Source organism: Euleptes europaea, chromosome 1 (assembly GCF_029931775.1).
Source record: "Euleptes europaea isolate rEulEur1 chromosome 1, rEulEur1.hap1, whole genome shotgun sequence".
NCBI classification, from domain to species: domain Eukaryota; kingdom Metazoa; phylum Chordata; class Lepidosauria; order Squamata; family Sphaerodactylidae; genus Euleptes; species Euleptes europaea.
In genome coordinates this window covers 69557810-69629898 of record NC_079312.1, presented here as the reverse complement: position 1 = coordinate 69629898, position 72089 = coordinate 69557810, and the positions used below count along the sequence as shown (strand labels likewise).

General features: G+C 41.0%; 1 protein-coding gene across 1 annotated transcript; it reads left to right on the top strand.

Annotated features, from left to right (window-relative positions):
• The first annotated feature begins 23749 nt into the window (after positions 1–23749).
• Positions 23750–64460, top strand: PRKCD (protein kinase C delta). The gene is made up of 17 exons (XM_056851773.1): positions 23750–23884; positions 26702–26901; positions 29759–29819; positions 41233–41389; positions 42780–42811; positions 43459–43544; positions 45149–45278; positions 45677–45777; positions 50616–50712; positions 51424–51545; positions 52777–52950; positions 54983–55074; positions 57320–57382; positions 60728–60866; positions 62685–62873; positions 63477–63605; positions 64233–64460. Exons 1-17 carry the CDS (start codon positions 23770–23772, stop codon positions 64389–64391), a joined length of 2046 nt encoding a protein of 681 aa, XP_056707751.1. The 5' UTR covers positions 23750–23769; the 3' UTR covers positions 64392–64460.
• The last annotated feature ends 7629 nt before the right edge of the window (positions 64461–72089 follow it).

Below are 72089 nucleotides of genomic sequence, written 5' to 3'. Positions count from 1 at the left end.
ATTTTTTTCCTAGTGATTGCTGGCAAATGGCACCATTCCATTCTCTTGTCAATTAGTGATTAGAACTGCCTTTGGGTCTGTTTTGAAAGAACAAGTGTAACTTTCACTGACAACTGTGAAAGGAACTCATAGATACTTTATTAACATCATCAGGTAACTGATGTGGCTTGCAGGATTAGTTTCTGAACCATTACTTGCTTGTTATGATATGGTAACAAAATTGTATATTGAAAGTTGGCAACTAACAGAAGGTGGACAAAATGTGACCCTTTGAAAGGTATTGTCTGGCCCTCAGCTACCAACTCCCTTTTCCTTCTTCTTCCCAGAAATGGTTAACTTAATCAGTTGGAGGAGGCTGAGTAGAGAGGTACTAGTGCACATGGTCAGGAGAGAAGCTTCCTAGTTTCCCCCCTCCTTTGTCACCCTTTACCTTTTCTTCATTGTGCTTGAAGAGGGAGTCTTGCGCATGAGTGAGTAAGAAAGGAACTTATGTATGTGTTAATATGGAAGGGTGTCATCTTTTCCCATCACTGCATCTCATTTATTACTTCCTGAAATAATTGTTTCTTGAAAGTGGAGGTAGATGACTGGGAGTTATAGGCGAACAGAGCTGCTGTTAAGCAATAGCTTCTTGCTGCTTCAAAACTTTCCATAAGCATTGGGAAAGTATGTGGCTGTTGATGATCTGTGGCGTCTGGTCTGTAGTTCTTTCCTCAGAAGCAGTGGGTCGGAAGAAATGTAAGAGCTTGTGAAATAGTGACAGAGAGCAACCATTGTGATGATGGAGGCAGCCAGAGCAGCTTGCCAGCGGGCCACTTTGCTGTGTGATTGATTCAACCCACACCTCCAACTGCTGTTCAAGTGGCCTGCTGAAAAACCATTTGTTGCCCTGTGCTGTCAAGTACATTTACTTGGACATGTTCAACTTTTTTACTGGATTATGTGGTAGCATATTTCGTAGAGGCAGTCCAATGAGGTCAGTTACTCTTTCTGAACGTGTATAAATCTGCCATCTTTGTGCTGCATGACCAAAACTTAAATCAGAGTTTACGTAGGCTGCATACGCATCCCCTTTGAAAAGGAGGAATTACTGAAACCCGTGTATGCTTTGCTTTTAAATACTAGGTTAATACTGAAGCTTCAAAGGAGACATGTGATCACCTTTACTGCTAAATCTTGATTCCACCAAATAATGTTTAGGATGGACTATGATGTATCCAGTACATAATGTGACTTTAAAAGAAAACAGAGTTATGCCTCTTTGATTCTTATAACAAATAATTAGAATAGATTAGTTGGTAAAATAAGCCATATTTTACCAATGGCAACCTTGTCATAAATATGTTATTTGGAAATAAAACCATTGTTTCCAGCAGCACTTGCCCCATGACCTCAGTGCAAATCACGTGAGCAGCAAATAACATATGTCATGGTGGAACACTTGTTATTAGAGTACTTTGCTATTCCTACTTGAACTTAGATTTGGTATTGAGCTTTTCCAGGGTATTAGACCTCTGCAACTTTTAACATTCTTTGGTGTGGCTTCCATGACAACCATGGTCCTGTCCCAGAACATCTCAGTTCTGAGTGACATTTGCTACTGCAACATGTGTGACTTCTTTGCTATCCCAGTTCAACATAGCTTGGAAATGGAGTGTATCTCAGTGATTCTTTTATCATGAAGTAACAGTTACCCAGACTCTTAGAGATTCAGAATTTCTGCAATAGAGGAGCACCGGTTAGCAACCAGATGGAATCAGATGGATTCCTAATAGCCAGGGAGCATCTGGATGGTGCTCTGTCCATGCTTTGGTCAGTTTACAGAATGGAGAAATGACCAGAGTAATTGACAGGATTGTTCCCAGATGCCTTCTCACTGAGCCATGCAGCCCTTTGGTATATGGATGAACTTCAAGTGATGGAAAAGGCTGGTAGATGTCTAGAATGCGAATGGAGAAAACCTTGTCTTGGATTTGATTAGCATGAGCTAGAGCATATTATTATATCTATTTTGTGGCAGTGATGGTGTGTGAAGTATTCATAGAATCATAGAGTTGGAAGGAGAGCTCGATTATAACAGTACTACTTTTCGTGCTCGTCGCGTCTGTTCATCCCAGTTCTTCGGAATACCCCCTCCACGTGGTCTGCCTGCCTATACATATTATCTGACAACTCCTCGTCTCTGTAGAGCTTTTTGCTTGGCTAGATTGAATGCTAATCCTTCTATGGTAATGCAGGGCAGAATTCTGAATATACCATACTCAGACAGGATCTGCCCTTGCTCTTCTGGCTCTATTGACACATTAGCCCATGCCCTTTTGGAATGCCGCTTTTACGAGGAACTTCGATCGCACTATATTTTCCCCCTTTTAATATACAAATCCAATGCCTCTGTGACTGACATAATGCCTTTTTTACTAAGCGACAGGGACCCCAAGGCTACATTGTCAGTGGCAAGATTTGTTTCAGTCCTTATTTCCCTCCAACACTAGATAGATGCTGCTCAAGATCAATTGATCAAGGAGCTTCTAAGGGATAAAAGGAAAGAGTTGGAAGGGGCCATACAGGCCATCTAGTCCAACCCCCTGCTCAATGTATGATCAGCCTAAAGCATCCCTGACAAGTGTTTGTCTAGCTGCTTCTTGAAGATTGCCAGAGAACAGAAGCTCACCACCTCCCTAAGTAGCCAATTCCAATGTTAAACAACTCTTACTGTAAAAAACACTTTCCTAATATCCAGGTGGAGCTTTCCACCTGTAATTTATACCCATTATTCTGAGTCCTATCCTCTGCTGCCAAAAGCTCCCTGCCTTCCTCTAAATGACAGCCCTTCAGATATTTAAAGAGAGCAATCATGTCCCCCCTCAACCTCCTCTTCTTCAGACTAAACATTCCCAAATCCCTCATCCTTTCCTCATAGGGCTTGGTCTCCAGGCCCCTCATCATCTTCATCGCTGTTCTCTGCACCTGCTCCATTCTGTCCACATCCTGTTTGAAGTGAGGCCTCCAGAACGACACACAATACTCAAGGTGCGACCTGACCAATATGGGACTATGACATCTTGCAATTTGGATGTTATGCCTCTCTTGATACAACCCAAGACTGTGTTAACCTTTTTTGTTGCTGCATCACAGTGGCTGCTCATATTTAACTTACAGTCCACCCATACCCCAAGATCTTGTTCATGCTCAGAAGTGTGTCCCCCTCAGAAGTGTGTCCCCCATCAATTGATTCATCCTCCACTACTATGAAGACCCCAGTTCCATACAATAGGTGGGATACTACCTTGACAGTTGAATAACTCAATAGCACATGGTATGTAATTGACACCTCAGGTGAAGAAGAATCAAGTAATTGCATTACTGGTTAATCTAGATTTTTCCATAGCACTAGTCAGATGGGCCTTCCAGCTCAAATTTGATTGAAAGATGACCCCCAGATACCTAAATTCTTTATTTGTTCAATTGGTTGCCCATTTATTTGTTCAATTTATTTGCCCATTTATTTGTTCAATTCCATTTATTTGTTCAATTGGTTGCACCATGATTTTTGCATATTTATGATTAGTCCTTCTTTTACACAGTATTCCACAAATGCTTTTAAGAGTTTACAAACCAAGCAGAGTGTGTGATAATAGATGTGTATCATCCATATACAGCAAAAGTGGCAATTTCTGTCCTGCCAGCCCTGGCACTTCTGTTATATAACTGGACAGATTAGGGGGCAGATCATTTAGACAGATATTATATAAGAGTGGAGCCAATAAACAACCCTATATCACCCCCTTATGCCAGAGGATTTCATCAGTTAATTGTCCCTCAATAACAGCATGTATCTGGGTAGAGGATTTTGAATACAGTTGCTTAATTAGCCACAACAAGCATTTATCAATTGAAGAGTTTTCCACAGTCTCTTCTTTGGAATGGAATCAAATTCCTGCTTGAGATCAATAATAGCTGAAAACTCCTCTGTTTACTGAGGCATATTTGTCAGCAAGAAAGTGAAGAGTTAAACAGTGATCAATGGCTGTTCCAGCATGTTCCAGTCCAACAAAATTCAGTTGTTCAGAGCCAAAAGACTAATTCTCATATACAAAGGAGGTGTACAATTTACCTACTATATACAACAGGGTGATTGGGTAGTAGTTTTGTGGGTCTAAACTGTTTCCTTTTTTATGGATTGGAACTATTACAGCCATTTCCCATATCTTAGGCATTATACCCGTATTATTTATTTGTGAGAAAACAGGTGCAAGAATTCTGGCCCACCAAGTAGGGATTACTTTAAGTAACTCCTCAGGACAAAGATCTGAACCTGGAGCCTTCCTCAACTTTAACCTTTTAATTAAATTGGCTGTTTCTCTAACAGTGGTCATTCTGGGACTAAGTCAATTTTTACAAATTTTCCTGAAACCTGTATGATGTCCAGATGTGGATTATTTTCCCACTTTTACATTTATTTCTGTCTAGCACACTCCCCTGGAAATCAGTCACTTTCCCATTGTGAATGTTGTACTTTTATCTGAAAAAAAATGTTTTAATGGAAATTGACTGTTTAAACATTGTTCAAAACAGTTTATCTAAAAAGAACTACATCCAGTTCATATTTCCATCTGGTGTTCTGGATGAGGTTGAGAAGCAGAATACAAATTAATGCCCAGAGGGCTTTTCTTTAACAAATGTAGACCATTGCTGCATTAGACTTCTGAACAGTTAATTTGTTCATTCAGTTAAGCTAGTCATTGAATTTGGTGTAGCAAAAGAAGGTTGGCACTCAGAAAGAAAGTGCTGAAAGACTTAAAATATTGTAATTGTGCATTGAGACGAGAGAGCCTGTCACAATTTGCTGTTTTGGATTGATACTGTGATTTTCAGGAGTGGTGACACCAAGCCAGAATTCTGAGGCACAATGAGAAAAACCTTCTGAAAAAATCAGTGTTGTTTTTTGTTTGTGTGTTTACCATCAGGCATCTTGTTTTCTTTTATTCTCCAAATTTTCCAGGCAGTGGCATTTTCCTTTTCTATTCAAATACTTGCATGAGATCAGGAAGTGATATCTCCCAGCTAAAACACCTTTGTACCCCGGCCTGAATGACCCAAGCTAGCCCAATCTCAGAAGCTAAGCATGGTCAGCGTTTGAATGGGAGACCACCAAGGTAGTCCACCTCTGAATGTCTCTTGCCTTGAAAACCCCATGAGGGGTTGTTATCAAGTCAGCTGCGACTTAATGGCACTTTCCACCACCAAATCATCTTTGGAGCTCCAAAGACCTGGAGCTGTGAGTGTGCAAACTACTCCATGTACTTCTCCAAAGTTTTGCAAATAACTTCCCACTGGGGGTTCATTAGCATCAGGAAAAAGGCTGGGTGGGGGAGAAAGGGCCATCCTTCCTCCACCTGTGCTGCTCCTCATCAGCTCCTTGACACCACCTCTTGCAGGAAACTCCTTAAATAATAATAGTACTAATTACAGTAACTCTGCAGTAGACGCACAGCATGAAGATGTGTCTCATAGCAATTGGATGAATGATTCATCACATGCTATCACACACACATACTCTTTTTTTAAAAAAATGTGGACTATTTTCAAAGACTGCAGGGTAGGGGGGAGGTTTTCTGCAAAGGAAGCCTTCTTTACTTTGTGAAAGGGGGAAAAAACCGGACCACAATGAGCAAGGATGGCAAATGCAGACTTTTCAATCACTCTAAAACTGCATAGGGAATTTTTTTCTTTTTTTAAAAAAATGCTGGTTGCCAGCACTATTTCTTCCCGTTAGGAATCAGTGGGGAGAAATGGATCTGCGCTGAAAAGCACGTGCTTCAGACGCTGTAAAATCAAACCCCTTTGTTCATTCTGCTTGAATTTTAGGGAATCTTTAGATTAAAGGGAAGACTACGTTCTGTGCAAGTTTGGCCCTGTTTTATTTAAAAACAGCTGCTCTACACCCTTGATTGGTTCCCCATAGAAAATAATGGTCCTGAAATTCGGAACCCTGCCAAATTATACTTGAAATCAGAACTGGTAATGACCTACATGCAAACCAGCAATCACATTAGAGCCCCCCCCCAATCCGAAATTAGAATTTGAATATATAAGTTTGTTTCCAAAATTTTGGAGTACATGAATGGAAGGAAAGAATCATTCAACCATGTATGAAGTACATTCTTTTAAAGTCCAGCTGTTTGAGCATCTGCTTGGCATGTAGAAGGTCCTGGGTGCAATCCCCGGCATCCCCAGTTAAAGGGACTAGGCAGGTAGGTGATGGGCAAGTCCCCTGCCTGAGACCCCGGAGAGCCATGGAGAGGGGCCGTGGTTCAGGGGTAGAACATCTGCGTGGCACACAGAAGGTCCCGGGTTCAATCCCCGGCATCTCCAGTTAAAGGGACTAGGCAGGTAGCTGATGCCAAAGACCTCTGCCTGAGACCCTGGAGAGCCACTGCCGGTCTGAGTAGACTGTGATGGACCGAGGATCAGTATAAGGCAGCTTCATGTGTATTATATTTAGGGGAGGGGACATGGCTCAGTGGTAGAGAAGGTCCCAGGCATGGCATGTAGAAGGTTCAACCCCCGGCATCTCCAGTTAAAGGGACTAGGCAGGTAGGTGATGGGAAAGACCCCTGCCTGAGACCCTGGAGAGCCGTGGAGAGGGGGCATGGCTCAGGGGTAGAGCATCTGCTTGGCACGCAGAGGGTCCCAGGTTCAATCCCCGGCATCTCCAGTTAATGGGACTAGGCAGGTACCGTTTTTTTCGCTCCATAAGACGCACTTTTTTCCTTCTCAAAAGTGAGGGGAAATGTGGGTGCGTCTTATAGAGCGAATGTGCGCACAGAGCCGGCTGGGCGCGCTGGGAGGCAGCCGGGGAAAGCTGCCTCGCGCCGTTCCAGCGCGCCCAGCCGGCTCTGTGCGCCCGCCCAGCCGGCTCTGTGCGCTTGCTTGCCTCCCAGCTGGGAAGCGGAGGGGGGGCGGCTTGGCGCGCCCGCCTGCCTCCTCCCCGCCCGCTCTGGGCGCTTGGCGCGCCTCTCCCACCCGGCTCCTCCCAGCTCGCTCTGAGCTCTTGGAGCGCCCACCCGCCTCCTCCCCGCCCGCTCTGAGCGCTTGGAGCGCCAGCGCGCCCGCTCCCTGCCCGCGTTTTTAGAGGAGGAAAACAAGATTTTTTCTTGTTTTCCTCCTCTAAAAACTAGGTGCGTCTTATGGAGCGGTGCGTCCTATGGAGCGAAAAATACGGTAGGTGATGTGAAAGACCTCGCCCTGAGATCCTGGAGAGCCGCTGCAGGTCTGAGTAGACAATACTGACTTTGATGGACCGAGGGTCTGATTCGGTAGAAGGCAGCTTCATGTTCACGTGAGAGAAATTGTGAATGAGACGACAAGAGTCACTGGAAAAGACAGTCATGCTAGGAAAAGTTGAGGGCAGCAGGAAAAGAGGAAGACCCAACAAGAGATGGATTGACTCAATAAAGGAAGCCACGGCCTTCAATTTGCAGGATCTGAGCAGGGCTGTCAAAGATAGAACATTTTGGAGGACTTTCATTCATAGGGTCGCCATGAGTCGGAAGCGACTTGACGGCACTTAACATACACAGTAGAATAAGTGTGCCCTTGTTACATTTTCTGCATTTGAAAGAATGTTCATTGTGCTGTGCAATCTTACACCCGTCCCCCCATTACAGGGATATAGTTTTCCTACATTAAACGGGGTATTTGCAAGATGAAGACCACAATCCTATGCAGAGTTAGATGTGGCTAAATCCTTAATTTTATTGGCTTTGGATCATTTAACTTCGTATGAGATAATTTTTTTAAAAGCATGATAGAAACCATTTATGAGTGAGAACAATGCTCGACTGGTGAAGAAAGGACATTATTCACTTGTTTTGGTTATTAAATTCAACCTTTTTAGAAAGCTTTATTTAAAACTATTTTACCCTGCTTTTCCAAGAGGCGCACTCAAAGTCGTTTACAACAATTACTTAAAAACAGCATTATATATAAAATAACATTAAAACTGAGAGCAGGCCAGTGAAATCAACAAATAATTTCCTCTAGCCGCTGGTGTGATGAAGTGGTTAGAGTATTGGGCAAGGATGTGGGAGACTCAGATTCCAATCCCAACTCTGCCAAGGAAGCTAAGAAGAACAGTTGGTTTTTATATGCCGACTTTTGCTACCACTTAAGGATCAAACCGGCTTACAATCACCTTCCCTTCCCCTCCCTACAACAGACACCCTGTGAGGTAGGTGGGGCTGAGACAGTGTGACTAGCCCTAGGTCACCCAGCTGGCTTCGTGTGTAGGAGTGGGTAAACCAATCCAGTTCACCAGATTAGCCTCCGCCGCTTATGTGGAGGCGTGGGGAATCAAACCCGATTCTCCAGATCAGAGTCCACCACTCCAAACCACCACCCTTAACCACTACACCATGCTGGCTCTCTAACTGGGTGACCTTGGGACAGTTGCACACTCTCCACTAGGGTTGTGCGTATCGATATCTTCCTGGCCTTCCAGGAAGAGAGACAATCTAGCATTTGACATCCCTGAGTCTCTGCCACCTCCTAGGTGTCACATTCCTGCCAGGGTGTGAGATGGCCCTCTGATTGTTCTTTGCTAGCTAGAAACATTTGCATAATCAAGCCTTAAGTACTCGTGAGAGCCATCAACATGATGAGTAATGTTTATCAAAACAGATAAAAAGAAGTATTTCTTCACACAACGCATAGTGAAATTGTGGAACTCCTTGCCCCAGGATGTGGTGATGGCTGCCAACTTGGAAGGCTTTAAGAGGGGGATGGACATGTTCATGGAGGAGAGGGCTGTTCATGGCTACCAGTAAAAATAGATACTAGTCATGATGCATACCTATTCTGTTCAGGATCAGAGGAGCATGCCGAATATATTAGATCCTTTGGAACACAGGCAGGATGGTGCTGCTGCAGTGGTCTTGTTTGTGGGCTTCCTAGAGGCACCTGGTTGGCCACTGTGTGAACAGACTGCTGGACTTGATGGGCCTTGGTCTGATCCAGCATGGCCTTTCTTATGTTCTTATCAATTAGCTTCTGTTCTGTTTCCTGTCCTTGTACCAAAAGAAAAACTTCTTGGAATAAATGTGGGAGTTTTGTAGCCCCAAAACTCTCAATAGTGTGATGTAGCCCAAATCGCAGGGCATTTTCCCACCAGGAGTGGTATGAATAAACCATCCAGGCCTCATTAATTATTGGGCTGCTGCATTTTGATCCAGTTGAAGTTTTTGAGTTGTATTCAAGGGCAGCCCCAATACAGTGTGTTTCAGTAGTTCAGGCTTGAGGTTATAGGAGCATATATCACCATGGCCCAAAAGAGAGATCGCTTTCTCCCTAAATGAAGTTGAACAATAAAGCCCTTTTACTACAGTACTGACTTGTTTTTCTAACAGGAGATCTGGGTCTGAGTTAATCTGAAACATACTCCACAAATGGTGAACAGTACAGTCCCTTTCATAATTTCTATTTTGCTGCAACCCCGTTTGTCCCATCTAGATTTGGCTTCAGCTTGATTTCCTTAGCCACTTGACCACCTCATGTAGGAACCAAGCCAAGACAGAAACATCCACTTGACCTAGGAGTTATCAGTTAGTCTAATTACCCTGAATGATTGAGCTGATGTGTGGTAGTAGAGATTCCCCACCCCCTTTCTAACTGCTGTCTCACAGGCGTTCAAATGAACTCTATAGCATCCTCTATCAGATATATTATCGGCTAACACTTCAGTTGTCCATTTCCATCTTCCCTTCCCACAGGATCACAAAAAACTGAGTGGCTGGGTTCCATTAGAAGGAAAAAGAGGGCACTGGGAAGCAATCTTGTCAGTATTCTTCTAGAGCCTTATGTTCCAGTATCCACTGAATTGCTGCTGAGAGCCAGCATGGTGTAGCGGTTAAAAGTGGTGGACTCTAATCTGGTGAACCGGGTTTGTTTTCCCTCTCTACGTGAAGCCTGCTGGATGACCTTGGGCCAGATACAGTTCTCTCAGAACTCTCTCAACTCCGCCTACCTCACAAAGTATCTGTTGTGGGAAGGGGAGGTGATTGTAAGTCGCTTTGAGGTAGAGAAAAGTGGGGTATAAAAACCAACTCTTCTTCAGCTTTCAATGCTTCCCCACCCCCACATTTTGGAATCCAGTCAGGTCTTTTTGTCTCCAGCGCAGATTGTCCATATTGATAAACTACCCTTGCAGAAGGAGACACATCACAATTACCTGCGCCTTCAGAAGATAGTAGTTTGACCAAAATGCTGTAGATAGAAGGACCATGACGCAGCTTAAATATGCCTCCTTATTAGACCTCAATTTCCTGCTAGGAGCAATTGAGATTGCAGAAGGATTTTTACAGCTTCGTACATAACATATAGATGTGTGGAGTGAGTCTTTCATGCATGCTGAATAATGCACTTTTGGTCCATGTTCAATGCACTTTAACAATTATTTGCAAGTGCATTTTGAGGTTTCACACAGTAAAATCCAGTTGTAAAAAATGCATTGAAAATGGATTGAAAGTGCATTATTCAGCAAATGTGTGAAAGCACCAATTAAAGAGAGGTATGTTTAGACCCAAATCATTACAAACACTATGAATTTGATATACATAGGTCAAAAGGGTATTCTAATACAGTACAAATTTCTCTACTAGATTCCCCGTTCCCCTAAAAAACCTTTGTTATACCATCAACAGAAGAATGCTGATATCCTGTCCCCTTTCATTGATATGTTTTGCTGTTAGCCATGTCACACTCTATCCTGGGGAAGTAGAGGCTCTTTCGTTATTTATTTAAAATATATGATTTCTCCTGAGCATCTATGTTTGCATGAGATTCCACTACTTGTCTCTCTCCCCCTTTGTCAGTGGAGAACCCTAAAAAGCATAAAGTTTGAATGAGAAAATAATTTAAAAGTTATACGAACCAGTCAGAGGAGAAGAGGTCGGAGGAGAAGGGGAGTCATTGTAAGGCAAACAAAGGCTTCAGTTCTTCATTTGTGCTTTCTGTTCCATTAGAAAATGGGTTGTGGGAGCTCCCCTTCTTTAGTAGTCATCACACAGGATGGGCCACAGAAGACTTCAAGAAAATTCCTGAACCTCTACCGCGCACTGCTTTTTGCCCTCTCTGAGTTAGTTCAAACATGAAAGTACTAGCTTATGCCATCACACATTCTGCAATGTGCCATTTTAAATCAAAGACCACTTGTCTGAATGCTGCCTATGAGAGCTTATATCTTCCACATGTAGTGTGAAATGTCAAAATTTAAAAACAGCCAACACGAAACCTTCAAAATGGACTAGAGAACTCAACTTTATAACGCATAAGAGGTTTTATCTTAAGAGGTCTGAGTTGAAAACAAATAGAACAAAACAGGTTTCTGTCATATTGTTTGTTATAATCCACTTTATTCAGCTTTAAACATGAGCACATCACGGGAAACTGGTTGAATTAATAATCAGAACTGCTACCGCAAATAATAAATTTGCAGTAGTTTCTGTACTGGATGTAGCTTGATTTTCTTATACTCTTCTTATACTCTTACTTGAATTTTTGCTTTTTAATAAATGTTTTCAGGTGTATTGTGTTCAGTTTTCCCACTGAGAAAACGAGATTTTTGCCTGATAATTTGGAAAAAGCTAAATAGTAGAGATGCACATATAATGCTGCTTGTATGTAAAACATAAATTCAGAAGTAGCAATTAAAGACCAATGGAAGGGGTTGTCCTTGACAAATATATCAGCCTTTTGAACACAATTTTGCTGTCACTACAGAACAAAATGTCATTGTTGTTGTCCTTATGGTAGAACGAACTGTGAGATTGTTGACATTCCATCTTAGTGTCCTAGTTGCAACACCTTTATTTCAGAATATGTATCTTGAAGAGTACAAAATAAATTTTCAAAAATTAATTAATTGCATGAGAAAACAAAGATTTTTTTTACTATAACATAATTATTTAATTAATGTGAGAGAAATGAGGCATTCTCTCGATCTCTTAAATATGGACAAGAGAGTTCTTTTGTCACCTTTCCAAAGAGTAATACTAATACTTCCCCAATTCTAAAGGCTGTGTATCAGGCATGTGTACATTTACAAAGGAAAACAGTAACTTAGTGCTGAAACCAAACAGTACATGTCTAGAGAGGTTTAAGGACTATAATATTTAACTCTTGTTAATCAAACTTTAATAACAATAGCACAAACAGTAATATTTCAAATTTACACAGAAGAAAAACTATAGCTGCTTATAGTGGCAGTAAATAAAAGGGGAAAACATGCAGTTATAATCAAGAGCTAAAAGTAACTAATGTGTTGCAATATGGGAGAGATATGAATAGATGGGTATTTTATGGAATCAGTGAATAATAGTGTGCATTGTGTAAAGCAAAACCTCTACCTCAGGGTTTTATTGGTGTCTTTGTCAATAATTATTTTTACTAAGTATCTAGATAAGGTAGCCAGATTAGTTTTCAAATCAGTTACTGCAGAAGTGAGATGAGGGATAGGAATGTCATATATGTCCCGTAATTCTGTCAAAATCTATATATACGAAAAGATAACTTTATAACATTGAATATGCTGTTTTGGATGGATGAATTTCAGTTCCACACTTCCTATAGCTTTTGACCTTCCTATGACTTTTGATTCTATGGAGGTTGGGGTATTTTACTTACATTGCCTTAACATTGCCTATCCTGTCATTTTATCAGGCCTGAAACTAATCTACATTTTAAAAAAAAAACCTGCAAGGGCCTAGAAAAACAAGAGTTGGAAGTTCTGATGTCCCTGTGGAACTTGTGCTGAATACTGTCCATAATGGTTACACTGAGACCTAAATTGTAATTGGTTGTCACATATTCTGCTTTCAAGTATATCATCTCCAGTATATTGAAATAAACCCATTCTCCACCAAATGTGCAAAAAGTCTCTCTTCTCTGTACACCTCCAACAGGTGCCTGAATATTGCTTATATGTTTTCTAAGTACAACTGATGAGATATATTTTCCATGACTCATTCATTACTCATTCCAGTAAACAATTCTGCTGATATCAGCTCTTAGATTCCTGGATTTTGAGAGCTATTATAGAGATTTGCACCCTGAAATATAGAGAAACAAGCAAAAAATTGCTGCCCTGTGATGGGAAAATTACAAATTTTTGCAGAGTTCAAAGGGGTCCAAATCACTACTAACAACTCAATTAGAAATTGATTGGTTAATCATGATCAAGGAAGTTATCTATTCCTAAGAAAGTTCAAGATGCTGACAACGTTACAGGCAAAAGCATAAGCATATATAGGCAAACTGACATTAGGATTTTGCAAAACTTTGACATCCAATTACACAATAACTTAATACTGCACCAAACTGTAACCAATAGAAAAGCAATGTATACTTCCTTCTTAACATACTTTTAAGAATACTACTACCTTATCTAGTTCTACTAGCATAAGAAGAATCACTGACTGCTATGTTTAAGAAAACAGGATATGTGTTAAAGGCTAGTTTGCCCTGCAAGGTGAGAAATGCAGTCATTTGGAGCCTTAAACTGAAAGCACAGATAACAGTGCTGAATCAGCACTAGGTCAAACATTCCTCATCAATTTTTTATTTGACCTTCACTTACATAGCTTTACTATGGCTCATTCACATTTCACCTTGTCCTTTCACTTGTGACCAATATGTATCTGCTTATTGATAGCGATCAGATGTTGGAATAACAAAGAAAATGCATACTTATAACACTGATGCATCAAATAGTAACTGGCAGTGCAGTCTTAAGAATGCTTTCCTGGGAGTAAACCCCATTTATTAAAATAGGATTTACTTCTGACTAAAATTGCTCAGGATTGCTTCCTGTCTGTTCTGCTGATTTCTGCCAACCTTAAAAAATACTTTGTATGGAGCTAGTACTGGATTTTTATATTATATGCTTTATTTGACACACAACTGGTCAAAGAGGCAGTCGCGGTAGATGCCACCTTGTCAGGCTGGATCACCCACATCAGGCAGGTGTTGATCAGTGATGTATGGTCTGCTCAAGATATCAATACATCTTATATCAATGCACTAGATATCAATGCACTAGAACTCAAAGCTATATACAACAACTTTTTAGCCCTCCATCCCCATGTGTCATGCAGGAATATCCAGATAGCCACAGTCAATCTCACGGCCATGTTTTCCATAAACAAAGAGGGTGGCATTACATCCTTAATACTTTGTCGCCTAGCCGCCCTAGTCTGGGAATGGGGCATTCTCACCTATGCAGCCGTCCGATCCTTTCACATAGCCATCACCAACAATTGATTATCGGATTTCCTCAGCTGTGCCCCTCTAGTGCCTGGGAAAACGGCAGCTCAGTTGGGCCTTCTCTCCCCAGTGTTCCAACACTGGGAAGTACCAACAATTGTGAGTTGGTTTGAGGGTGAGAACCCTAGTCTTCAGCTTCTTCCTTATTGTAGAGATTTTATTATAGAGATGGTGGATATGGGCCTTGGGGAGGGGGCTGCCATTCCATTGATCCTGGGTAGAGGGAGATATGGTGGTGGGATGCAGACTGGCTGTTCCAGGAGAAGGAGATCTGGCTGCTGGTTGGCCAGTTCTCCTTCAACAGGCTGGGCCTCCTGCCGCTGAATGCCAGGTCAGTAAATGGAAACATTACTACCATTCAGTATTTATTCTGGATGAGTAGGCTGACCTCGCATGTATTATGAATACCTGACTGGATGAAGCTGGGAGTGTAAATCTGACCCAGCTCTATCCTTCTGGTTTCTCTTAACATTAGCAGGCTAGGCAAGGGTGGTGGGGAGGGGAGGTTGTGGTGGTCTACCATGATTCCATCCATCTAGCGAGGTGCCTCATCCATCAGTCTGCCAGTTTTGAGTGTGTGCTCCTGAAGGTGGGTGACCAGGACAGAGTAGGAAATCTGCCAGTGTATCATCCACCCCACTGCCCAGTAGTCCCTGCTAGCCAATCAGGCATGCTAGTAAGGACCCCAAGACTGGTTGACCTGGGTGATTTTGACATTCATTCTGAGGCCAGACAGTCAGGAGTGACTCAGGATTTCATGGCCTGAGTCCTGTCCCAAATGATTACTGGCCCTACATATTTAGTAGGGCACACATAGGATTTGGTTTATTATACTGCTGAGGAAGGTGATCTGAAGGTGTGGGCAGATCATTGCCTGATAGACTGCAGACTTACCACTTCCACAGGGGTGCTGGACACATTAAGATGGTCTGCCCTTAGGCACCTGATGGATCCTGATAGGTTCCTGTCAGTACTTGGGAATTTTCTCACCTCCATTGTTGAAGATTCTGTCAAGGGTCTGACCTGTCTCTGGAATAAGTAGATGGCCTGGGCAGCAGACACAAGTGCCCCTCAGGGCCCTCTCCCCCTGAACAGAGCTAAACAATCCACCTGGTTCATTGGAGAGCTTATGGTGATGAAATGAGAGCAATGTCAGCTAGAGTGCCAATGACAGAAAACTCCAAAAAAACTGATAGAACACAGCATAGAGCCCATTTTAGAACCTGCTCTGTGGCAGTGATGGCAAAAAGGCAGTATTTCTCTGCCACCATTGCATCTGCGTGTAATCATCCAGCTGAGCTGTTTCATGTGGTTTGGGGACTTTTACATCGTAGCCCCAAGGATTTGTACTCTGATCACACAACGGCCCACTGTGATCAATTTGTCACTTAAACTTTGCAGACAAAATCACTCAGATCTGCTCTGGGTTAGATGGTGGCATGGATGCATGTCTACATGATATACTTTTGGCGTCTGCTTGTCTGGTTTATATGGATACATTTTAGCTTGTGGACACTGAGGATGTGGACAAGATCCTTGGAGAGGTGAGACCTACCATCTGTGTTACTGACCCTTGCCCTTTGTGGCTGATAAAAGCTGCCAGAGGGGGGCTGGCTGAATGCATAAGGGGAGAAGTAAATACTTCCTTGAGAGCAGGAGTTGTGCGGTCCATGCTCAAGGAGGCAGTGGTTAGACCTGTTTTGAAAAAGCTGAGCCCTACTATGTTACAAAATTTTCAACCAGGCTCCAATTTTCCATTCTTGAGCAAGGTGCTGATTTTCTGAACCTATTTCTATCTGGCTTCAGGCCAGGATTTGGAACAGAGACAGTTTTATTTAGGATTGTGTTTTGATTTAGATTTTATTATTGACAGTCCTAATTGAAGTTTTTCAATGGTGACTTCTATGGGTTTTAGAATTGTTGTTTTTAGTGTGTTTCAATGTTTTATTTAATATTGTTTTATTTCTAATGTTTTATTTATATTGTATATATGTGCAGACAATACTTCTCTGTTTGGGAGGATTTACACCCACTCTTCAAACCGGGGGTGGCGTTTACCCAGGCTTTAACGTTTTAGTGATTGTTTATGCTATATTTAGTTGACAGTAAGCTGCCTTGGGCAATTTTAGTAGCTATTATTTAATTAAATTAATAAGACACCACACATATTTCACAAGCAAAGTTTGGTTCTTCATAACTTATTTAAATGCATGTTAACGATATGCAGGCAAGTAGATTGCACAAGTTTATTTATGTGAAAGATTTCCCTTGTGTGTCAATCATGATTCATTCAAGCTTAAGCATTATACGGCTTTTCACATATTTTGAGGCTTAGGTCATAACGCTGATCATAATATTTGTTGCTTTTACCCAAAGTGTCATTTAGGGGGGGGGAATTGTGATACTTTAGAAAATACAGGAAGATCTAGCTTCCATTTGCAACATCTTTAGAAATCTACTTCTTACAGTTTAGCTTTCATTACTTTTCCCCCCTTTCTTGTGATACTAGACCACAGTCTGTAATGAAGCAGAGCTTTGTTAATGTTAGGTATTAAATATTTTCTTCATTAGTAAGTAATGCATTCATGCTTCTATAAGAAAAGCATTTTCACTTAGCTTTATTTCATGTTCAATTTCTGTATGTATTATTTCAAAAATACAAAGCTGTCCAAAAAGTGGGTTAGTGAGAAAACACCAAGATATTAAATGAACAGTAATTTGCACTCCACAGAGAAGAATGAAACAACTTCATTGTGCTAATGACCTATTTATTTAGCCTGCTGAAAGAAGCACAAATGAAAGAATTGCAGGAACCTGAGCCATATTTGCTTTCTGTTAAGACAACTGTTGTTAGCTGAGCACTGATAGGGCTGGAGTGTCTTATCAAGGTGGACACTGATCCAAAGCAATAAGAATTCAACGAAAGGGAAACAATAGGGGCTTGGACTGAGACTGAAAGCATATTGAACTTCCTGATATGACTGGATTCTCAGTTCCTGGGCAATGGAACATTTAAATCTGAAAAATGATTAATAAGTCATTAGAGAGAAAAGTTATGCTAATGTAGCCATTGTTAAAGGAGACCATATGCACAAAATTGCAAGTGCATCTGGAGGCCTATCTACTTGCTGTTACCACAACAGGTCCTGCTACTGAAAATCTACCTGCAATCCAGTGTTGAAAACACCTAGCATTCTTAGCCTGACATGCAAATGTTTAATCAAAACAGCAGAACAAACATGGCACAGTGCCAGTTTGGCTGCTTAGCATCTCACAGGGCTTTTACTGTTGTCTTGGCACAGGTGAAAGTATGTGAGAAGAGTACTATTTTGACTTATTATAGAAGAGTTCTATTTTGGCTTAATCCCAGTTTAGAATCCAAGTTTGTGAGGAGGATACAAACCAAATGCCTTCAGTTGGTCATCACTAGGAAGCTTTCAGTTGCAGGATTTGTCCCAGGGGAGGAGCACATGAGCATCAACCAGCCAGGCTTGTGCCAGCGATGAATGTCTGGTGAATGTCTGAATGCAGGCAGTGTGTCCCTTTATTAAAACAAAAACTGACACACATTTGAAAAAGCAAATCTTGTAGTAATGGCTGCTTTTAAAATTCTTGATGTCATGTTAATATGATGTAGATTTAATATGGATCCCTAAATGAAAGGAGTTAATCCTGTCATGACCTATTACTGTAATGCTGAAAGCAAGTGATGTGACATACTGTTCCTGAGATTCATACTGTTCACTGCTGTGGAATTTGTGCCTGCATGAATGTGATTGTTTGCACATGAAATAATACATTAGAAAAACTATGTATCCCCAAATACTGTACATGCAAAGCAGAGTAAGTGAATATATTTAACAAAAAAAATCTACCATACCTCAAGTTTCTCAATGCTTTGGATTGGCCAATACAACTCTCAGAAATATTGACACACCGCCAACTGCAACTATATCACACAAATACAGAGGTTGATGGTAGGCACTGAGCTGAGCCAGTTCATTGTCCAACCAAACTGTGACCCACGTTCAGGGCAAGCTGCAGAGGTGATGGCTCTAGGGCCTTTTCTGGATTCTGCAGTTTCAACATGGGAAGAGATGCTCTCCATTTGTGACACTGCATCATGAGCCCAGGACAGGTGATGCCTCTTGAGCCCACACTGGAATCTGCAGAGGCAGCTCAGGAGGTAGTGCCCTGTCCACCTGTGCCACTCCCTGCTTCCAGAGTGGACTACTGAGGGGTGCTTCTGGAACCCAGCTTGGACCTTATCAGGGCAACCTGGGAGCAGAGCTCTTGGCTTGAGCCATTCCTAGCTCTAAGTGAAGTATCCTGAGAATATCTTCGTTTTTGAGGGGCTGTGCCTCAGTGGTAGAGCATCTGCTTGGCATGCAGAAGGTCCCAGGTTCAATCCCCGGCATCTCCAGTTAAAAGTACTAGGCCAGTAGGTGATGTGAAAGACCTCTACCTGAGACCCTGGATCTCAGCTCCGATCTGAGTAGACAATACTGACTTTGGTGGCCCAAAGGTCTGATTCAGTATAAGGCAGCTTCGTGTGTTCGTGTGTTGATCCTTTTTAAATAGAGCATTGGTTATGTCCATTATAGTATTCCTTAAGCAATAGCAGAGATATGTGGAACAGAATTTCAATGGAGTGAAGCTTTAGTGCTTTTTATAGCATCTTGTCCTTTTTTCTTTTATTCTAGCAGAACAGAGTATGTACTATACAATATACAATTGCTTGTGTATTTTCACAGTTACAACTTGTTCAAATTGCATAATTCAATGCAGAGTGCAATGATGACATGACCAGAGTTTAACCTTAGTTTAGGGTCCCAGTTAGTGGGTGGGGGGAAACTAGCTCCATTTAAGCTGCACATCTTTATTTATTATAGATAATGAAAGTAGCCTTGAACCATGATTCTGTCATCATGTTCTGCATGAGAAGGAGATGAGAAGAGAAGAGCCAGGTGTTCACATGAGCTCTGGATTTGTGCAGACATTCATTATGTGTGGTTAAATTGGACATGTGAAGTCAGCCATTGTCCGTCTATTAACCATGATTAAGATATCAGGAACGGGACATGAGATCATGTATTCCGTTAAGCACCTCCTGCCTATGCTAGCACAGCTTCCTCCTGCCCTCCACCTGTGGGCTTTAATTATGATTTAATTTTATATGAACATCAATTTAACAAGTGATATCCCTATTAAGGAGCCCCGTGGCGCAGAGTGGTAAGCTGCAGTACTGCAGTCCAAAGCTTTGCTCACGACCTGAGTTCGATCCCGACAGAAGTTGGTTTCAGGTAGCCGGCTCAAGGTTGACTCAGCCTTCCATCCTTCCGAGGTCGGTAAAATGAGTACCCAGCTTGCTGGGGGTAAAGGGAAGATGACTGGGGAAGGCACTGGCAAACCACCCCGCAAACAAAGTCTGCCTAGAAAATATCAGGATGTGACGTCACCCCATGGGTCAAGAATGACCTGGTGCTTGCATAGGGGACCTTTACTTTTATCCCTATTAAAGAGCAGGGAGGAAACCATTAACAATTTACAAATGTATTGTGGCATAAGCTTTTATTGGGGTCATCAGATACATGCAATGAATTCTCAGAAAGATTTTTATGCAGAGAGAGAGGGAAAGGGGGGAAACTTTCCTTTTTTGGATGCATGTTTTTAAGAATCGGGTGGCTCCTGGATCAGATGTAGAATATCTATCTTGAATGCACAAATTTTAATCTCTGTGATTAAAAGGATTAGACAGCAGGAAAGAATGTTATTAGTTAATGTTGAGGTCCAGGGGAGCCACTGTCAGAGTAGACAATACTGGGCTACTCTGTATAGGGCAGTTATACTTGCTACTAGCTGAGAATATACTTCACGTATCTAAGAAAAAGCCATATAGCACTTGAAAATTTACATTACAAACATTTGTTAGTGTTTAAGATGCTGTTAAACTCTTGTGTTTTCTGTAAAGTAAACCCCACTGAAATTGATATTAAAGAGTATTTTGTAGCATCTTTGGCACAGTCCTTTTCATTTGGTATGGTAAATACCCAAAGAAGCCTCTTCACTTCTGATGCCCAATTTGTTGATCGCATGTTAACATCTAATGTCTATATTTAAATATGAGACTAGTGATGTAACAGAACTTTCCTCTGTGTCTTGGCGTGGATTCATAGGCATGGTCTTATTTAAACTGTGCTGTAACCAGTTCAAAGTGGCTTATTACGCAACCAGAGATAACTAGCCTTTGCAGTTACTGTGCTGGTGTGCTGATGTAGCTGTCTCACACGAGTTGAAGCAAAATTCAGATCAGCCTCAGTTTAGTGAGAAGACAAGACCCACTGGAAAAGGCAATAATGAAAGGAAAAGAAGACCATCTAACATGAGATGGGTTGACTCAATAAAGGAAGCCATGGCATTCAGCTTGGAAGACCTGAGCAAAGCCGTCAGTGATAAGACGTTTTGGAGATCATTAATTCATAGGGTCACCATAAGTTGGAAGTGACTTGGTAGTACATATCACACACACACACACACACACACCCCTAAGCTTGTACAAAACCACACAGTGAAGGTTTTCGCATCATGTTGAAATTGAGCCAGAGTCTTTAGAACATAAGGAGGTTATAATACTTTTCACGTTACAGATCAATCTAGCTCAGAGGGTTTGTGTTATGTAGGGCTTTCAACACCTTAAAGACTAACTACGTTTTATTCCAGCACAAGTTTTCAAATATGCTTATACATGGGCCATGAAAGATTTTACTAGAATAAAATGTTAGTTTTTAAGGTGCCACAAGATATTCAGAGTGTAAAGTAGAAATAAATATTTAAACATATTTAAAGCCAGAGTTGTTTGAGGTTTTAGTCAGGCCTTAAAGTAAGCATTTTGCCAAAACAAACATGAGATTTGCCTGACAAGTGTTAAGACCTTGTTTTTTGGAAATGCAGAGTAAGATTCTTTTACATGATCTTCACCTTTTGAAATCTTTCTCTTCGAAGTTCCAGACCGTTGTCAATCACAGGGGAATAGAAATCATGCTTTGAGTGGCTGATAAGGAACATCTTAATTATTAAGAGTCAGTGAAGAAGTTGTTCATTCTGTTCAGGAATTCATGAGTTACTTCAATTGAGCTGCAGCTCAGTGATAGAACTTCTGCCTTGCATGCAGAAGATCCTAGGTTCAATCACCAAAAGGATCAAGTAGCACCTGAGACTCTGGAGTAGACAAGGCAGATCTTGATAGACAAGCAGGCTTACTTGGTATAAGGGAACTTCATGTGTTTTCAGCTGTTCTGGAATGCAATTGTTCTTTGTAAATACTAAAGAAAACATTGTGTTATGTTTGGGAAAGCTGAAGGCTTCTGTCTTAAGAGTTTTAGTATATGGCTTGCTTTTTTCGTATTACATACTTTTAACACACTCTTATCACAATAAGTTAATGTTCTGAAGCATTTCCCAAGGCACAAGGTCTCATAAGAACAGAAGCCCTGCAGGATAAGACCAGTGGTCCAGCCAGTCCAGCATCCTGTCTCACATTGTGGCCTGCCAGTTCCTCTGGAGGGTGAATAACAAGACACAGAAGCTGAGGCCTTCCCCTGATATTGCCTCCTGGCACTGGTATTCAGAGGTTTACTGCCTCTAAATGTGGAGGTTCACTTTGGTCATCATAACTAGTAGCCACTGGTAGAACTATCCTCCATGAATCTGTCTAACCCCCTTTAAAAAGCAGTCTTGTGTCTGTGGTCATCACTATATCCTCTGGCTGTAAATTTGTGCTCTGTTGGTTTTGGCCCCTGTTGTTGAATAGGATGAAAATAAAAATTCTTAAAAAATGTATGTGGCATTATTTACATTTAGTTTAGGACCTAGCATTTATTAGGTCCACAGTTGTTTGAGCAAGCACAATACAAGTATTTATACTGCTTTTGTTGTGTTTCACAATCCTCTCTGAGTGCTATTCCATCTGCTCTCAATTTACTAGTGGAGGTTGACCCCTAGCTAACTTGTTCGCTCAGAAATAAGACTCCCTATGTTCAGTAATGTTTACTCCCAGTTAAGTGCAGATGAGATGGCACTGTAAATCTGCTAAATTATTTGGCTATTTCTGTTCTCCTCTTCCAAAGAAACTATAACCCTATTGGATAGAAATGGACATGTAATTTTGCAAAATATTTTTTGTAATTTGGAATCAAATCTACATCACCAAAGGTAAAGAGCAGTAACATCTGTCTTGCGAATTGCCAAGGTAGATTCTGTTGTAATGTAATTCAGAATCAGGACTTTCATTTCCTGAATTAAGTTTTGGTTGATATTGTATTCTTTTCAGTATTTGCATCCATGTTTCCAATCTTGTATCTATTTGCATCCATTTTTCTCCATTTTCACTTTTGTGAGCTATTTCCTTATTTTACTAGTTTCAGTTACGGATTTGCAGCTATGTTGTGTTGCTGTATGATATTGCTAATCAGCTAACAAAACAGGAAGTAATAACTGGGTTGAATTTAACCACGGGTTTTGTGTCTGATTTCACTTGCAATGCCGTTACTGAGAATTATGAACTGAGCTGTGTTGTAAAATAGACTGGGAAATGTAACTAAATGTCTTATTGATGGTTCACCCAATTAAGGTGTAGAAAGTGGGCCATTGTATCAAACAGTACAAATGAATGTAACCGTATTGACTGAAAGGAGAATATTTGGTGATACTGATATCTTTTGAAACTAGGTGTCTTATAAAAATAATTCACCTGTGTGCACTAGAACTACTTTCAGTCTGAAGTAGAGCTTTTTATGGTTATGCTGCAAGGGGAAAAATGTACCTAACCTTTTTTCTACAAATGTGATGTGCCCACAGAGTTGATGACTGATTCCCAATGTGGCACCTATAGGTGCCATGGGGCCCACTAGTGAGTTTCCTGGCTCTACTTCATGAGTCTTGCAGATGAAATCCACAGCGTATTGAATGCAACAGAAAACAATGGGAGCTTCAGGTCACTCCTTACCGGCTGATAGACTTAAATGCTGAGCTCATCTCAGCTAGGTACATCACAGCTGTGTACTCTTGGCTTAACTGTAGACACAGTCTTTCTTATGTATTCTGGCTTTGCAACCTCTCCCTTTGGTGGCCAGAGACCAAACCCTCCCCCTTCCTTGGAAACTGAAACTAGACAGTGTCTCTTCCTTAAAGCAAAGAACCAACCCTGCCCCCCAAGACAGTCATTTTTGATTCACCTGCTACCCTTCCTTAAAATTCTAGAAGTGCCTACAAGGTTCAACAAGATTGGATACCCCTGCAGTAGAAGTGTCTCGACATATGGCATGTGTTATTTTTAAGTAGTATTTATTGAGTTCTTCTTTATTTTTTGAGCCAGGCCAATTTTCATTTTAGGTTTAACTTTATTTTTTCGTATTTTCTTCCCTGTGTAGGTCCACAACTGTGCTGTGAACTATGGCTCCCTTCTTACGAATATCGTTCAACTCGTTTGAACTAGGGCCTGTGCAGAACCATGGAGAACAACTACAGCCATTCTGTGCAATAAAAATGAAAGAGGCCTTGACTACAGGTAAGAAGACTTACTGGCTTTATTTATAGACTGGGGTGCTTCACAGATGTTTTGGAAGACTGGAGGATGAACCTCTTGATCCTGTGTTCATTTACTTTGAATTAAGTCTTATGGAACTGAATGAGTCATACTCCCAAATAAGTGTGAATTAAGGTTTTGCAGTATTCAGTTTCTTGTTTAATTTTGCACTATGTGCCAGGGTTTTTTTTTAACTCAGTGTGACACAAAGTAGTAGCAAGGGTTGACTACTTGATTAGTCAAGAAAGGTTTGGTCAATTGAGCAGTCAAATATTGTAACGTATTGGTCAAGTATTTCTTTATAGTTAACGTTTGATAATCAACCGGCTTTGATGCTTATGCATCAAAAAGTCATGCTTAAAATCTTGCAACAAAGACTGTTACCATATATGGAACGAGAAATGCCAGATATTCAAGCTGGATTCAGAAAAAGAAGAGGCACTGGAGATCATATTGCAAATTTACGTTGGTTACTGGAGCATGCAAAAGAATATCAGAAGAAAATCAGCTTGTGTTTCATAGATTACAGCAAAGCTTTTGACTTTGTGGATCATGAAAAGCTGTGGTTGGTTTTAAAAGAAATAGGTGTGCCACAACATCTGTTTTGATGTGCAACCTATATTCTGGATAAGAGGTTACTGTTAGGACAAAATATGGAGAAACAGAATGGTTTTAGCAAAGGTGTTAGACAAGGATGTATTCTATCTCCCTATCTGTTCAATATATGTGCACAACATATCATAAGGAAACCTAGATTAGATTTAGATGAAGGTGGAGTGAAGGTTGGTAGAAGGAACATTAACAATTTGACATATGCAGATCACACCACATTACTGGCAGAAAATTGTGAAGACTTGAACGATGCCTGATGAAAGTAAAAGCAGAAAGTGCTAAAGCAGGATTTTGAGGAATTACTCAACTTTAGGCTTAATGATGAAGAAATGGAAATCGTTAAAAAAATTCTGTTCCTTGGCTGAATCATCAACCAAAAGGGAGACTGCAACCAAGAAATCAGAAGGAGATTGAGACTGGGAAGGGCAGCCATGAGGGAGCTAGAAAAGATCCTTAAGTGTAAGGATAATTTGCTGGCAACCAAGATCAAGTTAATTAATACTATAATATTTCCCATTACTATGTATGGATGTGAAAATTGGACAGTTAGGAAAGCTGACAGGAAGAAAGTTGATTTATATGAAATGTGATGTTAGAGGAAGGTTGAAGGTGACTTTTATGGATACCATGGTCCACCAAAGAAGACAAAGCTGACCAAACTGAGGCTATTATACTTTGGTAACATTATGAAAAGACAAGACTCACTGGAAAAGATGGTAAGGCTAGGAAAAGTTGAAAGCGGCAGGATAAGAGGAAGACCCAACATGAGATGGATTGAGTTAATAAAGGAAGCCACAAGTTTGCAAGACTTGAGCAAGGCTATTAATGATAGGACATTTTGGAGGTCATTAATTTGTAAGGTCGCCATAAGTCGGAAGTGACTTAACACACACGCATACCCAGAGCAGAGATCTGGTTATAATCTGTGCTGAACAGCTTTTTTCAAAATAAAGGGGGGGCTCTGAATCCAGGTAAAACTTTTTGACTAAAGTTGAGGAGATAAAGCAGAAGCCTGCACAATGCAGAACATCCTCAGGTGGCTGTTTGTGAACATCTGAAGTTATTTGGCAAGCTAAATTAAGCCAGCATGTCAAATGTATCATTTATAAAGTTGGCTTTGGCAGATCTTGCCTAATAAAGGAATACTAAGGTACCGTTCTTCACTGCTGTTTAGACACCTCATCATAGTAAGAAGTGTGCATCAAGCAAACAGCTGCTGAATCAACATGAACTTGACTCTAAACTCCCACCTCAAAAAGTTGTTTGGATATTAACAACCCAGTTACTCCCATTGTGGATACTTTGGTGATATTGCTGTTCAGTTGGATGGTAATAATATAAGACTAAGCTAAATTAAGCGTGTGCATTCTTCCCATATACAAAATACTTTTGCACCTCTGAAAATTACGGTTATCATTAAATTATAGGTGTATTTCCATCTGTCCTCATACTGTGTAGTGGGACTTCCCTGTTTCCCACTCCTGTGGCAGTCTTCTGTATTGACTAGAATCTTAATAAGAACTATGAATTGCTCCCATTCCCCCCAAACATTCTGTTAAGTAGATAGTCCAGGATAGAAAGCTGGGATGCTCAGCTCCTAGCCAGAGATACAAATGTTGAAAATATATATTGAAAGAAAAATTGCCAAGAAGCTGGCTCCTTAAAGCACACTTGTTGAATGTGCTCTGCTATAATGCTATAATACAGTGTTGAGAGGAAGTAGAAAAGGCAGAGGGGGGATAGTGCAAGAAACAAAATGAATTAGTGACATCACTAAACAGAATATACTTAAAGCACAGATACTTGCTCTTCACAAAAGAGCAGCAGGATCATCTTCCTAAGGACATAATTGTACATACTTTAGTATTTACAGAGACAACAGTCTTGGCCCACTGGAAAAGGTACTAATTCCCAAAGTCCCTGTATGGTACAACTGACTTTGGAATGATGTAGTGTTGCATAAACTTTCTTTTCTATTTATTACAAAAAATATACCCTTCCTTTCACCATGGCAGCTGTGGGAGTTACCACTGCTATAAATAATACAAATATTTCAAAATTTCCTCTGTGCCTCATTATCTCATAATTGCTGAGATTATCTCCTGCCTTTGATTCTATACAAATGTTCCATTACCTATAATACTATCATGCTAATTTTTAACAAGTATATTTTTGTGACATTTCCAGAGAGGGGGAAAACCTTAATTCAGAAGAAACCTACTATGTACCCAGAATGGAAATGTTCTTTTGATGCCCATATCTACGAGGGACGTGTTATTCAAATTGTTCTTATGAAGGCTGCTGAAGAGCCATTATCTGAAGTGACTGTAGGTGTGTCTGTTTTGGCTGAAAGATGTAAGAAAGGCAACGGGAAGGCAGAATTTTGGGTAAGTGTAATGATGAGCCTTAGTTTGATGACTGTTCTGAACTGTTATTTCTTCCATTTTACACAGAAGAGAAAGGAAGAAGTAACCTGCTTTAACAGGTGTGGTTGTGCCTCTAAACAGTTTTTATGGAAAAGAAAAAACAAACACTGCTTATAGAGCTTGTGAAGTGTCAGTCCTTATTTACTGGCAAAGCCAATCCATAGTCTTGGATAGCAGTGATCCAGGTGTTGACACAGTATAGTCCATAATTATTTTCAGTGACCTGGTAATCAGTTGTACATATCACATATGAGGGCCAAACTATAAAAATGTTTGAATCATGAAGTTCCATGATTGGTATTTCCATCGAGTGACGATTCTCCTGATCTCCTATGTGACTATAGTGCTGGGAAGGGGGAGTTCCCAATTGCAAATACCCCGCCCAGCTTCTTTAAGCCTCGGTTGGGAAAAAATACAGGTACTCATCTTGTGCCTGTTCCCCCCCACACACACACACACCAGATATAAAACACCATTAAAAAAAAATTAAAAAAAATTATTTTCTCCAAAATCTTAACTTGACTGTTCAACAAGTTTAAAAGTCCATTGTCATCAAAATTACAATAACAGAAAAACAAAACTTTGTTGATATATTATAACATTAAATTTAAATTGCTTTTGACCTCCCTCCACCTCCTTCCATCTAGAAATAAAATTATTTCTCTTTTGTAAATGGTTACTAATCTTACATATCATTGCATTCACTAATATATTAATTACTTAATAAACCAATTATAACATAACATTTTGCCCTTATTATAAATTTAACATATGATAAAAAGCTATTTTTACTTATATGTATAAAAGGATTAGTTTAATGAATACCCTCTAAACGACCCCATTTGAAATTCAGTTTCACAATAAGTTTTCCATGCCCCCCATTCTTCCGAAAATTGCATATTATCTTTTCGATTCATTAAAGGTGTAAGTTTTGCCATTTCCATCAGGTCCATCATTTTCTGTATCCAGTCTTTTTTATCTGGTATTTCAGTCAGTTTCCATTTAGCTGCATATGTCAATCTTGCTGCAGTAGTGGCATACATCAAAAATGATCTTTCGGTAATTATAGTGTCCGGTATCATACTTAATAGCATCATTTCAGGTATCTTTGGGATATTATTCTGTAAAATCAGCCTCATTTCATTATATATTATGTCCCAGAATTTTTTAGCTTTTTCACAAGTCCACCACATGTGATGAAATGAACCAATTTTGTTTTTACACTTCCAACATTGTGGGGACATTGTTTTGTAAGTCTTTGCCAGTTTTTTCGGTGTCAGATACCAACAGTACATCATTTTGTAAATATTTTCTCTTAATGATTGAGAGAATATGGATTTCATATCTCGAGACCAAAGTCTTTCCCATTTATGAAGTTGTATATCGTGACCCAACATTTGTGCCCAATTAATCATAGTGGGTTTAATTCTTTCTTGCTCACAATAAAGTTCCAACAATAACTTGTAGATTTTCGATACTAAGTGTTCATTTGTATCCAATATAAATTTTTGAAAGGTCGATTTATTTTTTGAAAATCCCACTTTTTGATCTTGAAGAAAAACCGATTTTATTTGATAATATTGGAACCAAGTTAGATTGTCTTTAACTTCTTCATGTTCTTTAAGTGAGCAGTGTACTCCTTCCCACTTTAAAAGATCTTGATAAGTAATAAATTGGGCTGGTCTTATCTTGTGCCTGTTTCACCCACACACACACACACACAAGATATAAAACACCATTAAAAGCCACTGTTGATTAGGGAAATGGTTCATGAATGTAGAAGTGAGTTAAACATCCTCTTCCTAGCACCTTAGTCTCAATTTAGATCAGGCCTCTTCACAGTTACTTTTTAGGCCGATATTACATGTTGGGAGTTCTCATTGTAGGAATGTATCATTTGAACCTCAGAGGTCCACAGCAGATACCTGCAGGGGTCTAGTTCAGTGAATACTGCTGCTTTCTATGAGTTTCTCTTGAGTGTTTTGAAATGAGTCTGCATGAATTTTACCTGTGTTTAAGGCAGGTTTCTCAGGACCTTTCTTTCAGCAGCAACTTCTTGTTTAATGATGTGTAATTCTGTCCTTGGGATGGGAAAGGCAAGGCAAGGGAGGTAAAGAGGAGTACATGTCACTCTTGCATCTATTAGTAAGTGATTACTTACAGGCCAAGTAAGTAGGCCTTAGTTCTTCCCATCCTTGGGATAGAGCTATGTATTTGCAGAAACAAGGCTTCTGAAAGTAGCAGGTCCATGTCTAGTTCTGCCTTCTGCTGTCCATAACACATGGCTCAGATCTTAACATCATTACTGGTGTGCATTTTCCCACTCCAACCATTGGCTTTCAGTAACATGCCATGACATCAGGTAAGCTAAATTGTATGTTATGAGTGGAAACTTAACATAGGCCTGCACTGTTGACAGTCCTTTGTTTTGGATTTAAAAAAAAGCTTTTGCAAAAGAGTATTTATAATTTGTTGTTGGTGATATGAAATCATATTCTGTGAATTTAGAAATATTGATTCTGGCAAAAAATTGAACCAGTGGAATTTAGATAATTCAAAAAAGCTATAAAGGGCCATGTAGCTGAACAGTCCAGCCACATGCACCCATAAAATGTAGTGCCACATCCAGACACTGTTGAGTTAGAAAAGCAAAATGTCAATACAGTAGCCACTGATAAATGGAACAGAGAAGGAAAGCTGCTGCTGCTTCCTATGACTTGTTCCTCTAATCAGCCATGTGAGACATTTGAATTCCATCGAGATAATGGGAAGGTTTTAATGTAACAGGGATGTAATTCTTTGATTTCTTTCTTCTTAGCTTGATTTACAACCACAAGGGAAAGTATTGATGTCTGTGCAGTACTTTCTAGAAGATGCAGGTAAGGAGATTTGTTGAGTTTTTTAGTTAAACATGTGTAGGCCTAGTCCAAATCTTGAGTCAGGAAATTCTTTACATATGCAACAGAGAATCTTTATGCTTGACTTAAAGAAGGAAGCATAGCTGCTCCCATGCTCTGAGCAATGTACATGCCGAGGATTGACTACATGTGCATTAATACGGCCTGAATGTAACAGTTGGAGTATTGTGTGGAACAGTGCAGTTTTTATTCAGTGAAATATTAGCAATCATATCTAGTCTTTGGATATGTGAAAACTATAGCCTTGAGTGAAACCAGATGTAAGACTTGTTCAGCTAGTACAAACAGGAATGGTAGACAGTGTGTTATTAGTAGTATTGTATTATTTTTTGACCTGGCCTGGATGGCCCAGGCTAGCCTGATCTCGTCAGATCTCAGAAGCTAAGCAGGGTCAGCCCTGGTTAGTATTTGGATGGGAGACCACCAAGGAATACCAGGGTTGCTGTGCAGAGGAAGGCACTGGCAAACCACCTCTGTTAGTCTCTTGCCATGAAAACCCCAAAAAGGGGTTGCCATAAGTCGGCTGCGACTTGACGGCACTTTACACACACACACATTAATATTTACTGCACTATCAGTATCATCAAGAAAACTTGTCTTAAATGACTGTACAGTAGATGGGGGAAAACATACCATCTGGTATTTACTATAACCTAAATCCACAACAATGTAAATTGGGGGGGGGGTGGAATAAGTCACCACTCAGAATTATTTGAGCTCTATGTAATTGGTAAACACACCAGTTCATATCTTTAAAAATGTGCTCATCATATTGTTTACACTTTTTTCCCTGTGCATTGAGAACTTGGTGCATCCTCATGTTCCTCTAAATTTTGAAGAATGACAATTCCAGCATGATGCCTCTTATACCCATGTCTTCTCAGTTTTTTCAGATGGATGAGAAAAAATTAAGAAACCAAAAAAGAGAGTAGAAAAATTGGGGAATACTGAGGAGGGGCCATTGCTCAGTGGTAGATCAGCTGCTTTCCTGCAGGTCCCAGGTTCACTTCCTGGCACCTCCAGCTAAACCTCTTCCTAGGACTCCAGAGAACTGTTGTCTGTCAGGGTAGATAGTATTGCCCTTGATAGACCAATGGTCTGACTCACCATAAGGCACCTTCATGTGTGTTCTTGATATATAAATTGAATTGATAATATGCCATCATTTGTATCTCAGTTTTCTACGGTATGAAATTTCAATCCATAATTGATCTGCTTTAGGGATCCTTATATGCTCCTTGATGCAAAAGAGTTTTTCCTTTTCTTCAGTGGTTGTGGCACAGTCAGATGTGGACACATCTGACTGTGGGCTTGCCTTTGAAGTGAATGATCAAGTCATCATGCATGGGTGATCCAATCACATTCATGGTTTGGATCAGAGCCAGCATTTGAATGCTTATCATCACATGACACTGGTTCAAAACAAAAGATTGCTACACAATATGAACACATAAAGCCGTATTAAGTCAAGCTGTTGGCTCATCTTATCCAGAATTGCTGTCATCTCTGGCAGTTGTGCTCCCAAGTCCCAGGCAAAATCCTTTTCAAACTCTACTGTTGGAGTTGCCAGGAAATGAGCCTGGGATTGTCTGTATGCAAAGTATGTGTCTCTGCTATTGAGCTGTTGTCCTTCTCATTTCCCCCCCTGTGCTATCTTAGTATTGCTGCATGATAGGCATTAGGCAAAAAGTGAAAATGATAAAATCTTTATGACGAATTGCAGGACACAGAACAGTTCTTCATGATGAATTATCATGTGCGTGTGAGTTTAATTTGGCAGGAACTTGGCATGTGTATTTCATTATAAAAATTGCAGGGTTGGTAGAATAGAAATGGACAATAAGACACTTGCTTATTCAGTGATATTTTCTCATCTCACAACAATTTACCATCTGTTACTAGACATCCTCACTTGCTGCAGGGTAGAGTATAAATAATTAAAACTGAACCACTATGACCTTGCTTTGTATCAAAATTAACAAATGCCAACAATGTACTGTTTTTACTGCCTTACAAGGTACTTTAATTATTGATGCATGCATGATAGCACAATCTCGATGTTTGAAAAAGATAGAAATTTAAAGTGCCTTTATTCCTGAAGCAGACTCATTTGTGTATATAGTAGTTTACTGCTTTTCGTCCGATGAAAAATCAACTTCAGTGATTTCAGTGAAGTATCAAAAGTTGGAATAAGAAAAATATTGGAATAAGAAAAAATACTGGAATATATTGAAATACATTGGAAAATATTGGAATAAGAAAAATATTGTTGATAGTTTCTCAAATAGTAGGTTATCCGGGCTGTGTAACCGTGGTCTTGGTATTTTCTTTCCTGACGTTTCGCCAGCAGCTGTGGCAGGCATCTTCAGAGGAGTAACTCAGTGTTACTCCTCTGAAGATGCCGGCCACAGCTGCTGGTGAAACATCAGGAAAGAAAATACCAAGACCACGGTTACACAGTCCGGATAACCTACAAGAACCAATGAACTCTGACCGTGAAAGCCTTCAACAATATTTTCTCAAATAGTAGTTTCTCAAATAGTACTTGGGGATGGTAGGGTAATTTTCTTTACAAGATTGTCTAATGAGTTCTAAAAGTTACTTTTGAACCAAAAACATCAGTCAAAAGAATTCTTGTGTTCACTAATTCATACTAAAATATTAGCAGAAACAAAACTCCTGTTTCCCTCAGGTGAAAATCTCTGCTCTGTGGGCTTAGGTTATGATTCCCAGCTTGCACCCCAATCTTTATTTGCTTGTTCCTTAAAATATTTAACACTGACTTTTCACAAGTAGTGCCCAAGATGGCTAACAATAATAGGCCAAGTAGGCATCCAACAACAACTTAAAACAGAACAATACTCAAAAACTACAATTCTTTCATTAACAACAAGGTGCAAAAAGTCCCAAGTTCATCAACTGTATTTTCAGTAAATGAAAAAAAAATCATTAAATCAATGACAAGCCCTCTGAAAAATTTTATGTATCTATTTACTACATTTATACCCTGCCTTTCTACCCATTGGGGACTTAAAGTGGCTTACATCATTCTCCTTTCCTCTGGTCAGATTTACATTTGTGTCTAAAAGGTTTATGCCCTTCTTACCTTTTTGGTTAGACCAAAGTGTAGGAAAAATAATTGAAAATGCCTATGCAGAGGCAGACTGAGCAACCATCGGAGGTGGTACATTTAAGAAGACATTGATCTGTGAGTGCAGTAGTGCATGGGTGCATGGGTTTATATAGGAAGAGACAGATATCTGTAAGGCAACCTAACCTGAGCCTGGAAACAAATAGGCACATGGTCCAAAACAGGTGCTACATGTTTGTATCGGCTTACCCCATTGAACATATGGTCCACTGTATTTTACACTAATCATACTTTCTAAATTGCCTATAAGGGCAGCCTCAAGCTAAGTGCATTATGATAATCCAACCTTCTAGTTATGGTACTATGGATCAGCATGGCTGAGCAGCATAGTGCAAATTTACAAGCTAGGTGGAATTTGTAGAAGGGCACCCTTAGCAACAAGACCAACCCATTTCTCTAACAAGAAGGCTGGGTCCAAAAATAACCCAAGAATCTTCATGTGATTTTCAAAAAGACAGCCTTGTGCCAGTGAAGGTCAGCAGCTCTCATCCCTCTAAGGTCTTGTCTTTATCAACCTTCTGCCTTGTTGTCTGCGTTAATTTTAGCTTGTTCCTTTCCATTCTCTTGACTGCAGCTTCCAGACAGCAGTTCAATACAGAGGCAGCCACTTCTGGACAATTATTTTAAAAAAATAGAGCTGGGCATCAACAGCATATTGATGACACTCAACATCAACATTCTGGACAGTGACACTTAATGGTGATACATATATGTTTAGAAGCATAGATAACAATACTGAACCCTGTCCATAGGTCAGATCTCAAAGAATTTCTTATGGAAATTCTGACACTCCCCAAGGCTCCAAAAGGATCTCTTCAAACTGGAAGAATGGGCATTAAAATGGCAAATGAGATTCAATGTGAGCAAGTGTAAAGTGATGCATATGGGACAAAAAATCCCAGCTTCACATATATACTGATGGGCTCTGTGCTGGCAGCGACAGACCAAGAAAGAGATCTTGTGGTGGTATTGGATCGCTCGATGAAGATGTCAACCTAGTGTGCGGCTGCTGTGAAAAAGGCAAATTCCATGCTGGCCATAATTAGACAAGGAACAGAGAATAAAACTGCTGCTATCATACTGTCCTTATACAAATCTGTGCTGAAACCACACTTGGAATACTGTGTACAGTTCTGGTCACCAAACCTTAAAAGGGATATTACAGAGCTTAAGAAGGTGCAGAAAAGAGCGACCAAATGATCAGGGGACTAGAGCAACTGCCCTATGAGGAGTGGTTAAAACGCTTAGGGCTGTTTAGCTTGGAAAGAAGGTGGTTAAGGAGAGACGTGATAGAGGTCTATAAAATAAAATGCATGGTATGGAGAGAGTAGACATAATACTAGAACATGGGTTCATCTACTGAAGTAGGACAGATTCAAAACAGATAAAAAGAAGTATTTCTTCACACAACACATAGTTAAGTTGTGGAACTCCCTGCCCCAGGATGTGGTGATGACTGCCAACTTTGAAGGCTTTAAGAAGGTAGTGGACATGTTCATGGAGGAGAGGGCTGTTCATGGCTACTAGTAAAATGGATACTAGTTATGATGCATACCTATTCTCCATGATCAGAGGAGCATTCCGAATGTATTAGGTGCTGTGGAACACAGGCAGGATGGTGCTGCTGCAGTTGTCTTATTTGTGGGCTTCCTAGAGGCACCTGGTTGGCCACTGGGTGAACAGACTGCTGGGCTTGATGGGCCTTGGTCTGATCCAGCATGGCTTTTCTTATGTTCCTATGAATCTCTGCCCTGTTTTCCAAAAGATCTAATAATTTGGAGTGGTCTATAGTATTCAAGTTTGCTGAAAGATTCAGTAAGATCAAAAGGCACATGTTACCCTTATCCAAGTGTAAAAAGGAGTTCATCCATCGTAGTGATCAATGCATTTTCTGTCCCCAAACCAGGCCTGAAATTGGTCAAGGGAAGATATGTCGTCCACGTACAGTGAAAGTTGCCACCACTCACTCAGGCATTTTACCTGCAAAAATTGAAATTAGAAACAGATCAATAGTTGACTGGATTATTTTTGGACAAGGATAACTTTTTCAACTCTAGATTCATTACAGTCTCCTTATGAGGTCACACAAAAAATTATTCATCCAAATAAATTGCCAATTTTCTGCAAGGGTAAAACTGCTTTTTCCCAGCATGCTTTTGCTAGCGTCAAGACTCAGGGATCCAATTTGATGGCCTTCACAGCTCCAAGAGTTCTGTCAATGTCCACTAAAGAGATAATCTAACACTATCCGTAGAATTCTAACAAAGAGATGCTCCATGACATCTCTAATACAGGATCTCTGATACAGGATTAGTCATCAACTTCTTGTCAGTGTTGGAATACAGCCTCTTGCCTGGTACTATATCCAGTGCAAATCCATTGCCACCACTCTTTATACAGCTGAATCTTGTGGCTTCAGCCATAAAAAAGACTAAAGTGACCTGCCCTAAAATTTCTTTACACCTTGTGATATTTTTAAAACAAAGAGAAAGGGCTCTTCTTCATTTTTGATAGTGAAGAGAAGAATTAAGGTACTGTTTGTCGCTGTTAGTGCATGTTAGAATTGGAAGCCCCCAAAACAGATTTTACCTTTTGTTATTAAAATTATGCTTATGGAAAGCAGATCTAGTACAGATGCCTTTGTTTATTTAAATGAAATTATTGACCTTATCCAGTCACAGAACGTAGCACTCGGTAGATGGTTTACTTTAGCACGGAGTGTCTCCATTTCTGCATTGAGCAGCTTGGGAGGCAGCTGGAATAGTTTTCTCTCATCTGAACGTTGAATTATCATGCTGCTGATTTCCGCTTCAAGAAGAAGGGGTTTGTGACTCTCTTATTTGAAAAATTAGTTGTTTCAGTAGGGTACAAATTCTTATGAAATCAGGACATTGATTTTTTGTGAGGATGGGGAAAGCAGTTATCTGACTGGGATTTTTTTTTTATTCTATTTTATGAACAATGTTTAGTGGGTGCACAATTTATTTTAAAGGGATGTCTGAAAACTTGGTGTCTCGTGCTAAGTGATGTATAGATGTGCATGCTAAATTAATAAACACAGCATCTTTAAATGGAGCTGGCAGAAAATAATTGCTCTAATAGTATTAACTGACAATTTGTCTTGCTCTAATCTGATGTCCCCCTTGCCCACGAGTCTTTCATTACTCCCACTCACTTCAACAGTGAGAAGTTTGTGTGAGACTTGGTGGTCTTTTCATGGGCTACAAACATCTGTAAAGGAAATATATCAATGTTAGTCACTCGTGCACTCTTGGGCGCTATGAAAAACGTGAGTCGCAAAATGTTGCAAAGAAAAGTTCCACTTTTTTGTAAAGTTGTCCTACCACTATTGTTTCACTTCTTTGTAGGACTCACAAAGAAATTACATGGAGGGGGCAGGACAAAAGGGGGGGATTCTCCTTTGACACTTTTGCACCTCAACCAGGCTTGTTCACACTGATCCAACAAAAGAGATGTGCACATGGAATAATGCTGCACATATCACTTGTCCTGGACATTAATTGATTCCTGCCCAAAGGCCCACAGATCCACTAGATAAATTTGCTTTCCAGTGCAGTTTCCATGGAACTGGCTGTGGTCACAGGGCTTTCAAGCCAGCTGTTGAAAAAACGGGCGGGGGGCGGAGGGAGGGTGCAGCAGGTTTCCTAGTTGAGAAATTGGGCACATGTTGTCTAAGAACAATTTCTTCCTTGTGATCCTTTAAATTGCAAAGGGGCATTCTTGTGAGAAAGCTGAATACAGAGAATACTGTGAGAAAGCTGAATGCCACTTCCCTCTTAAATACCAAGCCCAAGGAAAGCAAGCACTAAGCTTCTTATCAGTAACTCCCAGCCTCAGCTGACTGAGCTGACGTTTCAAGGCAGCGTATAAATGTTTCTTGCTACCATTTCAGGTTTTAAGAGTCTTTTTCTTTAAAAAATAACTTTCTACATACCTTGAAGGTCCCCCTTATATGTAGGAACCCATACCTGCATTTTATGTGGACTTATTTTGTCACACACATCACCAATTAGAGACACACCTGCTTTCTTGAAATAGGGAGTGATCATTCGTGTTGTTAATAAATAGTTGCTGTTGAAACTTTTGCTTGTCTTCTGCCAAGTCAGCCCACTGCTCCATCTATCTCAGTACTGCCTTCTCTGACTGGAAGTGACTCTCCGGGGCCTCAGGCAGAGAAAGGACTTTCACCACAGCAGCTACCTGAAACCCTTTAACTGGAGGTTCTGCAGATTGAACCTCTGTCCTTCTACATGCAAAGCATGTGCTCTATCAGTGTGTCTTTTTCTTAAGATGAGGTGTCTCATTAACTGTAGAATTAAAAGATACTCCTGTGAATTATTGGGTGGAAAATACAGTTGGAATCCATTTTTACCACTCTTGAATTTCATTAGTCTGTATGCAGTAACTGTTGCAATACTGCAGCTGTTTTCTGACACTTGTTTCAATGCTTTCTTCATAATTGGAATCATTACTTCCTTTATAATTCTGACAACTTATTTTGCAATACTGTGTAATTTTTACATTTAAAATTATTTTAAAGAGCAAATATAATTCACTTACATTGTATAATTGGGTGGAACTTTTAGATTCAAATGCTGAGAACTACGTGAAAAATCTTCATGTGATCACTTCATTGAGACTCCACCTTTCTCAAAGAGATTCCGTGTGGAGACACAGCACCAGGAACTGCTCCTTTCTTTGTTATAGAGGCTCCTTGGGTACCTCTTTGCCAGTTCCCCATTTTATCGATACTGCATATTGGCCTCTGTGAAGTTGTTTGTACCGTCATTACCCTGATGATGTGTGCTGCTCCTTGTAATATAGAAATTAATGGCTTTATCTGTCATCCTGATCCAAAATACATCTCTTATAGATTTCAGAAGAACATGTGTTTCTCACCATCGCAGCCTTAATTTCAGTTTACAGACAAACATTAGATTAACTTTCCACTCTGTGAACGGGCTGATCTTTATCTTGCTCCAAAAACCAGATGTTCTGTTGTACTTTTTGTTGAGAACATTTTTGGCACAGAGCTAAGGAGTGAGGGGAAGAGTTGGGAAGTATTATTGCTCATTTAATGTAAGGCCAGACAAACTGCCGTTATTTCCATTCACACAATCAACAAGAGAAAATGAAAAGCTTAAAGGGAAGGGGATTCCCCTTTTCTTTTGAAGCACAACCCAATGTTATTCATTCTCCCCCCCCCATTTCTCAGAGGACCCATTACACAAGGACATCAAATTAGTAAGGAGCTGAACTAAAGAAATGTAGTGTGTATGGGAATGTGAAGCAAGTGGAGAAGAGGAGGGAGAGTGCTAGGATATAATACAGGAGAAGAGGGAAGCCAATACAACCATGTCTTGTTTGGCTGTTTAGTTCTGTTTTCCTCGCTCATCCTGTCATAAGTCTTCCAATACAAGTATTTGTTTAAAATTAAGCTTAATTGCTATCCTCAGTTTACAGAGTACATGCAAATCTTCCCCATCCACCTGGTATAACTTCCAATTGAATCGAATGGTTAAGAGCGGTGGTTTGGAGTGGTGGACTCTAATCTGGAGAACTGGGTTTGATTCCCCACTCCTCCACATGAGCGGCGGAGGCTAATCTGGTGAACCAGGTTGGTTTCCCCACTCCTACACATGAAGCCAGCCGGGTGACTTTGGGCTAGTTACAGCTCTCTTAGAGCTCTCTCAGCCCCACCTACCTCACAGGGTGTCTGTTGTGGGAAGGGGAAGGGAAGGTGATTGCAAGCCAGTTTGATTCTTCCTTGTGGTAGAGAAAGTCGGCATATAAAAACCAACTCTTCTTCTTCCCCAGGCTCCATCCCCAAATCTCCAGGCATTTCCCAACCTGGAATTGGCTACCCTAAATAGTGTGGGGAGAGGGAATACTGTGGACAGTGAAGTGCCCCTCACAAGTTCTTGCAGGTTGTAGGTTGGCTGGTTGAGTAGGAAGAAGAGGAAGAAGCAGGTAAAGGGGAGAGGCTGTGGGTGCATTCAGGCAAGGGAAAGATGAAATACTGGTGGAGGAAAAAATGAGATGCCTCCCACAACTCCTTGCAGGTCCCCACCTGTGTGTGTATGTTAAATAATACTGTGTGTATCAAAACTTTTTCCTCATGCTGAATTTGCAGCAGTATGTGTGTCCCAGATTTTCATGTTATCAGTGAGTTCTATCAAAATGTTTATTACTCCCTCCCTTTTCCCCTTGCAGTTCAAGGCAGGTTATAATTACAAAATAAAACCTTACACAATGCAATAATCCTTCTTCCCAAGAATATGCCTGAAGCTTAAACCTCATTAAAAGTCCCATCAAAGAAAACACTCTTATAGTACGACCTGAAGATATCTAAAGATAGTGCCTCTCACTCAAAACCCGAAAAAGTCATGCAGGCATCCCCACAAGGATGCACTCCCAACAGTTCTAGGGATTGTTTTAGGCTTGTGTGTATACCGGCTTGATCTTCCCCTCATTCCCCAAAGGAGTTAGAAAGAAAGAAAGTGGATAGATTGTAGATGAAAAATAAAGCCCTGTTAATCAATGCCATTTCATAAATGCAAGAATGACAATCTCAATCTTGGTGTGATTATTCCCTTATTTTACAGCACTGCTCTACCTTCCTCTAATTCCTTTTGGGGGGACCCAACCAAGGAAGAGGTGTGTGTGTGCCCTGATAGGGACAAGAGAAAGGAGCTGCTGAGTTACGAGGCTGACATAGCCGGCAGTTGATGGGGGCTAGAAAATGCCTGGGAGTGAATCCAGGGGGCTTATGGATGTGAGAGTGAGGGGAACTTGCTGAGTCACAGAAATGCCTGTAGAGGGGGAGAGATGTGGAGCTCTGGTGTTGAGATAGAAGGAGAGAAAGGAGGGAACTGGAGCAGGATGATGGTGTGGGATGTTATTTGCAGAGGCCTAGCCTGATCTCATCAGAGCAGGGTTGACCCTGGCAAGTATTTGGATGGGAGACATCCAAGGAATACCAGGGTTATGACATGGAGGCAGGCCATATCAAACCACCTCTGAATGTCTCTTGGCTTGAAAACCCCACCAGGGGTCGCCATAAGTCAGATGTGACTTGACGGCAAAAAAAAAAAGTAGAAGACTCTTGGGCTAGATGTGATGGTAGAGAAGTGGGAAGAGGAAGATAGGGACAGAGAGAGAGATATTTAATCACACTTCACCTAATCCTATTGTTCCTGTGCTAGAATGGAGAATAGAGATCAGTCTGGAAGAGAAAATGTTGCATGGCTCCAGTCCCAATCCTTTTATACCTAGATTCTCCCCGTTTTCGGGGAATCCAGTGTTTCTGGAGTCAGATTAAATAAATATTATCTGCTAGTCTTGAGCTTCAGAGAAAATTATTATCCTTGCTAGTGTTTGTTTGGGGGCAATAGCTAACTGACAGGAGATAATCCAAACACAATGGTTAAGGTACAGAAGAAGCATTTTGCCCATATAATTAAATCAGGAAGGAGTCTCGATTTCTCCCTTTGATATGTGAGTCATTGTTTTAAAAACCCCTTTAAGTATTCTGTATTTTGTATTTGTATTTTGTTACAAACACTGGCCATACTTCATAAAGCCAGAATCTGAAATGGTGTTAGCTTGTCAGGATGTTGGCTTCAGGATGAACCCTCTTGGAAAGGGTATCTGAAAACCTCACTTTGCATATCCACCAGTTTTATCTGGCAGTTTAGTTGCTTGACACACTGAGTCTGATCAAGGCTGTTTCTTCCCTGGACTTTTGGCATCTGAACTCTGTGTCTGAGGTGTGTGCGTGAGGGGGGGAGGTATCTTTTCATGGCCCTTGCCCTATGTTCTGTGGTGTCTTAAAAGGGGTCTAGTGGTAACAGGGGCCCCTCACCTTCTCAGAGTCTCCATTTGACAAGGTGGGAACCACTATTAAAAGGACCAGGCTGTCGCTGATGCCAGGCATGGAACAACCAGATGATGTCAAATGGAAGTTGCAATTTTTGCTGGGCCTGTCCCAGTCTTGGAGAACTGCACGGATGTAAAACAGTCCAAAAAAGATGACAAAAGGGGTATAGGCATATGATTTTTCATGCACACATGATATTTTATTATTAAAGATAATTTAATTATTATTAAAGATTTGAATCAGCAATATGGATGACAAATGCTGTAATATGAAACTGTTACTTTGACAATTTCTCTTCTGTTGTATTTTTTTTTATCTGCTAGATTGCAAGCAGTCAATGAGGGAAGATGAAGGAACTGTGACAATAAACAGAAGAGGAGCAATCAAACAGGCCAAAATCCACTACATCAAAAACCATGAATTTATTGCTACCTTCTTTGGGCAGCCTACATTTTGCTCTGTCTGTAAAGACTTTGTCTGGTGAGGAAAACTACTGTTGTTGAGTCTTTTATTTAAAAAAAAACAGCTGTAACATATTTCTGAATCTGTGAAATTCCATGACCGCCTTTTACCAGTCTAGATGTCAGGGAAGGGTGTTATGAAACATATCAGTAATTATGCCCTTTTGTGTAGCCGTTTGGATGGGAGCAGGGTACAGCATATTCTGCTGTATGTGATACTCTAGAGCAGGCATTCAATAACATTCTTGCCCAGTGTGTGGTCCTGATACCAATCACAGCATACAGATTGCAGCTGCAGGTCCTATTCATGGATCCCCCAGGTTGCATCTGATGGCAGATCTTTAAAAGAACCTGTTGGAGGCTATTTATAGCTCTCTCTAAGGGAGGGGGACATTCTAAGGTAAATTAGATAAAGGCAATTTGGGTAAAGTGCAAAATCAGATCCTTCATTAGGCCCTTGAGCTAACTGTTAGTTGATGCAGATACTGCACAATTGGTTTTATGTGTTTTCAAATTCCAGCTACATTCAAGAGACAGGCTTGTAACAAAACCTTACAAGCAGTTTTCAGGAAAGAACTTGATAGACTAGATTCTCCAGCGTTAGGCTACAAATACATGAATAACTGTAGTCAGATCATGTCTCAGGGAAGAGCATAGTTGATGAATGTAAGTAATAAAAAGTGATGCAGCCCATAGCTCCAGATGCAGGAGCGCTCTGAGGCTGCTGACATTAATTCCTTCTCTAGATCCAGGATCCATCATCAGCTTCACTTCTTATCTGGAATCAGCTGCAGTTTGTTCTCTATCATCTACTGGCTATGGTCTCCAAACTTTGAGATTACCACTCCTTTTTGGCTTGTATCTAATGATGCATCATGAAAAGTATACAGAATTTTCCAGTATTCCACTCTACTTCTGTAGCCCTTTCCAGATCCTTGAAAGATCATTCATGGGGTCATGGGACCAAGTGGAAGATTAGCTATGTGGGTTGGGGTAGTGTAGTGGGAAAGTGGAAAGGGTGTGTAATCTCCCTCTTCCTATCTTGCATTGGTGCAGTACAGTTGACAGTAGAAGGAAAAGATAGTGATTTCACTCTTTCCTTCTGCTTACTGCAGCCCTCTCCCAGTCTGCCCACCAGTTCCTCCATGCAGACCTCATAACCCCAGGAATGATCTTTCCATGTCAGAAGGAATGCAAAGGGGGAGAGAAACACTGGAAAAATCAGTGTTCTGTAGGTGCCTATTGATGTCAACCAAAATGGTTAGAGCTGGTGGAAGATACAAATACTATATTGGGATTATAAATGCTTTGTAAATAAGATCCTTGGCTGATTAATTGGTTTCTCCTTGAATTCTGAATATCTTGTTTTATGTTCTGTTTGTGACCTTTTCCACTTACCTATCTTACAGGGGTCTCAACAAGCAGGGATACAAATGTAGACGTAAGTTGATTCTATCACCTTTTATTCTTGGACGGTAATATCTATGAGCAACTTTAGCTGATGTGCTCTAAACCACATCATTAGAGCAGCAACTAATAAGAGTTTACAGGGTAAGTTATAGGTCAGGGGTGTCAAACATCAGGCCCAAAGGCCGGATCCAGCCCCTTGAGAGCTGTTATCTGGCCCACAAGCCAGCCGAGGCAGCCACCTACCCCACTCTTGATCTGGGCTAACGAGGCATGGCCCGGCCCGACCAAGTGACATTTATGTCATATCCAGCCCTTGTAACAATTGAGTTCGACACCCCTGTTATAGGTGTTATTTTTTACCTAAGAATTTATTGATCTGTTACACAGAACCAGTGGTCTTATGACACTTAAAATTAACATATATTGTGATATGTATCCGAGTTTAAGGTTACTCTAATTATAGTAAAAGGTTTTAAGGCACTCATATCTTTGAAATAAGCAAAAACAATACACATTTGTAATGAAAATGAGAAAAAAGTTGTATTTGAAATTGCAATATCCACTTAAAAGTGGGGACTGTTTTCAATTTTCTGATAACAAAATGTGTTTGATATCTTTCACCCTTCCAAATAAACCTTAAGTGCTGTATTGTTGTTTCTTTCTGTTGTTCTTCTGCAGAATGCAATGCTGCTATTCACAAAAAATGCATTGATAAAATTATTGGGAGGTGTACTGGTACTGCAGCAAACAGCAGAGATACAATGGTAAGTGGCCCAAAGTTTTATATATTTGTATGTCAAAAATCCAAACCCAGTTTAAATTTAAAAATCCTCTCCAGTTGAGAGCAAGTGTGTTGGACTAGGATCTGGCAGACTCCTGTTCAAATTCCCATTCTGCCATGAAGCCTCCTGGGTGACTTTAGACCAGTTATTCTATTTCAGCCTAATTTAATTTATAACATTGTTCTAAGGACAAAATGGAGAAGGAGAGAAAAATATACACCTTGTATTTCTAGGAGGAAGAGCAGGATAAAAATGTACTGAATAAGACAAAACCAAATAATGTTCACATATAAATAATAATATTATTTCTAAGAATCCAGGTATTTTGGATCATCTTTATTTTTTATTTATGTTGTATGAAAGGACCAAGGGGCAAGAAGACAGGGATTGGTAGCATGTTGCATGAGTTTTGAGTTTCTTGTCAAAACCCAAATGCTGGTTGAGGGAGAATTTTGCATCAAATATCTTTTATCGAACAACTTTTTAATCTAAATTATACAGTTTCTTAAGTGCATAGAGAGTTGTATAAAAGCTGTTTTTGTTTTTTTAAGGCTCTATGGAGTGGCACGCTTCCTATTTCTTGTGAAAGCTCAGGAAGCTTCAGAGCAAGGAAACTATGCAATCCAGATACATTCCTGTCCTGACAGAGCTAAATGAATCCAGCATAGATCTGCTTCCTGACCTGCCTACATTCACATGTAGTGGGGAAAGGTTTAGTAAGAATTTCAGGGATTGTTCAGGTTTTTTGCTCCAAAGGCTAAGGAGCTGCGCAGCACATAACAAGGGCCTAGAAGATGGGGAGAAGGAGATGAGATGGGGACAGGCTGTCTGACAGACTGTTTTCAACAATTGTTGGATAATAATTCTTCTTTTGTTAAGGCTCCATGTGGTGAACAACACTCCTTCCCAATTGATCCTTAACATTTTATACATTGCCTCTGCTCGAGTTTGATAACAGCCATAGTAGATTGTAAAATGATTGATCTCTAGTTGTTTGAACCTTTTAAAAAATGTTATATCTGCAGATTTGAATTCTTATCTGGTTTATTCTGAGATTTAGTTTTAAAATAAAATTGTAACCCACCTTTCAAGGAGAAACGCAGGCTAACAATGCCTCAAATAAACTAAGGTTTGCGTGATTACTTCAACAAAGAAGCAAAAAAAAATGCAGCTAACTATGGAAACTTTGTTCTTGTAGTGGCTCTCTGTACTTTGCATTTCTTGGAGTTTTAAAAGACCTTTCTTATATAATAATAAATAAATTTTATTTGCGGCAGGTATGCCAGATAAAACAGATAAAACAGAAACTGACACCTTTCTTATATAGGAATGGTTTTCGTTGGGGAGGGGGTTAAGTGATTCAAGGCTGTATGTTTTTCTTAAATTGTTGCTTGCCACAAGCCTATAGGCCAGATATTTAACCAAAGAAAGGATAGCTTTCAGATCTTCCCTTTATAAATGCATTATTTTGAGTTTATGGCTTATCACATGAACAACTATAATTTTGCACTGGCTAATATATGAGAGAGAGAGAGAGAGATGCCAGATATTTGTGTTCCTTTTTTGTAATGTAAATATGCCTTCAGTTTCAGAAGGAGCGCTTCCACATTGATATGCCGCACAGATTCAAAGTCTATAACTACATGAGTCCAACGTTTTGTGACCACTGTGGTAGTCTTCTCTGGGGACTGGTTAAACAAGGATTAAAGTGTGAAGGTAGGGTCTCTTTTCTTTTGATCATTGTAGCCCATGGATCAAAATCAGTGCTAGGGCATGTTTCCAGGTGACAGCATGACCTCTGCATTGTGAATTTGTAGGTCAGAGTGAGGGATGTTATGCCTAACCCTTTCACACACACTTTTTGGTTTAAGAATTGTACCTTATACCCTCGGCAGTGTGCACAGAAATGCAGCTTCCAGACTTAGTACTGTTCTAGCTTGTTACTGTAGTGGTGTGGGTTTTTCCCCTCTCTTTTTAGTGGTGAGAGTTAAGAAGTAAACTTTGTGTTTGAGTTCAGTTAAATGACTCACAGGGAAAATCACATGCATTTGAACAGTTTGTTAATGCTGAATTTAATAGATTAATTGATTGTTATTATTATTTTATTTCTTTAGAATGTGGAATGAATGTACATCACAAATGTCAAAAGAAAGTGGCAAATCTGTGTGGTATCAATCAGAAACTATTGGCAGAAGCTTTAAATCAAGTCAGTCAGGTATGCTTCATTAGCATTCTTCATAGATTACCTTTCTTCCATGAATATTTTAGAATACCATCTGTCAATGAATACAGATGACCATTACTGTGTGGTAACTTAAGGAATGGTAAGCTGGTCACCTATATTAACCTACTAAGCTGTTGGAGGGGTAGAACCTTACCTCTCCCCTGCTTTGCTGGATTTTGGTTGAAGCAGAGGATTGTGGGAGGATTTTGTTTACCATATGGCAAGGTAATGTACGCAACCAGGTTATTAAATGGACACATGCATACTGTAGTTAAGTCACCACTTTTTTCACCCTATACAGAGATATATCTATTCCCATGATATATTTGTATATCGGGCTAGAGAGGTAACAGGAATGAGCATGCTGGGTTCATTTTCAGTCTTCGCTGCAGCCCCACATTTGGGACTGCGCCTGCGCGCAGGCCTGCCACCGGAAACTTTTCATAGCCTCTTCCGAAAGCAGCGTTTCAGTTTCAGTTTCAGTCACCTTTATTGGCATGATGATCAGCAGCAACCAACTCAAAAATTCTGACTAGGCCTGCAGGCCAGCCAAGAAAGCTTTCAATTTCTTGACAGACTGGCCAAATTTTGTGCTTGTTGGAGCTCCATCTGCACGGACAGCTGGGTACTGAGAGCTGTCATGGAGGGGTACTATTTAGAGTTTAAATTTCCCCCCAGTTGTTCACATCCTACGTCTACTAGAGACAACCCCTTTCCCGAGTTTGGCCCGCAACTGCAGGAGCTACTGCAGAAGGGCGATGTTCAAAGGGTTTCGCAAGATCACAAGGTTGGAAGAGACCACAAGGGCTATCCAGTCCAACACCCTGCCATGCAGCATCCCACAATCAAAGTGCTCCCGACAGATGGCCCTCCAGCCTCTGCTTAATTACCTCCAAGATGGGGATTCCACCACCCTCCGTATGGGATGCAGTATGTTCCCTTACCTTGACGATTGGCTTCTCACGGCAGACACCCCAATCGCCCTATCCAGACAGATAGAATTGGTGTTAACAATCTGCATTAACCTAGGTCTTGTGGTAAACTGGATAAAATCCAAGTTGGTCCCTGCTCAAAGAATCCAATTTGTAGGAGTTGTCTTAGACTCTACTCTTAACAAAGCCTTCCTTCTCCAGAATGGAGTAATGGCTATAAAACATCTGGCAGGAGTGTCCCAGAGGGGCAGACACCAGCTGGTGGTATTGATTCAGAGATTGTTGGGCTTGAGAGCCTCTACCACGGCCATCACTCCCCAGGTCAGACTCCACATGAGAGTACTGCAGAACTGGTTTTTACATACTTTCAATCAGTTCCGTCACTCACAATCCCATAGGTCATTTATCCCTAGGACAGTTCTTAGGTCTCTGGATTGGTGGTTATCAGCGTCCAACCTTCCAACTGGTTCCCCTTTGGTTACTAGAACCCTGACTTTTTTCCTCACCACGGATGCCTCCCTACAAGGCTGGGGCAGTCACTGTGAGGGATCCTCCATACAGGGTTGCTGGGAAGGATCGTAGGGGGCTTGAACTGTGTGCAGTGTGTTATTCACTTACCTCCTTCGCAGATATTCTCAGGGGCTCGAGAACATTGGTGCAATCGGTCAATATATCTGTGGTCTATTACGTCAACCATCAGGGGGGTACAGGTTCGATTCCCCTGTGCAGAGAAGCTCAGAGAGTATGACAAGTGGCCTTGGAAAATGACATTTCAGTAAGAGCCATCCATATAGCAGGCATTCACAACACCTGGGCAGACAGTATCAGCTGAGAGTTCCTCACAAACCATGAGTGGGAGCTCCAGGACAAGTTCCTGTTTTCCATTGTTCAGTTATGGGCTTCCCACAAGTCGATCTTTTTGTCTCCCGCAACAACAGGAAGGCGGAGATGTTCTGTTGCCTAGTGAGTCACGACCCGGAGTCACTAGGGGCCGCCTTCCAGATACAACGGTCAGGCACCTTCTTCTATGCATTCCCACCCTTCACCCTCCCGTCAAGGGTCATAGGGAAGATCAGGGCGGATCACACATCTTGTATTCTGATTGCCCCCTTCTGGCTCCGCCAGATTTGGTTCTCAGAGCTGCTCCGCCTGGCAGACCACAACTTCAGGGAACTTCCCAGGGCCCCAGACCTATTACGCTGGGACACTCTCATGCATCATGATATAGATCGCCTACACCTAACAGCTTGGAGGGTGGAACCCAGGGCATAAGTTTGTCCCAACCAGTCAGAGTGATTCTTTTACAAGCCAGAACGCCGGCTACTAAATACTTGTATGACTTGAGATGGGAAAGGTTTGAACGCTGGGGTGGCTCTAACAACTTCTCAGCATTTAACTGCCCGTTACCACTGATTCTAGATTACCTACTAGACTTAACCAGACAGGGTCTGGCAGTCTCATCTGTCAAGGTACACCTGGCTGCCATCTCAGCCTGCCATGACAAGATTGAGGGATACACAGTCTTCACACACCCATTAGCTAAGCGTTTCATCAACACTTTTCCTCCTGTACCGAAGATTATTCCCCAGTGGTCCCTATCATTGGTGCTAGCAAGACTTATGCTCTCCCCCTTTGAACCCTTTGCTACTTCTCCAGTCAATCTGCTATCAGCTAAGGTAGCCTTCTTGATATCAGTGACATCCACTAGGAGAGTGGGAGAACTAGCTGCCCTCAGGATTGATAAGCCTTTCTTAAAGATCTTTAACGAATGGGTGGTCTTACATTCCAGCCCACTATTCAAACCCAAGGTAATTTCCAGTTTTCACCTAACTCAAGAGATTGTGTTACCTGTCTTCTTCCCAAACCCGTCTTCAGAAGCAAAGAAAGTGCTATACACCTTAGATGTGAGAAGGGCTATCTTATACTATATAGACAGGACAAAGTACTTTAGAAAATCCAAGAGCCTGTTTATTTGTCACCAAGGCCTCAAGAAAGGGGAAAGCAGTTTAGGCCCAGTCCATTGCAAGATGGGTGGCCTCTGCTATCAGGTCTGCTTACAAATCAGCAGACACTCCATGTCCTTTAGACAGGGCGCAGGGATCGTCAGCAGCTTTTTACAGGAAGGTCCCTCTGGCCGACATCTGCAAGGCTGTGACTTGGGCGAGTGAGGAGGTGTTTGTGAGACACTACGCCATTGACCTGCAAGCAAGAAGTGATGCAGAAGTTGGCAAATTGGTCCTTCAAACTCTATTCCAATAGACCGACACCCACCTCCTGGTGTAAATAGCTCGCTAAAATCCCAAATATGGGATTGCACCGAAGACTGAAAATGAAAACAGAGTTGCACTTACCTGTAACTGCTGTTCATTGAAGTCTTCTGTGCAGACACACATTCCCTCCCATCCTACCCCGCTGTCGACCTAAAAATAAAAATAATTATAATAAAATAAATAATAATAAATAAAATACAAACAATAATAATAATAATTGAAAGAAAGAAAACTACACCTACATGGGTCGGCGGCGAGCATGGAACTGAGGAGGGAGGGGATTCCCCGCCCAGGAAGCACTCTGGCCCTGCCTGCTCCAAGGGGAGGGGCATCCCCAGTCTAGGCCTGAGGCTATGGAAAGTTTCTGGTGGCAGGCCTGCGTGCAGGCGCAGTCCCAAATGTGTGTCTGCACAGAAGACTTCAATGAACAGCAGTTACAGGTAAGTGCAACACTGTTTTCTCCCTTCTGTGTCCATTCACGCAAATGTAGACAGGCAGCTACACAGATACAAGTTGTATGTACATTGGCGCTTTCAGAGTCCTAGGCTGTGCACATATTTGAATTATTTCATGCAGGAGGGACAGGAATAGCACTTTATTCCGGTTTCCTCTCTATACGTGTCCGTCTTGTACACAGGTATGTCATCTGCTAGGATTGGATTTCACTACATTAATTAATAATATTCTTACTATTTTACTGAATATGATTTGCTTATTTACACTAACTGAAAATGGCCTTTGTAATAAATTGAGGTAAAGTGGCATTTGACTAGGAAGAAAAAAACAAGATCCTTTTTAGCATTAAATTGTTACATATATTTATTGACACCTAAAACCTAAGATGCATACTGCAGAAGGTCACCACTTGATCATTTGCAATGTAATTAACCCAGATTTTCAAATGCATAAGTATTTCCATTACCATGAGCCATGAAAGGCAGGGCATAAACAACAACAATAATAATTTCAGTCCAAAGTCTTTTTCTTTCCTGTTAGAAAGAGGGACAATGTTCACTGATTACTCCTCCCACGTAGACCCATACTTTGCCACACTATTCCTGAGGATAAAAATCACCATACCTTTTGCTTATGGAAAATGACTTTGGAACCAGCACAATCATTTTAGAAATTGCAGATTTATTAGAATAAAAGAAGCAGCAAGTCATGTTGGTTGAGGAGAAAAGCTGAAAAAAGTACAGATGATATGGAAGAAGCTTTCATTGTCTGTGGTGATGGCTTCAAACTCTTCACAAACCAGAATTCATACACAGTAGTTGGTTAACCAAGAATTCATAATGTGACAAACATATCTATAAACCTCAGGTGCAGTGTTTAGAATCAGTTGTCATTTGTGCACATGGAGATAATTTCAATAAAGAAAAAAAACAATCGTAATATAACGTGTGTATCTGTGGCACAAATGCATTTCACACCAAAAGTTCATGGGAACTGGCCTGTGTGTGTGTGTGTGCGCGCTTGTATCTTTACAGTTGGTAGAAAATCATTCTGTGCAGTTCTTGCAATAAAATAACATTATAACAAATACAATAATGCATTAATAATTAAAACTTCATTGTTTTTCAACGGAATTAAAGAATGATGTTATGTATATGTCATTTCTGTTCAGAAATCTTCCAGGAAATCTGAATCTGGGTCAGTAGAAAGTGTGGGTATTTACCAGGATTTCGATAAGAAACCTAAAGCGCTAGGTGGAGATATGCCAGGTGAGAGATAAAATCTTACTACATTTTTTGTTGTGAATAGATAAATCTGTTAGCATGAGCATGCTAGCTTACCACTACAGTATAAATAATATTTTGTCATGTTTTAAACATGACCAAAAAAACCCCAATTCTAATTATACACAACACTTTCTACACTAAGGGACCAGTTCAGTATAACGCCCCCCCACACACACCCTTTTCTATGTTCCTAGTGTATAATTTGGTGTCTACACACTAGCCAAATGTTTATATGCAATCATTCCCCTAGATTGAGGGCGCCTCACTGAGATTTTCTGCCAGGATGTATTCAGTCCAAATATGTCTTCATTCATGGGAGGAAGGTCGTTTTCTCATGCCTTAGAATCTGCTTCCTCCCTTGAGCATCACATCTCCACACTGTTGTTATCTTGGGAGGCCTGCCCTGCAGAATGAAGCTCATAAGCCATACACAAAAATGTAACAACTTCTCAAAACTTTTATTAACACAAGTATTTGTTTCAGAACCCAATGATGACCATTGTTAGCCTAAGCTAGCTTTTTATGACCACTTAAACCTTTCCCCATCATTTTAATAACTTCATGCACATGCATACAAACTCATGGTTCACTGCATTTTTGGTTATATCTCGGTACTTAAAAGTATATTAAGCATTGAAATAGTGGTGGGGAGCCTTCTATTCCTACTTAAAAACTATAATTTTGCTTCTGCAGATTATAATGAATATGATAAGCTCTGGGAGGGGAGATCATTGTCACGACCATCCAGTAGGAGAAAATTCAACATAGAGAGTTTTATTTTCCACAAAGTTCTTGGGAAAGGAAGCTTCGGAAAGGTAGGTAACACCCAGGGCTTAGCTTTTCATGTTTGATAATCTAATTGCTGCAATAGGAGAAAGGCCAAAACAGCCACGTAATTCTTCAAGATGCTACAAGCTAAGGAAAAAGTCTGATTGAGGGCAGGCTGAGAGTAATGGTAGCAGCAGCCAGGGACTCCATAGTGGAAAGATACCCTCAATGGCAGTATCAGTAGAGGTCCTTCTGCACAAGGAGAAGGAGGTATCTCTTCCTCTATCTAGTGGGATTCATCCTGATAGTTCATAGCCAGTTTGCCTACATGGAGAAGGGGAATAAGATACCGTATTTTTCGCTCCATAGGACGCACCGCTTCATAAGACGCACCTAGTTTTTAGAGGAGGAAAACAAGAAAAAATCTTGTTTTCCTCCTCTAAAAACTTGTCTTATGGAGCGAATGCCGGCTGGGCACGTGTGCGTCGGGACGGCGTGAGCCGGCGTTTTCCACCCCGACGGCCAGCTGGGAGGCGGGCGGGCCGCACAGAGCCGGCTCGCGTCCTTCCAGCGCACCCAGCCAGCTCTGTGCGCCCCACCCGCCTGCCAGCTGGCCGTCAGGGCGGGGAAAGCCGGCTCGCACTGGAACAACGCGAGCCGGCTCTGTGCGCCCCGCCCACCTGCCAGCTGGGAGGCGGGGCGGGGAAAGCCGACTCATGCTGGAACGACGCGAGCCGGCTTTCCCCGCCCCAACGGCCAGCTGAGAGGCAGGCGGGGCGCACAGAACCAGCTGGGCGCGCTGGAACGGGGCGCACAGAGCTGGCTCGCGTCATTCCAGCGCGCCCAGCCGGCTCTGTGCACACATTCGCTTTATAAGAAGCACAGACATTTCCCCTCACTTTTGAGGAGGAAAAAAGTGCGTCTTATGGAGCGAAAAATACGGTAGGTCCGTACAGGGAAAGGAAGAATCTTTCTTCTCCTAGAGTTGGTTCTTTTCACAGATGCCATTAGCTCTGTGGAGAAAATCAAGTTAAATGGAAACACAGATAACGCACATACATAGTTCCCTTATCATCTGTTGATATGTTTGCATTCCTGTGAGGACTTGAGGTGACAACACCACACCAGAAGTCTAGTGTGTCCAAGCCAGTAACTACTGTTCACATACATTATAAACATTTTTCCTTACAGATAAAACTATTAACTTAACAGAAGGCCCGGAGAAGAGGCATTAATCACCTAGAAAATCCCCAATTCAGCATTTGCTATGTTTTACAGGTGCTGCTTGCCGAATTGAAAGGAAAGAATGAATTTTTTGCTATAAAAGCTTTGAAGAAGGACGTGGTACTTATTGACGATGACGTGGAATGCACCATGGTAGAAAAGCGGGTCTTAGCACTTGCATGGGATAATCCATTTCTTACCCACCTCTACTGTACTTTTCAGGCTAAGGTATAATGTGGTCAATTTTACTTTTGTTGTAACTGGCAGAGTAAAACAGATTGGTAACTTATTTCAGGACAAGCAACATTGCTTCAGTGCACCTGAGGTATTCAGTTGCAGTTCTGCCTTATTTTGGCAACACAATCAGCAGTGGGTAGCAGAAATAATCCCTCTAGCTACTGGTATTTATTGTGTGTTGTAAAAGAACCTTGTATCTCCAGTTGAGAAAGCCAGTATCCTGATAGTACTTGTATGATTAAAAATGGGAATGTGGAGGCCAAGTGTATTTTTAAGACCTTGGTGTACTTGAGGAATGATGTATATCTGCATGTTCTATGGAGAAATTAACAAATATTTTCTATTTTAAAAGTATCGTGCTGCGGTTGGTTGTTGATTTGAATAGGAACTTCATTCAGCATCCACAGATAAACAGATTGCTTGAGCATATTATCATTCAGAATGATTAAAGACAGATCTATGCTAAAGCTGTTTGCGTTCTGAGGTGATGCATCTTCTGAGCTGCACATCAGCATCCCAATGAAAAGCCACAATATGAAAATAAAACTCATACTGAAAAAAATAAGCCCAGCAGTGCTCCCATTGCTAATATCTATCTGTAGCGCTTTATCCAAAACCCTTAGAGCTGTGGTACAGATCTTGAACCACTGCCTGGGTGCTGTGTGAAATGGCTAAGAGTGAACACATTGAGCCTGAATCTGTACAAGATTAAAGTAATGTTAGCTGGAACGCTGCTGCCTCCAAGAACATTGTAGTTCCCACTACAAGAACATTGTAGTTTGATGGAGTCAGCTGACCCTTACTGACTCTGTTAAGTTAATGCAGCTGCAAAAAAAAGGCTTTCTTCCCACTTCATCAAGTCTGGGAGATGGCCCCCTACCTTGATTCAGCTGATGTAGCTACCTCGATCTATTGCCATGGTAACATCACGTTTAGACTACAGCAATGCACTCTGCATAGGTCTGCCGTTGAAGTTCTTGGAGACTCCACTTGGTACAGAATGCTGCAGCATTATTATCAGGAGCTAGGTAGCGCATGCACACTACAACGTTCAATTCAAGGTACTGACTACCACATACAAAGCCCTGCATGGCCTTGGACCCTCATATCTGCAGGACCCCCTCTTCTCCTTTGTTCCTTCATGACAGCTTCAATTATCTGTTCAAGGCTGTCTGTGGGTGCCTCTCTGCAAATGGGCAAGATCAGCCTGCACACATGTTTTAATAGTTGTGGCCCACACCTTATAGAATGGCCTACCTGAAGAGCTCAGGAATGTTTGGGGAGGGGCTGTAGCTCAGTTTGTAGAGCATCTGCTTGGCATTTAGAAGGTCCCAGGTTCAATCCCCGGCATCTCCAGTTAAAGGGACTAGGCAAGTAGGTGACATGAAAGAACTCTACCTGAGACCCTGGAGAGCCGCTGCCGGTCTGAGTAGACAATACTGACTTTGATGGACCAAGGGTCTGGTTCAGTATAAGGCAGCTTTGTGTGTTTGTGTGACATTTCTGTGACTCTGCAAACTGTGTAAAATGGAGTTCAAAGGGCTTCTCTGTTCAGGAAGGCACTTTATAAAGGGAAAGGCTAAGCTTTATAAAGGGAAAGGATCTGAGGACTATACCACTGTATTTAGGACATACTTGTGTGCCCTGTTGGCAATGCATTGTTTTCTACTGATGTAATACCATTTGTATGTATTATATGTTCACTCTGTATCTTGTCTAATATGCTATATTCATTCAGATTTATGTAATCCTAATTCTTGTACCTTGCTTAATAGATGTCCCCTCATATTGATGGTATCAATTTATGCTGTGTAATCCACTTTGAGTCTCAGTGAGAAAGGTGGATTATAAATATAGTAAATAAATGCATCTATGAAGATCTTCTGTTACTGCTTGTGAAATTTTCTAGCCAGAGGCTTCCACAAATATGTGTGAGAGGGCTCACATGAATCAGAATGTATGCCTCCTGTGGACATAGTTACATTGGTGGGTTAATGTTCTATTTTCTTCTGTTTGTAAATAGGAACATCTGTTCTTTGTTATGGAATTCCTTAATGGTGGAGATCTAATGTTCCATATACAGGACAAAGGCCGTTTTGATCTCTACAGAGCTACGTAAGTGTTTATTTTTTTTAAAATGGGAGAGGGTTGCCCAGATCTTAGACTTGTTTTGCTGGGCTAAGCACTAAACTTTATTTACTTACCCCTCTCCTCCCCTGGGTCACAGAGCTTGGGGTGGTTCACAACAATTTAATAAACTGTGCAACACTATAAATCAGGGGTCCCCAACCTTTTTGAGCCTGCGGGCACACTTGGAATTCTGACATGGCATGGTGGGCACAGGAACAAAATGGCTGCCCCAAAATGGCTGCCACAAGAGGCCGAGCCAGCCACAGAATAATTGCCACAGCTTAACTTCAGTAGCACAGTACACATCCTTGTGCTATGGTGGCAGCTCCTGTCAAAGCAACATTTTTAAAAATCTGCACAGCAAATCAAATCTCCAATAGTCAGTCAGAAACCTTGCTGGGCAAAAGCCCCCCTTGGCCCCACCCACCTCCTAAAAACACTTGGAGGGCTCCAGAAAAGGTGATTTTGAAGTGTCACATTACTGCAAAAAGACTATTGGAGGTGTTGGGCTCTCTGCTCTTATGGGGAAATTTCAAATCAGACAGGAGATGGGAGGAACCAATCTGTAGGGAGAAAGGTAATATATGATGGGAAATGAAGACTGGGTGAGAACTAAAGCGAACTGAACATGGCAGTGGGTATATCCTGTTTCCCATTAGGTTGGACTGGCTGTGTGCAACATGTAATAATTAAGGGGAAATAAAGGTTGTAATTGTTTCTGAAAAAAGAGCTGCTAGGTCATCAGTTGGGTTCATGTCTAAACAGAGCCTTCATCAAAGTGCTTTTGTCCTGTTCCAGGTTTTATGTAGTAGAATACATATTTCTTAAAGTGCGCAGCTCAAAGCAGGGCTTTCATAAGCAGAAAACCATGGTTTCTGACAGTTTGATTTATATGCAATGAGCCAGGAGAAGAACAAAGCGCTTAATTTACAATTAGATTGGATTTGCTGTCCTAAAGCAGAATTTGAGCACCATTCTTAGGTATATCATTCAGGACTCCTCTTTTGCCAGTATAAATTCCCTACTCTAAATATAATTCAGCATAAATGTAACAGTATTTTTGACAAATATTGTCCCCCAGAAAAGTAATATCTGAGGTACTTTGACAGGCAATGGAGAACCTATTCATATAAAAGCCCCAACTGCCAGTGACACATTCAGTATAACAAAAAGGCAACTCTACCAATTCACGAACGGATAAATTAGGCTTAAAAACATCTAGTTAAATAAAGGAAGCATTTCTGCTTAAGATTTCAAGTTCTGGCAAGTTCATGAAGAAATTATTATTTTAAGGTTTTTAAATACAGGCAATTATTAAGTAAGCACGCCAGAATGCAGGTTTCATTATGTATATGTAGAAACGCTTGATTTGAACAGAATACAGTCTATATGTGAATAAGGGCCTGTACAGAAAGTTAAGTTGGATCCATTGATCTTCTGTCATGGATCTTTCCTGCATTTCTTTCCCCCAGCAGTCCTTTCCTACCCTGGGTCCCTCATGGACATACAAATCATATAGAAGTTTACTTAGAAATAGCTCCCACTCCCACTAAATATGTATAGGATTGCAGCCTTGAATTCCAGGCACACTTCCCATGAGGCCAGGGCACGTGATTTATCCAGCATGATACAGGAGTATGCATGATCTGTGTATTCCTGCAGTTTAGAGGACAAGGTTACCTAGTTCAGAACTTCTGTCTTCAAAGTGAGGGCACTTTCTCTTCTGCCGAATTTCTGACTGGTATAGTAAATCTGAGCCGGAGAAGAATCCCCACATTTGTCTTCTGCCCAAGCCCAATTAACTGTCCCTGTTGATGTCGAGTGAGTGGGAGGCAGTCAAGGGCAGGGGAAATTCTTACAGCCTCCTGGCATTCTGTTCTGTCCTTCTGCTCTTCTCCCCCCCCCCACTCCCCCAGTGGCTTGAGTGGGCAGAATTGTTTCTTCTGGAGGGGTCATGAGCTTCTCAAGGCTGAAGGAGCAAGATTGAATAGAAGGATTTTCAGTCCTCTTTGTGACAGATCAGAAGAATTGTGGGCCAGGTTGGGTTAGGGGTATCATTAAACCTCAATCTGTTGCCCAGGGTGTCAGACTGGCTTGCATGTAATTAATGGTTACAAGAGAAATGAGCATTATGGAAGTGACTGAAGAAAAGAACAATACACTGTCATTTATAGGCTTAATGCAAATTAGGGTTTCATTATTATTTTGAAGTGTTTTTGCCCTCTTCCAGGTTTTATGGAGCTGAAATACTGTGTGGTTTACAGTTTCTTCACAGCAAAGGCATTATTTATAGGTGAGTACTGACTGATCATGGCAAGAGTCTTGTAAAACATCGCAACAGTTATGTCTCGGTGATGAATTAGTGGATTCTGCAATTAACCTACAAGTAAAGTGTTTTACAAGGAACTGTTCCCTATTAAAATTTTGAGTTTATTCCAAAGGTGTTGAAAAGAGGCAATTCAAGCAAGCGCTTCAGACCAAATCTATAATTGTTTTCTCATGTTTTTCTCCTTGGCAACAAGAAGAATGAAATGTTATTTACATTACACAGAAGGATCATTGTTTCACACTAGGAAAGGCTGGGTGTTCAGCACCAAGACTGAGATGCTCTGTCTTCATTACAGTGGCGGGGAAGGTTAATAGTATTGGGCCAGGATTGACCTGTTGTTCAAAGTACTCAGACTACAGTTCTTTGGGATCAGTAGAAAATTATGGGAAGTTAAAAATTATGCTAGTTAAAAAGAATCCAGCATGTATTAGCTTTGGATATTGATCATCTTCTGCTCTGAGAAAGCTGGTCAAGTTGAGATACTCTGAATGAAACTTTTGTTTTATAATTTGGAATCTTGATAACTATACAGTTAGTATTCCTGTACCTTTTATATTGATGCAGACTTATTAATGTACTGTTTTTCAAGGCTTTCTGCAGAATAGTTTTTATCAATTGTTGATTTGCTTCTATGCAGCCACCTAACCTTTTATTAAGCATTTTTACTATTTCTTACAAAAACTCCTAAATGCCCCTCGATGTGTTGCTGGCGTTACTCTTCGTTCCGAGTTTGGCCAAATGTCACTTGAAGCTAGGGCGTGGTTGGCCGCCTTTAAACTACACCTTAAACTGTGCTTTAGCACTGAGGGGTTCCTAGCTTCTCTGAAGCACGACTCTTTTAAATCCTCATGGCAAAAAATCTTAGATGAGAAACTGGCGTTGTTGGGCTTCTCGCAGGATATGTTATCAGATCTTGGGAAAACTGAAGCTTTTGCCAAAATTAAAAAGCGCATTAAAGAGCTCGATTATAACAGCACTACTTTTCGTGCTCGTCGTGTCTGTTCATCCCAGTTCTTCGGAATACCCCCTCCACGTGGTCTGCCTGCCTATACATATTATCTAATAACTCCTCGTCTCTGTAGAGCTTTTTGCTTGGCTAGATTGAATGCTAACCCTTCTATGGTAATGCAGGGCAGAATTCTGAATATACCATACTCAGACAGGATCTGCCCTTGCTCTTCTGGCTCTATTGACTCATTAGCCCGTGCCCTTTTGGAATGCCGCTTTTACGAGGAACTTCGATCGCACTATATTTCCCCCCTTTTAATATACAAATCCAATGCCTCTGTGACTGACATAATGCCTTTTTTACTAAGTGATAGGGACCCCAAGGCTACATTGTCAGTGGCAAGATTTGTTTCAGTCCTTATATCCCTCCAACACTAGATATATGCTGCTCAGGATCAATTGATCAAGGAGCTTCTAAGGGATAAAAAGGAAAGGATTTACTATTATCTATTAAGCCAGCATCTGAAGCTGCAAATAATAGCAGCCCATTCCTGAGCTTTTGGGGGCCGGGGATGCTGTAGCGTCTCCTAAGCTGCTCCACGGCTGCCAAAAGCTTGAAAAAAAGCCTTTTAAAGGCTTTTTTTCTTTGAAAATGGGGCTTTTCGCCCCATTGAGAATAGCAAGGCTGCACCTACTAAAAAGCAAGCGCAACCTCGCTCTTCTCCCCGCCGCCGTACCTGGGCAAAAGGGGACAGGAAGCTTCCTGTCCCCTTTCGCCCCAGGTATGGCAGCGGGGAGAAGAGCAAGGCTGTGCCTACAGGCAGCCCCACCCCCCGGGACACTGGAATGTCCCCCAGAATGCTGGTGTGGACCTTTATGCCGGCAGGATTCTGGCAGAAGGCCCCGTCGGCGTCCCAGGGTGGCGCTGCCATGACAGCACCGGGAGACCAGTGTCTGGGCCTCCCCGATGGCATTGGGTCCACTTACAGCAGTGTAAGTAGCCTGGACACCGGCATGGGCGGGTCCAACATCGGTGCAGCCCCCTTCCTGGTCTCCTGAGGGCTTTCGTCCTCAGAAGTCAGGAATACGCAGTAAGTTTTAAAAAATGTTGTAAGCTTTTGATTCAGTAGTTCCATTTCAGTTATTTAAGAGGAATAGTACTTTTTTCTGTAATCTACAAGTATTAATCCTGTAGGGAAGGCTGCAGGTTGACCTTGGATAGGTTGACCTTGGATAAAGAATAGCATTTCCCCACATTTTTTTCATTATACGAAATAGCACATTACCATCTCTTAGCCATTGTAGCTGCTGTCGGAAGTCAGCTACCAGGAAAGAAAGAATATCATTACTAGTGTTTGAAATAGGAGTGAGCATTTGGCTATTTCTGATATGAAAGAGTGCCATTAAGGTCCTGTGGCACACAGGCAGGATGGTGCTGCTGCAGTCGTCTTGTTTGTGGGCTTCCTAGAGGCATCTGGTTGGCCACTGTGTGAACAGACTGATGGACTTGATGGGCCTTGGTCTTTTCTGTTCAGTTTTGTTTTGGCTGAAACCTTGAGGTTTTAGACAACAGGGTGGGGTGGGGGAGACAGACTATGTGAATCTATCTCTGTGTTAAATACAGGAACATACTATGATCCATCAGTGGAAGTAGCTGATGACTGTTGGTCTTCCCCACTTTCCCCCCTCCCAGCACTACCTTCCAACCCTAGGAAAGTTGATTCATGTCGCAAGACCCACCTGAAGTAATAGCCTTGCAGGTCAGTGAAATACAGTGAGGAGAGGGAAGGATGTAAAATCCCTCCCTTCTCTCTCTCCTACCACGCAGCTTCACTTATGGAAAAGGCACCTACTTAGCCATGAGGGTATTACTCCACATGGTTCTGGTAACCCAAGCAATCAGCTTTCCTGGGGTCAGATGGGACTGTGTTGTTTTGTGGAGGGGAGTTCTGTGATCCTTGCATGGGCAGATCACTGAATGCAACCCATGGTTAATAACCTAACTTTGCAGTTAAAAGACCTTGCTTTCCCCCAAAAATACCCTTTTCACTCAAAGTGAATATTATAAGGCTTATAAGGCTTCTAATTTTTGGTTCAGCTTCAAATGCATTATTTTATTTTCTCCGTGGAGTTCATGTTTTATTTACCCCTACTCCTGTAATGATGGACTCTGCACAGTTTCATCTTTATTGAAAATTAATGAAAAGTGTCCATTTGTTTTTCTGCCAATGTCAGCCTCTTCGAAAGCATCCCATCCCAAAAAACAGCTTAAACATTGATGCAGTTACCTCAGGAATGTGAACTATTTTGGTGCTAGTTTCTGGTCAAATGATATAGTAACATTTTTTTAACTTTTCACAGAGACCTCAAATTAGACAATGTGATGCTTGATAAAGACGGTCATATCAAGATAGCTGATTTTGGGATGTGCAAAGAGAAGGTGTTTGGAGAGAATAAGGCAACAACTTTCTGTGGTACCCCAGACTACATAGCTCCTGAAGTAAGGAATATACACGTGTAATTTACCAGGACATCAAGTACATGATTCATGTATAATTTAAAAATACAATAAATAAAATTAAAAGCTGTTCATTAGCAACAGCTGTTTTGAGATTATTCAGTAAACAACATATCCGCCCCTTATCTATATGCTTCTTTCAGCCAAGAACCTTTCCTTAAATAATTCCAGAGGTACCAATGTTAGTCTGATGCAGCAAAAGTAAGTGGGAATATTGTGACACCTTGAAGACTAAATAAATTGTATCCCGGCATAAGCTTTTGTGGACTAGAGGCCACTTATTTTGTATTTGCACCAGCTTTTTTCATAAGGTTGATGTTAGTCTTTAAGGTGCCACATGGCAAGACCTCTGTTTGTTTTTACCTTTCTTTAAAGGTACTGCATTGATGAAAACAACTTAAGTAACGTGAGGGGTTAAAAAAACCAAAAATAATAGAAGCAGCATCTATACCTTTAAGAAATTAATGACCTCAGTGGCTGTTGCTAGGCCCCCACAACAATATTGCCAGCCTTCAAGCCTTGGTTTCTGTCAGTAAAAAGTAGGGGGACAGGGCTGTTTTGATCTTTGAAGGATTCATAGGGCTAGGCCTGGGAGTAACCACTGGGTGACTTGCTACCACATGACTTGAATGACTCACCCAGAACTGGCTACTTGCTACTGTTCAACATGACCCAGCACACAAAAGACAGTATGCATGGTAGTTAGAGTTTCACACTAAGATCTGGGAGACCCAGGTTCAAATGACCACTCTGCCATTGAAGCTCACTGGGTGACCTTGGGCCAGTTACACATTCTCAGCCTAAACTACCTCACAGGGTTGCTGTGAGGATAAAATGGAGGAGAGGAGAATGATGTGAGGTGGTTTAGGTCCACATTGTGAAGAAAGATATAGTATAAAATCAGTAAATAAATGAGAAATATAGCTGAAGATGGTGGAAAAGATAAAAGGTAGGTTGGTTGGTGGTTTTGGAATAGGGAATGGTGAGGATATGGGGATTACCAGAAAGAGGGGAAGTGGAAGTAGTGTGGGGAGGTGATCATTGGGAAAGTGAGGTGCTCCCTGCAAATCCTTGCAGGTTCCCCACCAAGCAACTAGGCCCAGCCCTGCAGCCAACCCTGTACAACTGGACCATAGTTTTCCTGGGGAGAGGCTGCTAGGGGAGTGAAAGAGGGAAAGCTAAAGAAAGGGGGCAGATAAAGATAGGTTGGCTGATGGGTAGGAAGGAGAGAAGGAAGCAGGAAAAGGGGGTAGGCTGTGGGGGCTTTCATTAATGTGAGATAATGGGGAGTGGGAAGTGAGATGCATCCTACAAGTCCTTGTAGGTCCCCTGCTTGTTGTTTATATTTTTAATATTTACCCATTGCTATATGACCTGCAGAAAACCCTTTATTTTGGAAGCAAAGACTGTCCTCATTGGTAATATAAAATGAATGGACCACTATAGAATGGAAGATGTATCTAATAACTAATTATACAGTATTAATGTGTTAAATAATTTAATGATAGTTCATATTATGTTGGAACTATTTAGTTTTATTATGTTATCACATAAAACACCATTATAATTTGTCATAAATATCAAAGATTAAATGTTTGCTGCTTTGAAATTATGAGAGCACACTGAAGCCTCTATCATATTTACGTCACTAAAATAGCAATTAAACACACAGTTAAATAACATTTGTAATTTACTTTAAAGCGATGGAAAAATCACAGTCCTGATTTGTAAACCCTTTAAGGAGGATGGAAGCTTCCAATTGCAGTTTATAAGTCTTCTCACTTCTCATATTGGCAACAGATCCTGCAAGGGCTGAAGTATACATTTTCTGTGGACTGGTGGTCTTTTGGAGTCTTGCTGTATGAAATGCTTATTGGACAATCTCCTTTCCACGGTGATGATGAAGATGAGTTATTTGAGTCAATCCGAGTAGACACACCTCATTACCCACGGTGGATTACCAAGGAATCTAAAGATATACTAGAGAAGGTACACACTGGCTTAAGCTAATGCATGTTTTCAGTATAGCAGAATGGAAAGATATGCTAAGGAGAATACCTGAATCTACTAATCTGAAAGTGCTATCAAGATACTTGTTGCATTTCAGATGTTATCTCCCAGGAAAAGTGTGAAAGAGTTTTGTGAAATGGAACCAACACAAACTAGCTACAGGATTGAATGCTTTTATCCTTACCAATCTATGTCATATTGTTGTACATAGTTTTGTTGTACATAGTTTTGTGGTAGTAATGCCTCCTTGGTGAGTGAGCCGTGTTGTATGCACACTCTCCCCCAAGTGGTGTCTGCTGCTGCCAGGCTTGGATTCTGGCTTTCTAGGGAATCACTCCACAGGAAGAAGACAGCATGGGAAGCTGTTTCCTGCCACAGAATTCCAAACTTGTACCTAAGCAACAGGGATGATCACAATCTACTAGAGTGGTTGTCTTAGACATTATCATTATCAGCCTTACAGAATACCTCAAGTTCTCACATTCTATCTTTCAGTGGCTACCAAAGTTGCGCTCTTTACCTTAAATGTTGTTATTTGCAGCTACAGTAACTGAATTAGGATGCATATGTTATGTTTTGTAGTTGTTTGAAAGGGACCCAACAAAGCGATTGGGAGTAATTGGAAACATCAGAGATCACTCTTTCTTCAAAACGATTAATTGGCCATTGCTAGAGAGGAAGGAAGTGGATCCACCTTTCAAACCAAAAGTGGTATGTAATTTCTGAATCCCTTACCTTCAGCAGAATGCAGAACTATAAAACATTGTGTCTGTTGTGGATTTTAAGAGCCTTGTAGCTGTTTGCATTGCACTCTCCTTAGGGCAGCTTACACAGAATCTCCTCCTGCTTCCATCCTCACAGCCACCTTGGAAATAGGCTTTAGCAAGAGTGACCAACTTGCACCTATAAGACCAGCCTATAAGATTCATGGCTTAATAGGGATTTGAAACCCATCTGCTCAGTCCTCAGCCAACACTCTAGCCTCACCATCATACAGCTCTGTGATACGTTAGACTTCCTGTATTTAGGCTTTAGGAAGTTGAATGTAGAAGGGCATTTTTCTGTCACTGAGCTTCACTGAATTCACTTCATAGTTCTGATTGAAAAGGACAGAATTCACGAGGAAGTCAACATTATCAGTGATTTTTTTAATTGCTTACCAACAGCTTATATGTAATAACTTTCTCTTTGCTACGTGGTAGGATTAATACAGATGGCCAAGCCCAAATTGGATGGTCTGTGTGAAAGAAATTGGTTGTACCTATGGACTCTTCTGGGCAACAAATTACATTGAATCCACCTAATGTTTTTGTTGTTGCTGTTCTGCTTACCATACAGAAATCACCAAGTGACTACAGCAACTTTGACAGAGAGTTTCTGAGTGAGAAGCCTCGACTATCGCACAGTGACAAAAACTTAATAGACTCCATGGATCAGTCTGCATTTGCTGGCTTCTCTTTCATCAATCCTAAATTTGAACAAATTCTGGAGAAGTAGTTCTTCAAACATAGTTAGAACATTTCGGTACAACTATAAATAGAAGTGCTCCATGTGAACTGTGATCAAAGGATACCATCATCTCTTCGTCTTCATTTTCCGTGATGCTCAATGACATTGTTATACTGCTGATCATGTGGCAGTGGGCAGTAGCTTCATCTTGCATGGGTGCATTTATGTGTCCTTATGAATCATGTGTACTTGATTTTTCTCTCCCAACAGGAAAAATGTAAATTGTGTGTTTGGTTACTTGACTGAAGTAATCTATTGGGGAAAGAAATGTATGTATATGCTGTATATTTTGCTTTAGGGGTGGAAGATAATTGAAGAGTGTATTTTAAATAAAGTGGAACAGCCAGCCAGTTCTTTTATGTCTTCAAAAGAAGTAACTTGAATTTTTATTCAATTTATTCTGGGCCTCAAATATTACTATTTTTAATAAGTGCCAGCGATGGCTGTGGTGGTTTGCCGGGCCTTTTACTCTTATGAGTTTACAACCTTTTAAATACTATGTGTGTTTCTTGTTCTTGGATAAACGCCTATTAAAGATCATGAGTCTTGCAGTTCTTAAAATGTAGTGTGCCCTTTCCTTACAGACTGCTATCATACTGCTAAAACTTAAGCTGAAATATTAAACATGAGGTAAAGTCCCCAAAATTCATACAAACTACTTTGTATAGGAAAATGTGAAATATTTGTAGAATATTTACTGTGATGCTGAAGCTTGAGAATAGACATTTAAATATACTTTTACAGTAAAACAGTTTATAAAGCTTAAATAACTTACTGAAACCCTAGCCTTTCTTTGCTTCCTGATTCCCCTTCTCCGGTTTGGGAAGCAGGTGCCTAGCCACATAAAATCCTGCCTGGACAGTGCAAGACTGTAGACCTTAGCACATCTATAAAGTAATCTGAGGAAAAAGCAGTTTTGGATATGCTAGGTCAAATGTTTCAGCAACCATCATGAGCACCACAGGCAGGTGAGATGCTCTGAAGGGCCGGCATCAGCTTATCTTCAGTTTACTACAGTACAGCCTGCTGCTTCCTCTCGCTGGAAGGGTCCTAGACACTCCAAAATGGGAAATGCTTTTGTGTTGGTTTTATAGCTCCTATGTTTATAGTAACTAAAGAATAGACACATGATGCTGGCCATACTTCCAACTCACTGCAAGATATGTCTTTCATGTGCCAAGTTTCATAGGTTACTCAAAATATTTATTCTCTCTGTATCAATATCATACACTTTGGCTGGGGAATGAGGGAATTCCATACTTCCTACAGGTTACATTTTGAGGCAACAGTACAGTTTCTAGTGCTATTATAAATGTTTACAAAATACATATTAGGGAAATATTGAAGCACAGAATTTAATAATTTACACATTATTACATTTATTAACCAGGATCTTACCAGTTGGTTATGTAACTATTTCATACAATTAGGGAATTTAATAGGACTGTGAACATGGTAGTGAGTGAATTTTCTGTGCATCAGGCAGTATGTATCTCTGAATATCAATCAACATTTGGGGCTGCAACTACAAGTAGGAGAATGGAATTCTTTAGTCGGCATATTATACAACTACAAGAGCAGCTAAATAGTTAGGGCATGTTAGGTTTTCATTGTCCTAGCATTACAATGCCTGAAATTCCACTCATAACATCAAGACAATTTGTCTTCTTGGCCTGAATTTGGCACATAAATAGAATAAATTCTGGTCGAGTTTCAAAAGTACATGAAATGGTCATGTTGCACAAGCTTAAACTGACCATCTTAGATGTGTTTAAAGTTGTGTATTCCCCCCACCCCCACCCCAAAAAACCCTCAAAAATCTTACTGGGGGTGAAGAGTATTGGGGATCTTAGGTCCCTGGGGGTTTACATTAGGCTAACTCATTCATTTCTATTCCATATTGTGCCATCCATTCCTGACAAACCTAATCCTTTTTAGACCATAGGAGAACAACTGGGAATGAGACATACTGTTTGCCATGGAAGTCAGAATAATTAATCACTAACTTGGCGGGCGGGAGTAATTTGCATTGGATTAGCTCAACCAGCCCCTTATTCTTGCCGAAAGGGCTGGCTTAGATTGGATTCCATTGACCATAAATATCTGGACATTTAGCATTTTCTGTTGTCTTCAGTCTGAGGTCCCCAGGAGGTTGGGTAGGGGATAAAGGTTCATGTAACATCTTGCTACTGCAAGGAATTCCGCGCATGCACTGAGGAATCTACTGCAGCCTAGGTAAAGTGTAACTGTCTAAGTTAGACTGACTTTGTGGCTTTTATTTGTAAGGCTGGGTGCTGTGAGTTTGTGTGACTTTTCATTGTATTTTGCTTTTCTCTTTTTCCATCACTTTTGGAATCCATCCACCCTTCTCCTTTTTTCCCCTTTTATAATTAACTTTGTTTTCTAAAGGTTTTTTTTTTCTTCCTACATTTCAGTACAGGGTGTTTCTCTTAATCTCTTCCTTATGTGCTAGACTGCATGGATGTTTTCCATACAATATTCTCCAGGGTTTACACCCTATTATTTCTGTATTGGTCTAGTACTGTGCTAGAAGGAACTCTTCTTAGGTCAGTCTAGATGTTCTCAGGTGCTCCCCTGAGCGGTGGCTGCTGTTACCAGGTTCTTTCCAGGAAACTCATAGAGCACAATCCTAAGGGGAGAGAGTAGTTAGGAAGCGCCTGGGGACGGTGCAGCCGCGCCTCCTCCTTAGCGGCTTGCTGATAGGCTCAGCAAGCCGAAAAGGCTATTGTGGCAAAAGCCCTGTGAACCTCCCCATAGAGTTTCATGGGGCTATGCAGGCCTTTACGCAGGTAACTTGGTACCTGCAAAAAGGGACATTTCCAGGCTGAAAGGGCTTTGGGTGCTAACATCAGCTCCGCCCCCAGGAATGCCCCTTTGACGCCAGCATGAGCCTTTGCACTGGGAAAATGCTGCTGGCAAAGTTGTGCTGACCCCAGAGGCTCGCGCTGTCATGCGGCTCCCCAGAACCAGTGTAAGTGCCTCAGCGCCAGCATTGGTGCCACTTTAGCCAGTGCAAGTGGCACTAATGCCAGTGCTGGGATCCCACCAGCTCCAAACCCCTTTCCCCCCCCCTCCCGGTTAGGATTGGGCTGCCCGTCTAAGGGAGCTTCCCAGCAAGGAAAGGCACCTTTTCTACTCTCCCATCACACACCCCCGGCTTTTATTTATTTAGCCTAACCTACACTGCCTGCCAAAAACTCTCACTCATTGGTTTGGTGAAAATCCATTGTAGTATTCAAAACAAAAAAAGTGAGATTTCAAAATTCCACATTAAATTATCCATAAGTATGTGCATGCTGAGTAAAGTCAAGTTGTCTCCAATTAAATATCTTACCAAGCTAATAATTATGCCTGATGGTCCTTGAATGCAGACAAATATGCTGTAGCAAACCATTGCAAAAAAAAAAATACTTCCTGTACTCACAAGGCTTGCATCTCATTTCAAAGGTGCACAAGAGTATGGTGTATGGGAGAGGGAAATTGTAGCCATGTGGCTTTTGTAATTCAGTGGGTTTTTTCCCAGTTTTGCTTTTTTTTAAGCATCCCATGTCTGTTCTATGTCCCAGCTTCTCCCCCCCCCCCCCGAAATAAGAGCACATCAACAAGGGGTGTGAAACAGTATCTTACCCACTTTTGTGAGCACTATTTCTTGAAGCATTTTCCCCTCAGACCAATAAACCTTCTATAATAAGAGTCTAGCCTATAGAAAATACTATTCTAAATGGCATGAGGTTGGATAGGGTTTAGCAATTCCAGTGCATGTGCTTCCATTGTCATTGCATGCAGACCTCCCTTTGTCTACATTTGAACAAGAAGGGTTGCTTGTCTTTAGAGCCAGGTTAATGGAGAAAGTGTGGGGTAGACTGAGACATGAACTACTTCTTCCTCATCACTGTTTTTTCACATCTTGTCTGGCTTGGAGTGTGCACATGCTTCTCTTGTAATGCCTAAAAATAAATGAAATAACGTTCAATATTTTTATCTGAATGATCTCATTAATGCTTCTAGGAATTATGTGAAAAGGGTCCACCACCACCACCCCACTCCTAGGGGATTAACGCATGGGCAGAATGTTCCTGGTTCGCTCCTCTGTCATCTCACAATATTTTAATCCCACAATATTTAAGACTGGATAATCAAACGCATGACGCAACCCCTTCCCACTATAAGTCTGAAACAAGTAGCTGCTGGAGGCTCACTGTGCATTTGAACCAACCATATAATGTGGGATAGCAAGGGAGTGACATCGCCCAAGGATTGACTGAGGGGTTATCCAATCAAAGGGTGATTCTACCCCTTTTTTTTCTTGGAACACCAGCGTTCCGGTATACCATCGTCTCAACCTGTCAATTAAAAAAAGGCGGGAGAATTGATCAGTGTGAGTGCTCGCGCATACAAGGGGGCGGGACGGGGGACGGGAAAAGCGGCAAGTGCTTGCGCATAAAAGGGGGCAGGACAGGGGAGACCAGTAAGGGGCGTGTCCTGAAACGAAACGAGGATAGTAGCGAGCTAGTCGTGTGATTACACGCACGTCGGTGTTCCGGTAATGTGGCGAAATAAAAAAAAATAGCGGTTTAGCACCGAAAAGATCGCTAGAAACCAGGGATTGCTTAACCTGGGTTTGTTTGTTTTTTGCTTAAATCGCGCCTAAGGTGGGTCCGATGCTCTGCCCTTGGACGGTCGTGCGTGTGGACCACGGGAATTCGCTACTTTTACGGCACAAAGGTGAGACAAATTGGCCATGCATTAAACCCACTAGTTTGTCTGCAAGGCAGGCCGCCTACTTCTACTCCTTTATCTTTGGAAGCCGTGCCTACCAGCTTGTATCCAAACACAACATTTCTATCAGTCACCTGCAAGGAAATATAGCTAGCAGGTGCTGGGGGCGGAGAGGAATCCACACTGGTGGATTCCTCCCCCCCCCCCACTGCCAGCATGGTGTAGTGGTTAAGAGTGGTGGTTTGGAGCAGTGGACTTTGAACTGGAGAACTGGGTTTGATTCCCCACTCCTCCACGTGAGCGGCGGACACTAATCTGGTGAACTGGATTAGTTTCCCCACTCCTACACAGCTGGGTGACCTTGGGCAAGTTACAGCTCTGTTAGAGCTTTTTCAGCCCCACCTACCTCACAGGTGTCTGTTGTGGGGAAGGGGAAGGTGATTGTAAGCCAGTTTGAGTCTCCCTTAAGTGGTAGAGAAAGTCGGCATATAAAAACCAACTCTTTTTCTTCTTCTCTATTCTCCCCTCTTCCACTGCCAATATTGAGCTGCATGATTGCCAGCACGAGCAAGGGCAGGAGAGCTGCCTCTGTGTCTGCCAGTATTTCCTGCAAACGTAATTTCAGACTGGTATAATGTTGAGCTGCTCACATGATGCAGAAGTTAAAGTGGCAACCAAACCTTACTAATTATGGAGGGCAAGTGAAAGTTAGTGCCTTTCCTCTTAAAACTAAAGGTTTTTTAAAAAAATCTTAGAACTGGAATTTTAGCTTCTACCTTTTTCTCGGTTTAATATTGCAGGAATTTGTGATCTGCCTTCTGTATCATTCTTCCTATGAGGTTTAAACTATTTTTCTTTATCAGCAATCTGTGATCAGTTTGTTGCCTAAACAAAAGAGCTATTTTGCAAATACACTATGCTAAAGGCCAAGAGAAATTCCTTGATCTGCTGAAAAAAATGAAACAATCCTATGTTCTCTTGTGTATTTTTAAAGACTAATACAGTAGGCTACTCAAAGTAAAGAAATTCAAGCAAGTACATTATTTGATTTCTCTAAGATATTGTCTAAAACGTCTTACAAGTTAAAACACGAATAGCTTGTGAACATACCATGGAAATTACAACAATGCTGTCAGTATACAGGGAAGGAGCAATTACTAGTTTCCTGGAACATCTCATGCTCAAGCAGCAAAGATTGGCCAAGTATGAACATAACTCAGTTACAAGGTCAGTTAATCCTTGAAGTAAGCAGTCAACTATGACATGTTTTCTACTGTGCCCACCACATGCTGCTACCAAGGCATATCATATATTTGGCCTTCACCAGATATATTTGGGAGTGTCCCTATTTTGCATTAAATATTTTATTAATCATAAGTAGGTAGGTGAGAAGCAAATAGTATCCAGCAGCACTGAGCTTGGGAGATCAGCACTGATGTACAGAATGAGTGTTCCCTTTCTTCTTTTGAGGCCAAAGGCAATAGTTATTTTTTAAACTACCCCTACAAACTACATAACTATTTGAAAAAACACTGAATATTTTGTAGCATGCAAAATTTGGAGGGGATAGAGAGCTAAGATGAAGACAACATGTTAATTTAATTTAAAATGCCAAGCTGCAGAGAATCCACAATGCTTCTAAGAATTTAGTGTCTCATTGTTGCTGATTTTCCTACAATATTAATCCACCAACTTCTTCTATGAAAGCTCATTTACATAAGTCAGACCTATGTAATCGTTCAGATTTTTGCACTTCTCTGTCAACAATTGCTAGGATTTTGTTTTCTTAAGATTTTTAGACACAATTAGCTGGGAGTAAATGCAGTGGAAATTTACGTGTGAGCAGACTTACGTAGGGTTGAGCACATGAACCCTTATACTGAATCAGACCCTTGGTCCATCAAAGTCAGTATTGTCTACTCAGACTGGCAGCGGCTTCAGGGTCTCAGGGTAAGGTCTTTCACATCACCCTTTTGACTAGTCCCTTTAACTGGAGATGCCAGGGATTGAACCTGGGACCTTCTGCATGCCAAGCAGATGCTCTACTACTGAGCCACAGCCTCTCCCCATACTCCCTAAGTATAGCAGCAATACAATAAGCTCATTCCAAATTGTGCAAGACACATTCTGGCTAACCAAGAAATAATTGTACCTCAATCGTTCAGCTAGCAAGTTGAAGGTCAACAAAAATGTAAATCATAAGGGGTATATCATTTTGTCTCTCTTTGTGCTCCTATGTTTGTATGTTGGTGATACTCTCACAAAACAGTTGGATGTTTCTGAATAGGCCTTACAGCAACAAAGAACTGAGCACTGCATGTATTATAATTAATGGCAAGTGAACCCTGGTAAAAAAAAGCCATGCAAATAGAATAGACTGTTCCTTCCATACCCTGAAGAGACTGCTTGCAGGCTATGGGAGGTGGTTTATTTATGTCCTCTGGTATACGTAATGAGCAGAGTAAAATATTTGCACTTGAAGGTATTTAGTTACTGTGCCACTTGGTATGTTATCTCAAATCCTAGTCTGGGATGAATGGTGCAAACAATTCATACAGTCTGCAGCACTGAAAAGTGCAAAGAGTTTCTCAATTCACTTCGACTTTTGCACCGGCTCTGTCCAAGTGCCACCAAGTGGAATACTCAACAAACTACAGTGCTTAATAAATCCAGGATGCAGTTAAAGTGGATGCGACTGCCTCTTCTGGTTCATATTATGAGGGAAAGTCTACATTATATAAATCCAAATACTGCAGGGAAGCTACCATAAAGAACAAAAATTACACCTCTACGCCCATCCTCAATGGAGCCCACATTAAACATGCAGCAACCCTTACCCAAGATCATATTCTGATAATCAATATAATTTTTATCATTCAAAAGTATAAAAGCTCTTAAATACCGTATATACTCGCGTATAAGCCGAGTTTTTCAGCCCAAAAAAAG

Excerpts from the sequence above, each read along its gene's own strand:
- PRKCD (XM_056851773.1), top strand. The coding sequence starts at position 23,770 with ATGGCTCCCTTCTTACGAATATCGTTCAACTCGTTTGAACTAGGGCCT. Across the intron at positions 43,545-45,148 it reads CAAACAGCAGAGATACAATG|TTTCAGAAGGAGCGCTTCCA; the intron begins GTAAGTGGCCCA and ends ATATGCCTTCAG. Across the intron at positions 51,546-52,776 it reads GGAAAGGAAGCTTCGGAAAG|GTGCTGCTTGCCGAATTGAA; the intron begins GTAGGTAACACC and ends TATGTTTTACAG.